The sequence below is a fragment of the Prinia subflava genome, chromosome 3 (assembly GCF_021018805.1).
Source record: "Prinia subflava isolate CZ2003 ecotype Zambia chromosome 3, Cam_Psub_1.2, whole genome shotgun sequence".
Taxonomy (NCBI): Eukaryota; Metazoa; Chordata; class Aves; order Passeriformes; family Cisticolidae; genus Prinia; species Prinia subflava.
Window position 1 is genome coordinate 71,580,445 of NC_086249.1, and position 72,089 is coordinate 71,652,533.

Genomic DNA, 72,089 nt, shown 5'->3' on the forward strand with positions numbered 1-72,089 from the left:
ATGTATCAACAAGATAAGGTGCTTATTATTCCTCTTCACAGTAGAAGGAAGGAGTTTAAAAAATCAGTTAGTTTAATATGCGACAGTTTCCTTTAAAGACCCATTTAAACATTAATTAAATAAGGTCACCCAAAGTTTACACCTGAGCTATTTGAACACCACTAAAAGAAGCATATGGAGCAATGCTGAATTCTCTGTTGACCTAGCAGTAATTTTATTCATGTTGCCAGCAGGAATACACTGCTTATTAATTAGTTTACTCATCCTTAATTTTTATTTTTTTGCATTAGTTTATAAATAGACACTTCTAGATTAAATCAATCATTTGTCAAGGATCTGACAGGTCAGCCATGTCCTTGTCAGAGAAAGTGGTTAACACTGCATTTAGCAACTAAAAATTGTCTCTGCTAATAGAAGAGAAATAGGAATCCGTCCAAATCTCACAGAACTAATTCTAAAATAACAAGACAAACCAGAGAGGCTTTCTTCTCCACCTCATAGTGGAGGACTGAAAGCAGCTGTAGACACCTAAGAAACAGAAGCCCATGGAAAAGACATATGGCATAGGATCCATCATGTGACTGCCTGGATGAAAAAAACCCAAAGACATCTGAAAATGTCATCTGTGAATCTTGACTATTGGTGGGAACATCCCTCACCCAGAGTTAAGCTTTTTGAAGTGCAAGGCCTCAGCTGTTTCCTTGGCACTTCCTGCTGACATCCTTGTCTTTGATGCCAGCACCAGCTCTGCCTCTTTTAGCATAAAGTACTTGTCTTTAACATGAGGATAGATTTTTACCTAAATCCTAAATGATTTTTAACTCTTGCTCTGTTTTCCCCATAGTTCATAATGTCATTTGGCTTAATAAATTTGGAGCTGTGACTGTTATAAAGTGCTCCAGATGCTCCAGTGGGATGCCTGTTACAATAACAAAGTTATTGTACCCTTTGCAAAAATTGTCCCTGCTGCTTGACAATTTGTGATAAGCCAGCTTGTTCTGGCTCTTAGAGGTAGAAAATGCACAAGTAAGTTGATTTTACAGATATGTTTACAATATTGTTCCTTTCTGCCTTTACTCTTTCTGAAAAAACAAAACAAAAAAAAGGCTATTTATTTCCCATTTATTTTCACCGCTCAGACTTTAAGCCCTTTGTATTTATATGAATATCAGGGGGATCTAAAACCACAGTGCTGAAAGAGTTAAACATGTTTTAAGCAAAGAAAATATGTGTCCAGACTTGTTGAAGCTTTTAAAATGCCATCTACAAATCAGTGTAGAGGACTCAGCACTGGCCTTGCGACTGAACATAGAAAGCAGTACTTTGCAAAGAGCACTTTCTTGTTCAAGTACTCTAAAAGTGTATTTTTAAACATCTGGAGCTGTGAAAGCTGTTCTGCTGAGACTGTTTGTTACAGGAGGAGGCAGGGGATGGCAAGCAGCCATTGGATCAACAACATAACACCTGGTTTCTGACCTAAAGTGGCTAAGAAACTGAACATCTCGTCATTGGCAGCCACAGCTTCCCTGCAACATGATCTCTTCTCTGATAGATTTGTGTAGTGCTCTTTTTAGGCCTCCTGTAGGCTTTCGCTCCAGAAAAGAAAAGAAAAGAAAAGAAAAGAAAAGAAAAGAAAAGAAAAGAAAAGAAAAGAAAAGAAAAGAAAAGAAAAGAAAAGAAAAGAAAAGAAAAGAAAAGAAAAGAAAAGAAAAGAAAAGAAAAGAAAAGAAAAGAAAAGAAAAGAAAAGAAAAGAAAAGAAAAGAAAAGAAAAGAAAAGAGAAAAGAAAAGAAAAGAAAAGAAAAGAAAAGAAAAGAAAAGAAAAGAAAAGAAAAGAAAAGAAAAGAAAAGAAAAGAAAAGAAAAGAAAAGAAAAGAAAAAGAAAAGAAAAGAAAAGAGAAAAGAAAAGAAAAGAAAAGAAAAGAAAAGAAAAGAAAAGAAAAGAAAAGAAAAGAAAAGAAAAGAAAAGAAAAGAAAAGAAAAGAAAAGAAAAGAAAAGAAAAGAAAAGAAAAGAAAAGAAAAGAAAAGAAAAGAAAAGAAAAGAAAAGAAAAGAAAAGAAAAGACCCCTCTGAATTCTTTCTTTCCTGGTAGAAACTGGCAGAGAGACAAAAAGCAGAGTATGAAAGACAGTAAATGGATCTCAGCAGGAGGAGCCCTGTTCCCCTTATAATGACCAGCCAGCATGTCTGTTGCTCCAGTGCAGAAATTCAAGTTTTGTCTTTAAAATCACCAGGCGTCTTCTAGACCTCATGGTTTCCCTAATTTTTCCTCCAGTTCCATATTATAGCATTCACACTTCCTGCTACAGGGGTCTAACCGTGTCAAATGTTGCTCAGTCCGCCAGAAGGATTCCTACAAGTGCTGTGTGTTTGTTTGGGGCCTACGCACTTCCATACATTTTCTGGTATAGACGTGTATGGAGTCAGTGGGAATTGTGCCTGCGTAGGGCAGAGCTGAATGCAGCCCCAGATTTACTGTGTCATCCAGTATTTGTAACACAATAGCGTTTGTCAAAGTGCCAGTGTGAAGTGCATGTGGATTTCTAACAGCTGTACTGCTGCCATATGCTGCCCTTTGGTTAAGCCATGCCTTAAAGTTCAGCTTCCCACTTACAGCAAAAATTGACAGATTCATCTTTTTTGGACCTTCAGAAGCAGTCAGGCTCTTTGCTGTGCATTTTCTCATCTAAATCTGTCTCACTGGTGCTGCTGACACCTCTCCCTGACATTGGCCCCAGAGGGTGCCTTGATTTCTGAAAAAAGGAAACCTCCTGAAGGAGTCCACTGTCCACCATTAGTGAGATCTCAGTGTTTGGGATCTCACTGTTTGGGATCTCAGTGTTTGGGATCTCAACCCAAGACAAAGCTCAGAGGAGAGTGCACTGCTAGTAAGACCCAATCTCCCAATTTAGGATGTGGCAAATAGGGACAACGTTAGGGTCAGACACCTCAAACAAGCTTTAAGCTGTGCAAATGGGCTTGCAGTCTCTTCTGAGACATGAACCGTGCCCTTCATATTCAAGGGGAACTCCCTAATTGTCAGGTTTGGGGATAATCTTGATCCACCTCTCTCACTGAACAACAACAGGATAACGCCTCTGCACGTGACTGGTGAGCAGTGTTGCAGCCTGACTCTCTTGACTACTGATTCACGAATTTTAGAGGGTTTTCTGAGCAACAGCTCTTTCATCTACCACAAGGGACAAAACTCCAACAGAAAATACCTGACAGGGCACTAAACTGAAATCCTATAACCATACCTCTGTTCTGAGTCATGGCAGCAGTGTATTTCAGTCCAGGACTCCCACATCCCTGCTGAATGACCTAAACTGCAAGTTTTCAGAGGTCATGGAGACTGTGACAGTCTAGTTGCTAGCAGGGACCTTTAGTACGTGGGAAACTATCCAGGCTCAGCTCAGGGTGTGGTCTGTCTAAAAAAGATGGATTGAGAAATGTAGCAAATTGTTAGTACATGGGTGATTCATGTGGTTTGTGAGGAAAAAAATGCATCAAGAGGCCTATTTGAGAAAGGAGCTTTATGCATCTGGTTGGAAGATACAACAACAGAGTATTCAGAGAAATATTTCCTGTTAATGTATTATAAAGGAAATATCCTGATTTTGCTATAGAGAAACATAGGTAGAAACCTCTTAAGCTTTGCAACTGCAGCCAAAAATATAATCCTCTCTTTCTGGATAGGATAGCTAAGAGGTGCTGAGCAGTTTCAAATCCTACTACTATTAATGCAAGCTTAAAGTGCTTTATCACCATCCAGGATGTTTTACAGGAGCAGTTTCCTAAAATGCTGTGGGCACAATAACTGGCCAGGATGGCATCCAAACTGTTTCTCGTGTAGTTCCTCCTCAGCTTTTCTAAGGTTATACAATAGCAAAGAGCCATGCAATAGCAAAGAGCCATGCAATTTTGACTAGTAAACTATATGTTCCCTCTCTCTTTCTTTTTAAGGGACAAATCAGAACTAAGAGAGACTTCAAAGTACAAAAAAAAAAAAAAAAAAAAAAAAAAAAAAAAAAAAAAAAAAAAAAAAAAAAAAAGTGTTTGGGGCATGGAAAATTCACTAAATGGAAATAGACAGCGAAGCATGGGTACCAGAAGAAAGAGAATGAGATGAATGAATTTTAACCTTTTTTAAGGTAGAAATATGCTAACAAGTGATAGAACTTAGGAGTTGCTTTTCCTGTCTCAGAAGAAAGGAATAGAAAGATTCAAAAGTGGAAAGCTAGAAACTGATCAAAGAAAACACTCTTTCTTGTGATATGTGACTGAACTGTAAAACTCACCTCCACAGAAAGCCACACAAGCCTGAAATTCACGGAGAATCAAAAAAAACCCAAAACAAACAGAATTTTAACCCCCATTAAGAGTGCTCAGAGTTCTGATTTTTCACTGCCCCTAAAGAAAAAAAATCTTAGTATACTTAACAATTACGTTTATCTTAGAATAGCTGGCAATGGGTAGGATAATTCCAAAAGCCAGTATTTCTAAGGGACTTGGAAATGTTACTGAATGGGTCTTCTATTTTATAGGAATTTAATTGCCACCTGATTCATGTCTGTCAGCTGGTTGGTAATCAGGGGCCAAATTCTTCAGGGCACTGAAATCAGTCAGCTGCATCAAGGAGAAACTTCACCTCACGCTGAAGAAATCGTGTTTGGGTCAGCCGCTGTTCCAGGAGCCGGCAGTAATGTTAAGTGGAGCTGTCAAATAGTAAGTAGGAAGTGTAAACCTTCACAGATCTCCGTCTGCGACCCAGAAACAGCCTCTCCAGAGACGCCGGGGCCGACCTCCGGGTCTGCAGAAGATGCTGCTGTGACAGTCACAGCTGTTATCCCTGCATCCGTGGCTCTCACCGCCCGGCAAGCTTCCAAGGGTTTCATTAAGGCGGATCCTCCTCATTGTTCCTTGCAAAGCACGTCTGGCAGTGCAGCAGATGAGCTAAGGCATGCCAAAAGCCCGGGATCAGCCCCCACGTGCCTTCCTTACGGGCTCAGCCCACTTCCAAGGAATCTTTTGAATTCCAAGCGTTGCTCTCAGGGCCGTGCACAGAAAGCTGAATGGACTGAGCCTCATCACTCGCAGCTTCAGCCCTGCGCCTGCCACGCTCAAGAGAGGGCTGTGTGGAACTCCTGCCGTGTGCACCATGGAGCAGCTCTTCCTTTGGAGAAGGAGTTATCCAAGTGCTGGGCAGTGAGGCTTCGCCACCTCCTCTCCGCCTCCCTGCGAAAGCCTGAATAGCCCACAGTAAACCCTCCCTGATGGAGACAGAAAGAGAAAATAAAACCGGTCTGCCTATCTTCCATCAGCAATGATGGGGCCTTTCTGGAGCAAAGTGTATTGGCTTTTTCAATCCATCAGCAGTGTGACACAGCTAAAATGCAGTGGTAAGATATCTCTCAAAGAAATGATGCAAAAATGGGTCTCCCAAGTCTCATCTGGGTGCTTGTAGGCACCAGTCTATTAATGGTGTCTTGTGTAAAGAGGATGCTGTGGAAACACTGCAAGCAGCCAGCTACACAGGGAGACAAAAGTGTTGTATAACTTGATAAATATAGTTCTGATGCTATCTTTGAAATATTTAGGCTGAGTAAAAAATCCAAAGCAAAAACGTCTGCTGCTTTAAAATGCAGCACTGGAACGGAGTGGAAGGGAGCTGGCAAGAGGGATTTATGTCTCTGCTGCAGGAACAATATCTTAGTATAAATCCCTTGTATTGTGTGTAATCACATAGGTTACACCTTTCGGTGGCCAAAGCATCCAGGATTCAGTTTTATCACTGCTCCTCATAAGAGACTGAAAGGACAAAGCTGGCTGCCACCGGACCGGTGCACTGACAGTAAAACCAACAGCGCTTTCTCCTCTCCGGTTCTGAGCTGGCTTAAAGAAACAAACCAAAACCAATATTGGTTATTGCCAAAAGCCATTCTGTTTTTTCAAATGTTTTTTGACTTAGTTTTGCGTTGCACATCAATAACTGCTTCTTAACTCGGCTAAAATTATGCTTTCCAAAGTGAACTGCTTACACTTTTCTGAAAAGAAATTATAACATATTCGATAATTTTTCTTAAATTACAAGAAGCAAGACAAAGCAATCTGGGATACTTTTAGCTTAATGTATTGATGAATGGAAATGTAAAACCAAGCGGATTGAAACGAGCTATATTTAAATTGTATTTAGGAAATTTACTGCATGCTATTTTACTTCAGATGCAACTGAATAAATACAAAAGAAAGAGATAAAGCTGTATAAAAATTCAAACTAAAGCTGATTGGAAAATAAGGGGCTTATAAGGAAACACTCTTGGTACAGGGACAGTTCCTGTGTTCCATCAGAACCTTATTTTTTTCAGGAAATGTCGTCACGAGCTGAAATCCAGAGACAAGCATATAAAGGGAGGAAAGCCTAGGGCAATGTTTGAAAAGAAGCTTTCAGGGTGAGTAACAGAAGCTTTGTCCAGACATTAAACCTTATTTGGGAATATAGGAAGCCGCAGCGAGGGCTGGTGTGATGGGCAGGGCTGGTGTGACGAGCAGGTGATCAGGGCATGGCATCTTGGTGTGCAATAAACAGGCTGAAGGAAAGCAGCCAGCATTTATTCAACACTGGGAATTCGAGAAAAGCCCTACAGACCCAGCCATATGAATCTCTACAGCTTGGACACCGTTTTGAGGCCTGAAAATTCAGATATGCTTTCTTGGTTATGTATGAAAACATAACACATAATGAAGGGAAAGTGTGAAGCAAAGGCAGCACATGCATGATTTTTAACTCATTCATCATTTCCCCAAATCTCGAGATGTTTTAGCGTGACAAAAAAAGGCCTCTTTTGGCCTCCTGGCTTCACATCCTCCCATATTCCTCATGGCAATGAAAGCTGAAGTGCTATTGATTCTGAGTAATTACTAAATTATTCATGTGGTCATACGCTTCCAACAGCTGAGTTTAAAGACAGTCAAAATTAGGTATGTTGAACGAATTAAGAGATTTGGAAAGACTAGAAACATAGCATGTGGGCATGAACAGATAATGTAATAACATTGCACAGCTGACCTGCCTGTTATGCATAAGGAACAGAACTGAATGCAGGAGTAGGAAGGAATTAGTTTAAATATTAAAGAGAGGCCAAAAAGACTCATAAAAAAGTGAACAATTTTTATTACACATTTGCTAGTAATCCAACCTACTTTTAATGAACAGATACAGCAAATTGCAGACAATATTCAATAAAATACAAAATACAATTTTTATAGCATTGATAGAAGTATTTTATAAAAGAAAGTCACTGTTGGTATGTTTTTGAGTACGATCTTCATAATATTCTAAACAACACTCTTATAAAGCACTTTCTCATAGCTGAGGGCTATAATAAAATCTGTTTGAGTATTGCTTATGCATGTGCAATTCTGAACTGTGCTAAGTAGGATCAGATATCAAACTGAACTATGCTAATTTATATCCACTGAAGGTCTGATCTAGGAGCAACTATTCTCCCACCCTCAACGAATTCCCCATGTTATTAATTTAATAACTGCGCTTCTTCAGCAGTCTAAGGACATGAAGGTCTTTCAATGCACTTATCAAAATACAAGTCCTGTTCCAGGGGCTATGACAGCTGTGAACAAGGTTCTCTGCTTTCTGGAGTTTGAATAGTCCCACAGTTATTCAGTTCTTGCGGATCCTTGATGTCTTTTTCATAGCATCCCCAGTTGCAGAAAGCACTGAGTTCTGTCTAGCCTGGGTTCTTCACCCCATTTAGGCTCAGTCTCCTCTCAGTGTCTAGCAGAACCTGGCCTGATCTCTTCTCCTACCTGAAACAACAACCAGTTCTTATCAAACCATACATTTGCCTTTCACCTGTCAACACTTTTCTTCTATTTGCTGTTATGTGTTTTCACAGAGCTGTGAAGACCCTGTTTCTCTCCCTCCACAGCTGCCACCTTGCTCTGATTTTTCCCTGGATTTTGTCATTGCAGATCTCCCTGAGCCTCCTCCTCAGAAAGGCACTGCCCTCTCACACTTTCCCTCTCTTGCCTCCTCCCTTGTTCCACAGGCCTTTCTCCAGAAGCAGCCACCAGCAGCTCCACCTCCTCATCCTCACTGTGTGTGGGCAGGCTCTTGCCCCTCCTTCTCACGAGGGTTTCCTATGGATTGCATTATGCCTTAATTACGCATCAAAGTATTTGCATGCATCATGTGACAGACGGCTTTATTTTGTTTCATAGACGATGGCTCAGCCAGCTGAATCCAGCACCATTTGGATTATGAATAGCACGATCATTAATACACTGTGGTATACGCTCCAGCATTCATCTTTTTCCAAACAAATATTACTTGATTTCTGGTCCGATGCTTCATGTAATGACATACCAATTGTATAAGGAGTTTGTTTGGTATTTTTAAACCCTGGGCATTTTCCCCACCAAAATTTGTATTGTGGCTCTGAAGATGGAGAGCGGCAGTTAGAAAGACTGAAATTTCATTGTTCTTTATTTTGCTAACCACTACAAAATTTTAAGCTTTTCTGCAAAAAAGAAAATTTATGATGCCCATAGGACCAAAATGAGTGTGCTGCTGACTGAGTGCGCATTTGATCAATGCACCACAGCAAAGCTAAAGAGACAGGCTGAACAAGAGGTACAACGTTTTAAACCAAGGCAGTAACATTGTTATGCTTACTTTGTGAGGCACTATTTTATATAAGGGATCCTAATTCCACTCTAGATGGATAACTACTGTGAATTATAATTTTATTTTCCACTTAGTGGAGCCTATTGACTTGGACTAGCTCTTGCCAGAGAACCAGTTTTGTAATAAAGGCAGTAAATTCTGATTTTGGGCTTGTTTAAAAATTAATAGTGAGGTGTCAGCAGCAGGAAAAAATGAAAATTTTTTTTTTCCTCTGCAAGTTATAAAAGATGGGTTGTAAGACAATGACTTTATGTTGAGTGTCTAAGGCATCTTTTACTAAAATGAGTCCACCAACTCAGTGGAGATTCTGCTCTGTTTGGGAAGGTATGCATGCAAGGCACTCCTGTTAACCAAGCATCCTCGGCCCTAGGCATAAATACACAAATAGTTATTACACTGGCAGCAACTTTTCCCTCCTAGTGGACACACAGTTTATAGCAACACCAACTTTCCCTTATTGCTAAGACAGTGGCAAAAATAGGTGTTCATGGATGTCAGTACACATGCTAGTTATAAATATGTACAATAGTGTTTATTACACTTGGGAAAAAGAGGCACAGTACTGAAAATGCCATGTAAACTTGACACTGTTGAAGTGTTTGTTTATCAACATCTTCCAGTATTTAGCAAGGATTAAAATAAAAACAATAGCCTTGGCCTTAACCAAGCTAGAGCCACAGCTCTAACATGGCTGTGCCAGACAGGCTTTCAGCACAGACCAGACCTGAGCACCTGACAGCAGATGAGGACATGGGAGCCCCCACAACAACCCGCCCAGATCAGCAAGTGCAACCATGAAGCAGGGGGTGAAAACACAATCCAGCCGAGTGTCTGTGTGCTCAGAGAACACAAAGCTGTCTCCTTTGAAGTGACTTACAGACCTAAATTGTAGGATTTAGGCCCAAGATTTACTAAGACGCCAGGGGATGCTCAGGTTTCACTCTTATGCCTTCTGCTGGACCAAATCTCCCAAGGTCATCTGTACCAGAGCCAGGAGGTGAACCTAAGTGCCATTGTGACTTTCCCTCTAAGGTCAACTTCCAGCACAGATTCTGTAAACTGAATCTCTAAAATGAGCTCCATCTGCAAGAAGTCATACTAGTTCAACCATCTCCAAGTCCAGGAGTTTCTGTACGTCTCATTTCAGAGTACTTGAGGCATTGTGACATGCTAAGTGTCTTTGCCATACAATCATTTTCCTCTGATTATTCAGAAAATAAAAAATAATTTGACGAATGGGAAGTGCGTGACCCATACTACAAATAGCTACCTGCCTTTCCTCCGTGAAATTTCTATGGCTAATTGGCATCTATTGTTAAAAGTGACAAATGCATACTTGTCCTCTGTAAACCTTCCCACCTGTTACTCCATGGATGATCATACCATTTATGTGCTGCTAAAAAATGGAAATGTGCTTCACTTTCAGGGTGATTTGGCTTTGTCAGAAAATTAAGGCATTATTTATTAAATGAATTTGTTACCCTAGTGAAAGTTAGGGCAGCAGAACCACGTATCTTGTATTAAGGCTCGTGCTACCTGCATGTTGGGCCCCATCTCCCCTAGGCTGCAGTGGAAAAAACATGAAGAGGTGTCTTTGACTTTGCAGCACTTCCAATCCTTCATCATCCTCCCAATGTCTTCCATCTCCTGTCCCTTCTTGCTCAGCCCTGTCCCCCCAGGCTGACCAATTCACCTCCTCAGGAGAAACAGTGCCCAGAAGGCTTCAGGTATTCTTTTTTCCATGATTCTGCCCACAGAGTACATCACCCCATAATGTCTGGGCATTATTTATGTGGTTATTCTTTCAACTCCAAGATCATCCAAGAAACCTGGCTACTGCATCTGACTGCAGTTCACTGACTTCCAAGGCCATTAAGAGGCCCAGGTGTTTTCTAAAATCTGCTGATATATGGAAGGCAGGATTTGAAAGAAGTAGGCTAACAAAACTCAGTGTACTCTTAAGGAGATTTGCTATAAACCACTAGCAATCAAGGTGGAGAGAGGGGGGAGAGGAGGAAGGGAGAGGCAGGAGGGAGGCAGGCAGGCAGGCAAGCTTGGTGACTTTCTTATTTATGTTCATCTTCTAAAAAAGAAAAAAAATTGCAAAACTAAAGAAGAAAATACTTAGAAGGCAAGATTTCCATAGGAAAAAAATATTTTATTTTTTTAAGAACATATTCAGTTTGAAACAGACGTGGAATGTGATTTTTCATAATTTTCATTTTCTGGGAACTAATTGCAATGTGGAACTAAAGCAGATTTCAAACTTATGACCGGCTAGTTTTAATACAGAATGAAACAAACAAACCCAAAAAATAAAATTAAAAAAAAGAAAAAGAAAGAAGAAATTATTTATAACTCAAGCATAATACTGTGTTACTTACAAACTGGACAAAGAAATTTTTAAATAAATATTCATGGTACACAATTTCAGCACAAATATGCGGCAATTTGGCAACCTTTTATATAATTTTTTCCTCAATACAGTGCAAAGGGGAATGACACTGCCTTTAAACAAGCTGTAGCTAAATACATTGCAAAATTCAAATTTTATACAAAACATCTTGCTCAGACTTTATAAAAAACCAACATTGCTCTATATACACAATCTGATTAAGAAAAGCCTTGTTTATCTTGTTTTCATGTGGGTTTTTAAATTATTTAAAAATGTGAATAAGGCTACTGTAACACCCCAAATCCATATACAGTAAATCTGAACCTATTTACAGCATCTTCACTTAGACATGATGGTGCAAATTCCAATTTGGGTGACTAGGGATGATCATACAAGCAAGGCATTTACAGTAACTTTTCAAAGCTGGACCAACGTCAAAGAAAGGAACAGTTGGTAGATTGTCATAATTCTGCACCAGACACAAAACAGACGCACAGTACATTTTTTTTCAATTGGTTGCAGGTTGCTCTTGAGCAATTCGTCTGATTTTTTTTCACAGTTTAGTATGTAACTAGAATGTAGCCAACTGATGAAGTATAGATATGATTTAATAAAAATAAGGATCAGTAAGCTCATCTTTTCCCTTTCTCCCCCTCCCCCAAAATAAAATCTTAATGACTTACAAGAGAACCTTGTATGGATGGATTCATAGAAAAGAAGGGTTGTTGAAAAGAATTACATATGTACTGTAGTTAGTCACCATGGTAACCTTCCACAGAACCATGGGTTGGAATTCTTTTTGTTTTTTGTTTCTCTCTTTTGGACCAACATCCCAACATTATTTTCAGGTTCAGAAAACAAAGAGAGTGATCATTTCTATGACATATATTTTTCTTTTCTTTTCTTTTTCCTTTTCTTTTTTTTTCTTTTTTTTTTTTTTTTTTGCAGGTGCTCACTGGAGGTCTGAGAACCCTAAAATGCTGTTGCTACATTTTCTTTCCAAATCAGAAAGCGAAGTGTTACCATAGTAACATGACTATGTTAGAAATGTCTATTTGCATAGCACATATAAAAGTAGAGGGTTTTTTTATTTCCTCCCTAGGGTGGGAGCTTCAGGGGAATAGCCATGCTAAAGAGAAAACTTTAACCTGAAACCCCCCTCTACGAACCTCAACAAAATCTACAGAACACATCAGCCTGTAAGGCAAGGGAAAACACAACACAGAAAATAAATGCCGGCACATTTTGTTGCTGTTAAATATGTGATGCAGTAACACTGAATTCCTGATATTTTGGACCTTGTATTTTCTACTCTTACAAGATGCTTTGGATTTTTTTTTTTAACTATGCTCTCACTAGTGGTTTTGGATAGCTGATTTTTTTTTCCAGAAGTATTAAAAAAAACAACTGTGCGCATATGCATATGTATATATACACATAAGTATGCATATATAGACTTATATATGTGTGTATATATGTAAAATGATGACAAGTTAAGACTATGTAATTGCCGCAAATGAATTTCACATCTTCTGGTGTAGATTCTGTGCAATCTCAAAATATATATTAGTAAAAAAAAACCAAACCAAAAGTAAGAAAGAATGAACAAAAGAAAAATGCTCACTTTATATCCCTTGTGTTCTATACACCTATTATAAATAAGACATAATTTCCTTCTCCATCTCAGTGTCATAATTTATTTTACGGACTGCCAGAGGTTTGCCATTATGTGCTTTAACTTTGCAACAGAGCACCAATGAACTGCTGTGTTAGTCAGTACCTACACTCACTGTGCAGGGACAGCACTACAATAAGCCAAAGTGCCAAAAGGGTCAGTCACAAAGAAATTCTGCCTTACTTTTAGAGATGAGCAAGGTTTTGTGGTTTGTTGTTTTGTTTGCTGTTCTGTTTGTTTTTCCCCACAACTTCATTAGTGATAGAACTATAGCTCACTTGACCCACTGGCTTAGAATCATCTTGGTCACTTGGCTCTCTGTTGTTCTCTTAAATGCTTTCCCTGTGTTTAGTATAATGTGATAGTATAGCAGCTGAGTCTGCTTAAAAGTCATCCAAAGCAGACTACATTTTTGCTACAGCTTCAAAGCTGTGTATTTTATTGCCAGTACCACAACAGCCCTGCCCTAATATATCCTCAGCGGCCTGCTATTGTCTTGTCTTCTCCAGGCTTGTTCACTTACTAACAATACCCCTTTGTTCTTCTGTATTGAAGGTACTATTTTTTTCTGCACACTGGTATTTGATAACCATGAATTCCTTCAAATGCAGCCTTAATCCACTGCGCATGTTTTGGGTTTCCTATTTGCCTCTTAAAACTTAGCATACCAAAGTGCCGTGCTACCTAAATGCATTTTTTTTTCTTCCCAGCTTCTATTTTTGAGGCAGCAATATTCAATTGCAACTTCAATCAGCCCTTCCCTCCACCACCCAGTCCTGCTCTTGACTTTGTTGACAGCCTAACTTTTTGGCTGGAAGGCTCCGTACTATCAAACACAATTTTTATAAATGCATTACCCATTCGAGTGAGGCTGCTGTAGCAGATGGATGGAGTGTGGATCTCCAAACATTAATGTTCCATTAGTGATTCAGGAGGTGGAGTGAAAGGAAATCTTATGTGAAGGATGGCAGAACCCTGGATAACAGAAACAAATGGAACAGTGATGGACTAAAAGCAAGAGAACTTCAACAAGTCTTACTTAGACACCAAGGTCTGTGTGACAAATCCAGTACGCACTGAGAGACACACAAAAGTCAGAAGATTGCATTTCAAGCTTGATATATCCTAGAGCACCTTCCCAGGATGCCTAGAGCTATTAACATCCACGGATTGCTCCATCTTCCCTTGGCTTTTGTACATGCCTGAACGCCCACAGCACATGGCTTTGAGGATGATTAATGTAACAAGAGTACAGCAATCAGAATGGGCATCTTCTACATAAAAGTCTTCCAGCTTTTAGTGAATACTTATTCACCGAGATAGGAATTCTACAGACTAGGTAAGCTGTCCAGCTCGCGTCGGTTCCTGGAGAAAGAGCTGTTGCCTTCTCCTCCCTGTGCTTAAGTCAATGCTAGCGCACAAGGCGTCATCACAAACCCCAACAGAAAGCATTTGACCAGTGAGTTTCCTCTACGACTCAACTGCACCACAGAGCTGGTTGTGTGTTTCTCAGACCTTGTAATAAATGTTCGCTGGACTCTGAGGAGGCATCTCTTGAACTATGTACACCGGATGTCCATAGTCGCCGCTGACCTTTTCATAGTGGGGGCAAAAGACACTGTCTGCAGTCCTTAGAGGAATGATAATGTCACTGGGCTCAGAACCATTGTTGTTGCCACTGCGTTTTGGGGTGGCTAATGTACTAAGTGATAGAGTTGTCGTGTGTTGCGGGGAATGCTTCCTGTGTCTTCTCCGGTACTTCAACAAAAGAACCACCAAAGTGATGATGATGACGATGAAAATGATGCACCCTGAGGCAATCCCTGCAAATAAGGCCACCTCTGAACCCAGTATACTGGAATGCCCAGCCTTACTGCCATCTGTGCTAGATCCTGGAAAGAATGGAAATACAATAGACAAAAGTTATTGCCATCCTGTGACCCATTTACGTTGCTTAAAAATGTGTAGAGTAAGCAAGACTGGAAGAATTAACTGACAGCTAAACTTTGACAAACCAATTACCCTTTTAGATAGCTAAATGCAAACAGCCGAAGTCAGCAATCAATATAAAACAAGACTTTGTGCCTGTTGATCTCACTTTTGTGTTGCTCCCAAACCACCCTGTTTCATACATCATCATCCATCAGCAGCGAGAACTGTCACTGACAAGGCAGCCTTTGATGCACACGGCATCTTTTAACAGATGCTGGCCAGCCCCAGGCACAAGGGAGGGGTGGGATAGGACTGGAAGGGAAAATAACACAGGGAAATGACAATTCTCAGAACAACTGGTACTGTTCAGTGCCACACTGTTCCCTCTGCTATTTTATCTTTCGCATATTGATTTAAGTTAAACCATCCTTGGTGCCTCCTTACATGGACTCCTGTTGCTTGGAAATGAAACTAAGGAGCTTGAGGCAGCATGGGAGACAGGCAGAATGGCTATGGCACGTCTGTTAGTATTAACTTACATTTACTTAAAAGAAAACAGTACCACGCATTTGGTAGTCAGGAAAACCCCACATGCTAAACAGCCTGTTGAATATTTGCCGCTCATCACACCATCATATTATTTGTCACAAAAATTACATGAATGCTCATTGACACTTTTTCTCTTCCCTCTCCTGATGCTCACTCACAATGGAAAAATGGTACAGATGCCACATTCATATAATTGTTAACTCTTCCTACCAAAGCCTCTGCAGGGATCAGCTGAAGCTACTTACTGTATCAAAGACTCATTAGCCCAGTAACTAAAGACAGAGCTGGCAAGGAAAACTTGTGGCCTTTTTTGGGAAACCCAGAATCACCCATCTGCAAAGTTTTGCTTTGCAGCATTACTAATTACTGAATTTTCTACTGGACAGCTTGAGCCTTAAGAATTAGGTTTTCTCTTGTTCACCCTATGAGTGAAATGCCTCCTGAAGATATTAGTTTCAAACCATCTGTTTATTTTGCTTGGATAATTAGTTAAAAAACAAAACAAAACAAAACTCCCCTAACTTCACATTTAGTAAAAGACCAGCCATATATGTCTAGACTTTATGTGGTCAGCTAAAAGATCAGGACATTAATTATAGATGCCTTGAAATAAACTTTATAAATGGCTGTCGAGAACCATTGATAATGTATTACGTGGGAAGAGAAAGAGACTCGCTCATCTGCTAGAGTACTAAATGTAAGGCAGCACTGACCACTGTAAAGCTGCTTAGCAAATGACCGATCCAAAAATTTTCCTGTAAATCAGAGACACTGTCACAAGACGTAATTAACTTCTACAGCAGAGTGGAAGAGGGGAGAGGAACAATCGTGGCCAAAACTTGCAGCTCCCACACACTATCCACCGGGGCAGTCAACACCGGCTTTTGCTTCACCTCACGATGGAAAACATTTGCTCTCTGGCACATTAATGGTGAAATAAAATACATTTGGGGACAAAAGAGGAGAAGATGTTCCAGGGCAAAGTCCCACCACACCTACCTGAGTGGTCCTTCACAAAGGGGCTGGTGGTGGAACTCTTCCCATTGGTGCCAGCTTCCTGCTCGGGGCGCCTGGTGGGATCCGTGTGCCGGGGCTGCCCTGCCGAGTTGGGATCTGGGGGAGAGAAAGACGACTCATGCAGCTTTGGCACTTGACGGTATGGAGCCTTACAAGATGGCTCTAGGTACCTCGTGAGACACAAATGGCTTAACAGAAGAACCTTTATGCAAAGGACTGGGAGATATAAGAACGTCATTTTCCTTTTAAAGCAAAATGGTTATATTAGTTATTTCAGGTTTAAATTGTGAGGCCATCTGCAGAAACTATAGGGTCTCCTGTAATTGGCAAGAAAAGCTTTGCAGATGACGTTTCAGTTAAACTGAGGAAGTTGACTGACTACTAAACCAACTTCTACTTAGAAGAATAATTCTTTCTTCCTGCACAATAGGTTATCTATATGTGAAAAGAGACAATGAACAAAAACCTCTCTGTAATCAGAATTCATAACAAGCAAACTATAGAAATATTAGCTTCCCTCTTTTCATGTATTTTAAATAATTCTGAGCAGCAGAGCTGTGGCTTTTGTTTTTAAAATAAAAATAAAAATCACTGAAACGCACTACTCCCAGGTGACCTTTCCTTCTAGGGGTCTCTCCAATGAAGAGATCTTATTACACTAACCCTCCTTCTGTAGAAATCTGTCAGTAGCTGAGGAAGAGAAAATAGGTTTTGCTTTCAGACTGGAAGGGAGGAATGACCACACTAGACTCGACTGGCTCTCTGCTCTACACTGCTAAAAGAAGCCTGAAAACTAAAAAGGACATTGAGACCGATCAAAGTGATTTCATGAAACAGCAGATGGTCTTTACCTTGTCCAACTTTCATGAGGATCTTCATGGTTTTTGTCTGGCACACCCCTCCCTCCTGGTTATCCAGGCCCTCCAAAGACCCATTTGATGTTGCTGATTAAAAATAAAAGAAAAATAAATAAAAATAAAAATAAATAAAAATCAGGAAATCAACAGGCAAAGTGATGTGAACATGAGTGTCTGAAAGCAAGGATCTTTCAATCTACCAGGACCTGTTCTTGTTGCTCAGGCTGACCTATGGAAAGTTGTGAAATGTTGAAAGCCAAAGGAATGAATACACTGGTAATCTGTACAATATATACAAATGGAGGAATGTGTTATCAAGGTTTCAAATTTACCCAGCAGCCTTTTATTTTCCTACGCACAATTGACTGACTGACTGGCTTGGACAAAAACACACCATCTTGCTAAAAAGGTGACGGAGTCAGCTGAAAAGGAAGCTCTGGCAGGCTCAGAGGAGAAAAGCACTGAAAAATCACCCTTTTTTTTCCCCCTCCCAACAATATCTTTATAATCACCATGTTACACCTGCTTCCTCTATTACAAATCTCCTGCTGGAAGAAGTGAACGCATACAAAAGACCCAGGTGAAAGCTAAGATTCTGAACTGATTGGAAAACCATTTAATATTTTGAAGTACAATCTCATTTTTCTCAGCACTGAGGAGCCTCTGCGGGGGTGTGTGGCAAAGGGGAATACGCTCTATTCTCAGGGGAACCTTTCAGCTCATACAAACAACAGGGTGCTTTCCCCTGTGTTGATATTGTTCTTGCTTATCTAGGTGCCAGCCGGAGGCAGGCGATGCGGGCGCGGGCTGACACCGCCGTGCGATGCAAAGGCGAAGCACCACTCCCTTGGAGAATCCACAGCACTGAATCATGGCGCTGCCGCCCCAGCCAGCTGCTGGTTGCAAAACAGCTGCAGGAAAACGACTGGGGAGCTCCTCAGCAGTGGGTACTGCAGCCACTGCACTGCACTGGCCACCCTGAGCACAGCACAGCTGCAGACAGTGGGCTCTGGATGCAGGGAATGCACCAGGGGTTTTCCTACTCTGGTCGTTCTGGAGATGGAAATTTCACTATCATCTCTCAGAGCTGCTAATCTGAGGCCCAAACTGAACTTATGAGAGAGTGCAAAGGCAGCAGCACTGGGCCACCAACTGGAGAAAACAAATGGAAAAGGGGATGTCAGGGAGCTCGCTGCTTGCCGTGGCTGTGGTGAACTGCTGAAGCAGCACATGCCTCCCTCTGCCCTTCTCCTTTCAGCTGGTGGGCTTTACACTCTTCAGGTCTTTGTTTTTAATTCTCACTCCTTCTCTTTCACCTTCCTTGGGGATTTTCTTTCAAATGCAGTCTATGTATATTTCCTTCTTCCTTCACAATGTCTTCCTACCCCCATGGCAGTATTTTTCTTGCTCTAATCTTCTCTCTAGCCGTAAAGATATAAACCCCATACTGCTGAACCCTGCTTCCTAGCCTTTGATCTGCTTCTTGTTTTTGTTCCACTTCTGACTCTTTTGTGACTAACTCGAATTACAGCCACCATACAAACTTCCCAAACTGTGCTCTCTTTTCCTAAAATTCCCTTCTCCTCATACGTGGTCCCTCCCAGTTCCTCCTCTTGTTCCCTCCCCCCTGTAAAAACATGACAATAGCTGTATGGCAAAAAGACTTTCCAAAATACAAAAGAGCACGTTGAGTAATTTAAGATAAAAGCTGATCTGAAATGTGCCACTGCATTGCTAGGCTCAGAAAATAATGGAGACATATAGTTTTGTTTTCTTTTTTTCTTTTTTTCCAGAGGGGAAAAAAAATCAATACCAAGAACCCATCCTGGACATAAATCAAATGTGTCTTTGCTGAAAGTGTTTTTTATGATCTATCTGCCAATGTACCAGCACAAGGACACAGAGAAAAAATGCAGTAAATAGAAATACCAAAGCTGAACACCGATTGAACGCAGAAATAATGAACACTGACTTTGTCTTGTGGTTTTCTTATTTGATTCTTTTTCTAATCAAGCTGAAGGGAATCACATCTCCTTAAACACCTTCTACTTGATTTTAATTGAATAGAATTCTGTTTCTTCTGAACATCAATGCCTTTTTATTCTTTAAAGGCCTATCCACTTAACTCATGGAGCAGGAGGCCTCAGTAAGATGCAGAGGATGCAGTCTGACCTCAGTACAGAATAAGAAAGTAAGATGGCAAAAAGAATGCAAAATTACTTCAAACAGAGTCTCCAAACGGGAAGACTCAGATGTACAATGAGTCTGGTTGTGTGCCTACGCCAGTGCAATCTGCCTTGCTTGCTAAAAGAATGCTTTCATAGCTTTGATGTCAGATGAATGAATTTGCAGAAATATTCACTTTTTCCACAGTTCTTCAAGGGATTTTAGGAAAGCCTACGTTGTAGCTCAGAGTACAGACTGCTACGTCCTGAGGAGTGGGGAATTTTCAAAGAGAAGCATTTCAGTGACAAAGCAAAGTTTCCTTCTCAGCTTCTCCTGTAATTAAACTGACAATTACCCAAGGCCACTGGAGGAAATTATTTTTTGAAATTCATTAAGACTATCAAAATACAACCTTGCGTATCCCTGGTGTACCAGGAAGAAAGTGGGTAGCTTTAAACACATCATTTTAAGCTCTGAAAAGCTGCACTGAGAAAAAGAAGTAATCTGGGGCAGCAGAGAAAACGCCATTTCATACTGCTAATGCCCCTTGACAGTGCAGTGTGCAGAAGTCAAACAAGGGAGCGAGCACAAAATATTCCTCAAACACTTGCTGCAGCCTCTCTACATTGATCTCCAAATGAAAATTACACCCACTGTCATTTTAGCTCCTCCACTGCAGTCACACCTCTGTGAGAAAGTGACCCAGCACCTGCAGCTCTGCTCACACTGAAAGGATATTCAGAAAAAAAAAAAAAAAAAAAAGGTGTCCTGATAGGAGTTATGGATTTAAACACAAATGTAACACAAGTTTCTGGTATCCAGGTGGAAATGTTATCCTCCAGTGTGTTTATATAATCAGATTTTAAACCTTCCATCCGATTTATTCTTATATACATATATATATAAAAGAACAGGGTTTTTTTACATTTAGGTCTAAATATGGATATATTTTAAAGTCAATTACTTGAATGAGCTACCATACAAAGCCCTCTGCTAAGAAGACTAAATATTTAAATATAAACGTTAATAAACATAACTAATGATTAATATGAATTTTCTCATTAGTATTAGTATGTTCTCAGGATCCCACACTTTACTTTGTATTAATGCAGCAATACGTAGGAACCTAGGAGTAAGTAAAATGTTGCTAAACAGGTAGCAAAATATTTTTAAATCTTTTGATGGTTAAATACCTCTGATTTTCTGAGAACTGTCCTGCTACACTGGTGCCAAGTGCAAAATTAATAATGAGAGTCAAAACCACATTAAATTATTCAACAGTTTGTCCACACCTAAAAATATAATTGTGCTAAAATCTCTTACTAATTCTAAGATTTTCTAACAAAATTGTAATAACTCATAGGCCATTTTTACAGTAGTTTATCAGACACTGCCTGTCTGCATTCCTTGAATACAACAGCAGCTGCCATTTTATAAGGAATGCAAGTTTAGCTTTTCAACATTCAGAAAACACTTATCTGTTATGAAATTATGGTTAAGAGTCTTGCTGATACACACTTACTTTAAAGAAGCTAGTATACATTTGCAGGTTCATAACACACTACTTTAACATATCCTCCTCCATACACAAGGGAGAAATTAAATTATTCAGACCGAAGAACTTCATTCTCATCTACCTCCCCCTCTTTCAAATATATGAATTGTATAAAAACAAACAAGACCCCCAACAAAACAAACAAAGAAACAAAAAAGGCTGGAACTCATGTAAATCAATGTATAATGTTTTACATTTATTTGCTTTTAAAACTCTACAAGTGCTGTTTATTGTACCAAGTGCATTAGTCATAAATGCAGAGGCAGGGAGTCAGTGAGCATAGCAGAGTCAGCTGACAAGAATAGTTCCTGGCTATGATTCTTGTACAGTCCCCATGGAGAGGAAGTAATATTACATTTTAATATGTCTTCATTTGATTGTTATTACTCTGCCTCCCAGGAGGCTACGCCACTGCATGGATCATGCCTGTTTTCAACCTACCAGGTTGGTAACATTGCTCTAATCAGACAGAGAATTAAGCTGCTGGATTTGTGCCTGTATATAGCTTTTCATTCACAAAGAGATTAGAAATGAAGGCACAGCCATAAAAATTCAACTTCCTTCACTCCTAAAAACACACTTTACAAAATGAAAAAAATGCTATACAATTACTTAAAACACCGGCAGACAAAGATCTTAGCCTTTTAATTCTACTACAGTTATTAACCAGTTTCATGTTTTAGGGATTGTGAAAAACATTACCTCTTAGCAAATTAAATGACATATGCTTTGAATCAACACAACTTTAAAACACATCTATTTCTAGAGCTTGAACATGAAATTGACTACATAGCTGATGAGAGAAACAATGATCATCGTATTTTCCTGTGGAAATTTTCCTGTGGAAACTTAATGGACCTTAAACCACAGACTATAGGAATGAATGAGTGATGTCAACTGATGGGCAAGAGCAAAATTAATTTTGTCCCTCCTTAGTGTGCTGGACAATGAAAGTCATTTGGCAAGATATTAAAGACACATCACTGATGAGGTCATGAAGAATTAATCGCTGCTGACGTGGATCTGTTAATAGCAAATTGAGAATTATGAGTTTTTTAAGGGGCATATCACTACTATCCAATAGTAGTGATTTTCAGAGTTTTTGTTCATTAAACACTGCTTGAATACTGCATCAGAAAATAGATTTCTCAAAATCAGAATAAAACACAATCAAATAACACTAAATTTCCACTTTTAAACAAATTTCCACTTTTAAACAAATTTCCACTTTTCCCCTGCTCTGCTTAGTTAGGAACAGAATGAAGAAACAGCAGCAAAAATCCACACAAGCTTTAGATCCAACAGTAGTAAGAAGTTATTCTTAAAACAAAGCTGTACTCGATCTCACATGCACTCTCAGGATTACTAAGTACATGTAAAGTTTTTGAGAGCTTTTTATTTTATCAATAGAACACTATTTTGGCCAGGCATCAGTGTTTGTGCTCTGACTGCTTTCATCTGCTTTTGTCCTTTTAATGATCCTCTTAGTAAAGCACTGAATAAATAGTTCTTCTTTTCCGCAAATTTAGATATTTTATGGGAGAGGTTTAAGAACACCAGAAATCACGCACTGCAAAACCACAAATCACGGATCACAACATGGAAGTTGTTTCTAAACTAGACGTGGACAAAAGAATAAGATAGCTGAGATAATAGAAAGAGTGTTTTAATTAAATGAAATTAAATTCTGCCCCCCAGTAACAATGCCAGATCTGCATGGAGATCTGAAACAACAAAAAAAAAAAAGTTCAGGCCTCCTACCAAAGAACAGGTAGTCTGGCACACATTACGCTGGGTGAGCTGAAAAATGTTTAGAGAGAAGAGAAATACATTAATTTCAAATACTAGCAACTAATGGTTTCCCTTTTCTTGTAGTGACAAAAAGTAAGATTGACACTGAAACCTTCACTTTTTAAAAAAAAATTAAATTGTCTTCTGAAATTTAACCATCAGCAGTCCCAAACCTGGACTGTACGTACTAAAACGTAAATGCATTATGAATAGTTGAATGGAGTGCTGTTATGAGTTGACTGTGTTTTTAATCAACAGACAAAAAAATAAAAACTTTCTACTAATCTTCTAGAGATAAAGAAATGATCCTAAAGAAAGCTCAAAAACCTGCTGAATTTGCTCAATATATTTTAGGACACCAAGACTATAACAAAAAATGTATAAAAGCAATTTACCAATAATTTTGCATTTTCCAATGTCTGTTTTTTTATTTGCCCTTGCAAATAAAAACTTGCAAAGTCAAGGTGGCAGGAGAATTTTGAGGAGTTTCTCAGCCTAAACAACATTTAAAAAACCTCTCATTCTACCTGATTCCACACATTGTTTCCAATTAAGAAAGATTTTTTCCTTAAACTAAAGCTCGTGGAGTGTTTATAAATGCCAGCCTTTTTTTTTTTTCCCTCTATGCTCATGTGAGGCAGCACTTCAAAAGGACAGGAGGGAAAGGACAAGAATTCTCTATTCTTCTTTTTCACTTTGCATTCTTGTTTTTTAAATTAAGTCCTATACTGCACATCTCAGGATTTATATATAAACAGGATCCACAAATTATATTCCCTACAGCAAGTAAGCAGCAATGCCCTCTCCAGTCAAGCTAAAACCAGAACAAAATAAAGTAAAATAAAGATCAGGCCTCTTTTTGCCAGGAAGAAGCAAAGGCTCTGCAGTGAAACTTTGTAATTCACTTTTCTAACCTCCGCTTGAAAATATATCTTGTCCAACTGTGAATAGCATGACTTGTGGTACTTAGATGGGACTCAAGATACAAGGGTATTTATATAATTCCCCATAAAAGTCTCCACTTGTATTCATATGTTAAGTGAGGGACAGATCCTATTACTGTTTCAATGGTTTTTTGAGGGTGCAGCGTGGAGGACGCAATCAAGACAGAGCCAATCAGTTTTGCACTGTAACACACTCGGGTATATACCAGCTGTATGATTTCAGGGACATCTCTGGAAATCCACACTCTCCTTCCCACAGCTCATGTCATCCAACAGCACAAAAGAGGGAGAGAGTTGTAAAGTTTCCTACATTCAGAATAATTTTATTAATTCCAGGGAGGCATGGCACCAAGTAAGAAAAATACATGTGATTAAAAAAAGCTGTTTATGTCAACAAAGTCTTTCCATAAAGGGAAAAAGAGACAGTGAGAGAGTTGGAAAATGTAAAAAAAAGCTGTGAATTCTGACTGGTTATTGCTGCCTATCATTTTAAAAACACCACCACTTTCTCACTGGGTTAAGGAACACCACAGCTAAAGTGTACTGAACAGTAAACTATTTGCTGAATTATTATCCATTACTGAAGATCACAGGTTCCACCCACCCACAACAAAATCCTACTTGCTTCACTGCTGTCAAGTGCAGGGCCCCTTTACAAAATTCTTTGGGAATGATTTAGAGATTATACCAGAAAAGCATCTCAATACTGTATCACTGTGAATGACGAGTCTTTCATTACAGTTAAGCATTTCTAAACGAATTTCAGTTCTGTATTTCTCATACTCTGAGAAATGTTGTCAGATAATGATCCACTGCACACATGGTTGCTTCTAGTTTACATAAACAAATTATATATTTGTGAGTGCTGAAGTAACTGTGGCAGATGTAAGCCCACTAATTATGATGTATTTAGTGTATACCCAAAAGTATGCATCTAAAACAGATTACTAGTTAGTTGACTTTACCATTCACAAACAGGTATTTTACGCAAATTCATCCTCTCTCCAGCATGCTACTGACAAAAGCCTCTCATGGATGGGGAAAAGTGTCTCCCACTCCCACAGCAAGCTTTGCTTAACAGTTCAGCTGAACAGAACTAATAGAATTAGTTAGCATTCAAGTTACACTGATTGTTGCTAATGACAAGAGGGCTTGCCGAAAACAAAAGCAGAAGCTTTAACATTAAATGGGGACCCACTTTCTGTATCACACAAATTCAACTTCACTCTACAAGGATGTTCACCTGCCTTGAAAATCTCTGGTTTTTGTCTGTGGCACTAGGATAAGAAAGGGTTATAGTGAAAGTTCATATTAAATAAATAACAAACCTCTTGCTCATTCTACTGTCACTAATTGCATGCAATGATATTAATGACCCAGTAATTGCTATACGAGTAGCACTGAAGTGGAAAACATCATTTTGAGGCAGAGTTCATCTCTAGGTGGTAGGACTTCACCAGTGACTGAGTTAATGCCTAGTGACAGTTTAGAATATAACACTATAGATGAGAAAATGTGCCAGTCTCATGGTTATAACAGTTTAGATGGACATGATGTTATTTGCTTTGACCACACAGAGTCTAGCAGTAACCCCAATAAAGTGCCACAGTCAGACTTTGCCCTGTAGATGAACCTCATTCCTTTCAGGGGAGATGCTCTGTACTATAACAATCTAGAGCAATTTTCCACATGTTTGCTTCAATAAAAGAATACCTTCATCTCCTGCTTTTACATGTAGCACAACAAAAGTCTGCTTTATTGCAAAACACAAAAAGCTATTTACATCATCTAACTATCCTTCAGCAACACCGAGTTTGGCACCTTAGTACTGAGATCAATTATGATACTATTGGATGACTGTACACTTGGCAAAGATGATCAGAAGTTAAGCACTGTTTTGACTGCAGTATGCTTATGTTTGTGTTTAGAGCTGTAAAATACCCACGAAGTAAACCTTAATGAGGGAACATTGCAGAAATAAAGCAATCTGAATTTCCACGGTTCTACAGGACCTCCTGTTCAAATACTTGCCATTAAGAAATTAAGAGGTTTAGCTTCTTTAGAAATTATCACGTAGGCACATCTTGGTTCATTTTAAGAAACTCCGGTGGGATATGTTAACTCTGCCAGTGTTTGGAATTTTGGAGTCACAGCTAGACAGGCAAACTGATACTTTTAATACTTACGTTCATAGAGTTTTTAAAAATTCACTGGGGTTTAACAGTGTAACTTCTTTTTTTCCCCTGTTGCAATGAAAATTAATTTGCTAATGTCTTGATTCTGCTACTGAACCTACTGTGGCAGGCTCTGGATGGCACATGGAATCAACTTTCAGCACAGGCTGGGGCCAAGCTTTGGAAAGCAACCCTGCAAAAAAGCCCTGAGGGTCCTGGTGGACACCAGGTTGACCATGAGGCAGCAACGTGCCTCAAGGTGCCCTTGCAGCAAAAGAGGCAAACAGCTCTTGAGCTCCATCTGTCAGAGCAGCGGCAGCCGGTTTGGGGAGGCGATCCCTCCACACCACTCTGAACTGGAGAGGCCACACCTGCAGTCACAGGCTCCTCAACACAAGACAGACAGGACTTACAGCAGCAAGCAGCGTAAATGCTCATGGAGATGACGAAGGAACTGGAGCACCTGCATAGCAGGAGGGGCTGTATCCTTGGGGGTACTCAAAACTCAGCTGGACACAATTCTGGGCAGATGGCTGCAGGTGCTGCAACTGCCTGCTTGAGCAAAGGTTTGAGCAGGGAACTAGATGATCTCCAGAGGTGCCATCCAAACCAGTCCATTCTGGGATTCTGCAATCAGCTGGGCTGTTGTGGTCTAACACATTTATGTGCTAACATGAAATACTTGAAAAACAAATAATTTTAAGTTTTCCTGGCAGGATTTGGATTTAGAACTCTGTTTCTCTCACAGCAGCCCAGCGAGCACGTAAGAACTACTCTGCTGCTGTGGTTTAGTGATTTTTCCTGTCTTCATCTACCGAACAGAAAACAGATAAATCGTGCTAACAAAGATCCAAACATGCTTTCAAACACCAGCCTCATCAGCTTAATGCGGACTCTTCTCCAAGAACAGCTAAGACTACCTTAAGCCTAATCCTGCTTTTACTTCCAGAAATATTGGCATGGTTTCCTTGGGACTGAAAAAAAGAAACTGGAAGACTGCCCATTTGGGCTTAGTTTTATAGTCTGATTTATCAGAAATAAACCCTGAAATATTCTTCATCCAAGGTTTCTAGGACTGACTGAAGTCAGGAGAGAAAATACAAACTGACATTTAACCCTATTTTTCAACCATTCCAGCCTTTTGTTTCTGCTAATGCAGTTCTCAGACAAAAGTGTATCTCCCTCCTTTTCAGCTACGTAAAGGCTTTAATGAGGCAAACAAATTCAAATCTTTAATATTATTTTCATTAAAGCCTCTATAAATTCTTATGGAGCTCCTCATCTTTTATTTTAGGACTTAAAATACTGCAATATGTAACACATATGATACAAGCCTTGTATCATATATATACAAAGACTGATCAACCCACTTGATGTGCCAAATGATCATCCCTGAACTTACGTACAACATAGAAGTTAAATGTGTTTTAGTGTGGCAGTGCACTCTCAAGATTCAATTTAGACAGATACTTTCTTCATGCTTTCTTCACAGTATAGCACGTCTTTCCAATACACACCCCCCTGATTTAAACAGTTACTCATATCCTGAATATAAAGGAAAACATACACACTCAGCGAATTCTTATTCTATATGTAGTCCTGTTAAGGATGTTTATGCAAATCTAATAGAGCATACACATTTTGGAGAAGATCAGGATTTTTTTTTTGCAAAGCACTATGAATACTACATATATAAAGACTTCAAAGGGAGAATATTGTATCTTTCTTTGTGAATGTATTATATTTCCCGCATTTATAAACTGTTTCTGAGGAATTATGAAAGTGAGATATAAAAACAGTGACTAAAACTATTAAACAGCTTCCTATGAAATTTTAAAACCTGTTTAATTCATGAATATTTCCTGAATAATTTTTTCTTCCAGTCTGAACAATTATTCTTCATTTTCATCTGATTCCGTATCTATTTGGAATACGTGCGGGGGTGTGGGGGAAGATAATTGTATTTTTTTCACAACATGCCATCAATTAACAAACTGAGCATTCCTATCTTTCATTTCCTTCCCTTAGGAATAGACACATAATAACAGATTTCCTGCTGAACTATCTCTGTCTACTTTAAAGGAGATAAACGATTAGTATTGCCTAGGTAATGGCACCGAATATGAACAAAGTCCATCAATATAAAATAGCCTTATTCTCTTACAAGACCTGTGTGGTCTGGGACAAAACCCCAAAGGACCACGACTCCATTAATCCTGCAGGTCCTAGACTCTGTTAGAAATCTGAAGCTGCACAGACAGTGATTTTTCTTTCTAATAATATTATTTGTATAAGCTGTATTTATATTTCATTCAACAAGAGCTAAGTGGTATTGCTGATACATTCCTTAAAAGACTCTTCAGCAAAGTCAAAGACTGACCTCTGGATATCATTTTACGCTAAGGAGAAATTATTTATCTAATTTTCTGAGGAAGGAGGAGGAGAAAGGAAAGGAAAAAAGCGATCTTTGTACAAATGGAATCAGAGCGGCTATTATTGCACTGGCTTTCATTAACACCAGCACCACCTCCACAAAAAAAATCCCAAACCAGTAGATTTCTGGACCAGAGAGTCTTTAACAGAAACCATGAAAAATGCCTTTGTTGCAAAAGTAAAGGAATTGAATTTCTGATACAGTATTTGTCCCCATTTTGGCTAGTTTGGCACTAACAAAGGAAAACCTGTTTACTGCTTCCTTTTGGGTAGCTTTCACTAGGTGATTTGGAGGTTATAGGGGGCTGCAGGCTGAAATCTGCCTCAGAACATTTTCAGAATGCCCAGCCAGACAGATTAGCTAGCGCTTAAACTGGTCAGAATACTAAAATAACATTTTAATGTACATCTATTTGGCCATGCAAAGAGATTTATTCTTCCCAGCTGGGCCATATTTCAGGGCACAATCTATATTCTCCTTTAATATGTTCTTCCTCAGACAGTTATTGCCCTTTAATTGTAACAGAATGACAAAGTGAAAACATAAAAAGCCTTGTGATTTTTTTCAAACACAACTAATGCTAAAGTTTCAGAATGACTGTTTTGATTTTAAAAGCCACAGTACTATTAAAGCAGTAACCCAAAATTTAGTGCTACTAGCCAGTATAAACTTTTAAATCAGTCAGAGAGCATATATATATAAATATATGTTTTTTAATTTCAGCCAGAAGCCAATTATGTAAGTGGGTCACTTGAAAAAAAAGTTGTCAAAAAAACATTTAAGGACAGCTGCATATTCAATTTTGCCAGTGTCAAAGCCAATGAGCATCATTAGCTTGGCTAATGAGGTCCAGGCAGAGCAAGCCTTATAGAGGAATCTTTCAGAGAACCATTCTGTAGCCCCTTCCCAAGTCCCAAGTCACTCGACTACAAATTTGGAACAGGTGAAGATTTCATTGCAGGTGACTTGTTTAATACTGTTGATGATGTCAGCCCATAAACCTCACTTATGCAAAAGAAGAGATGGCGTGAAATATGTGCTTGCTTGGCCAAACTACCTAAGGAGCTTGACGGTGGCTTGGAGGCAGGGGGCACTGCTCCCTTCCCTCTGGCATAGCTTTCCACAGGCTTCTCCTGGAGCTCCCTCAGCACAAATCCAGTGGATCACCTGGCTCTCTAGGCCCTCTGACTAAAGGCCAAGTTTACTGGGAAGGGTTCAGGATGATTCCTGTACACCGGGAGTAAACATCTTTGGTATATGAAATGCACTTGAACTATGCTAATGCGTCTCTCTGACAAACAAGAAGAATCTGCATCTGAGAGAAGTACTGAAGCAGTGACACCATGACCCAAATACTTGCAGATCAAGTACTATCTCCTCAGTATTGAGAATACACTCATTGCTTACTCTGAGCAACTCACAACAGCAGAAAATTAGACTTTATTCCCTAAACATGCAAAGACATAAAAAGACTTCTTAATGCAAACATCAGAGTCACAAATTTTCACACCCTTCTGCCCAGATTTGCCCTTCACATTGATATTTATGTTGTTGGGCATGATGTATCTTCCTTCATGCATTTGATTAAGGATTTTCTTAGAGACTTATGATATGTTAGCTAAATGGTCACATATTTTAGGATAATCAAACATTAATACTTCTGATCTCAAGTACATTTGACCTTCTCCAGTTCTGCTGAAAAGAAATCAGGTAACTGTAGGAAAATGAATCTATTCATTTCCCAGGAACGAAAAATTGATGATGGCAAAGAAGAGAAAAGCAAGGACACTCTGTTACATCATTTATTCACTTTCACAATACCATTCAGTATCGTCTTTCCAATTACTGCTGTTCACAGAATTAACTCTTTGGATACTGATACTCATATTGAGGAACATCTTGCCAAGAAATGGGTTACTTTAAAAAAAAAAATTAATAAAGTACCACTAAATGAGAAAACAGATAAGAGAAACTTACCCACATTTTTACTTTTTAAAAAATCAGGAATTGTGAAATGAGAAGATTTTATAGTCTTAGGCCTAGGGAAGCACTGAATAGGAAAGATCTCCTTCTGCTATACCTATCATGAATACATCTGGATGATATAAAAATTATGGCTTGAAGAATTCCTGTGCAATCACACATCTCTAAAGGGCTCAGGAAGCTGCTTCATCCTGTGTTGCAATTCCTCATCCCAAAATGACTAACCCCCTAATATGAATAGAGATTTTACTGTTTAATACAGCTCCACAAACCACTTACTATTACCTTAGAAAAACAAACTCTGTTTTCAAATAATGGCAAGATGATAAAGGTACATGATGATGCACAAAACATTTAAAGGGCTGACAACAGCCTGCCAGCATAAACAGCGTGAGATTAGGCTGTAGGCGCAGCCACAGCAAAGATGCTGAGCTCAGTGACCTCTTGTGCTAAGTTTGTTTGATGCCACTTAGTTAAGGGAATGCAAGATCCGAAAATACTTCAAAATCAAAAGCTGGCACATAAAATGCATCATTGCCTTCATTTCACAGCTTTTCCACCCCGTTAGAAAACCCCAACATAACAAGCAAGGCAAAATGGACGGATGGGTGGAAGGAGGGATGGAAGGAGAGAAGGAAGGAGGGAGGGAGGGAGGGAGGGAGGGAGGGAAGAAGGGAAGGAGGGAAGGAAGGAAAGAAGGAAGGAAGGAACGAACAAAAGAACAAACAAAGGAAAAGGAAGAATTACAGGTCTGTGAATAGGAATGTATGCAAACAATTTAACGCCTGATTTGCACACATGACTAAGAGGTATTTTATTACTTATAAAAATGACAGCAAATGTCCTGATTACCAGAACCTGCACTGACAAGGCTGTGTCATAAGCTTTTGAATACAAACTGTTAAAACCCTATCTAGCTCCAGTACTCACTAAAATGGTGTCCTAGCTGAGCACTGGCCTAGTTTTCTACGCCTCTTAGTGCTTCTGAGACCAGCATCACTGAGTTTATTGTTTTCTCCATGAATGACAGGAGAGTAAGGTTTTTAGCTTCAGGATGGCTGGGTTTTCAAGGGTGGGGTGCTTTTTTTGTCCAGCTTATTAAAATGTATGGGTACCCTTGCTGAAGCTCAGTCAGCATGCTAGCAACAGAGTGATAAGTTAGCCATTTGTTTATGCCACAATGAATAGGAAAAGTAATACCCTGAGGCAATCCAGTATTACTGCTAGGTCAGTGTGATTTTTGAGGCATTAGACTGAAGGCTGAGTAAGTTCTTTCAACCAAGTTACGCTGTAATCTTCCAGGAAATGCAATGACTATTATGTCTTATTGCTATAATGAAATAATTATACAAAACTAATGAAAATGAGACATACTTAATAATTCTCTGGGTAAATCCATGACATAGATATGACAGAACTGACAGTGTATCAGAAAGCTCCATTTGTGCCCATAATTTTCAGGTAATAATAGTAACAGTGCCATTTGTTCCACTACAGTTGGTCTTCTGTGGATGTTTTTAAAATCAGCACTAAATAATGAGCACATTTCCTCATTTAAGCCAAATATTTGAGCATGGTCATTTTTACACTACACAATTTCACTGGAGTTACAGATACCTATCTCTCAACATGTAATTTTGTCACTCTCACCCTGTTAAATATTTCACTGGATTTCAGTGGGAAGTTTGTCAAAGTTAATATTGTATAAGTGGGATTAAATTTTTATATACCCCCAGCTAAACAGAGAAAGTGCCTATATTAAGCAATCTTTAAAACAAACCAGAAAAAATGGTGGTTTGTATCTCCTGTAACTCTTACTTAGTAATTTCTGAAACCAGTAATTAATATTAATAACGCAGTGAATTCTTACTTCAGCTTCTATGACATACAATCTGTTTTATACCTTACCATATACCATTGTGGATATAACTGGGAAGTGAGCATTAATTTATATCGAATGAATTTCCATTTCCATTTTACAAGTACTTGATCAGAGCACTTTTAAAACTGCCAATATTTTAAAATCAGAAATTAAGAAATAATTACACTGGCAGACATTACAGGAAACAGTTGTCAATCCTCCAGTTTTCAAGGAGGTGGCAGAAACCAGTTCAAGGACTAATCTTTTAGCAGGACCCGTTGTGACAGTACATGGGTTAATGATCGTAAAGTAACAGAGGGTAAATTTACACCAAGTATAGTGAATAAATGTTTTACAATGAGTGTTGTAAAACACTGGAACATGATGTCTATGGGGGTGGTAGATGCTCCATACCTGAGAACAGAGCTCTGAGCAACCTCACCTAGTTGAAGATGTCCCAGCACACTGAATGGGGCTTGGACTAGATGAGTTTTAAAGGACCCTTCTAACCCAAATTATTCTACGATTTTGCAAAATAAGACACACAAGTGTCTAACTTCCCTGTAACTGCAGAATACCCAAGTATTTATGGAATTTCTTCCATCACCTAACTGCGGATACTTGCTCAAGACTTCAAAAGTGCCCATGGGGCTAAATGAGATCCACAGGGTATAATATTACAATGACAAAACCTGAACTAATGTAAATTGTTGTTATACTGCTGAGGTCTCAGCTTATGCTAACTCCTGATTCACATCATTAACTTTACACATCATAAGTAATTTGAATCACTGAACACAGTGGCTACCTCCAGACTTGCTTTCAGCTGTAAATCCCTGATCAGAAACTCACACAAACTCTGTACTGCTGCACAGAGGCCTGTGTCATGCACATTTGTTTTGCAAGCCAGGCCCATGAAAAAGGGTAAAATTCAAGACCATGCTGGTCTACGTTTTACCCAAGAATTTTCCTAGCTACTGTACGGACATAGTAGGTAAGTTTTGAGGAAAGGCATGTTCAATTACAGGCCCTTACCAGTAACCCTTGTGAGGAAACTACACTGACAAAATTGGCACCTAAGTGGCCAAAAGGTGCTTCCTGTGAGAGTCCCTGGACCACCTGGAGCAATGGCTAGCCACATCACATGGGATACCTCATCTGAGAACAGCTGGGTCACCATACTCCTACTCCTGGCATAAGGACAAGGCCAACAGCACAGCACATCACCAGGGCTGTGAGCAGGAAACACGTCAGTTTAGCTGCACGCAACTTCTAATGCAAATACAGGACACAATACTGTGTACAAAAAAAAAAAAAAAAAAAAAAAAAAAAAAAAAAAAAAAAAAAAGCTCCTTTTACAGGCATAGAAGTACAGTCCAATGTGGTTTACACAAACCAGGGAAAAAAGAGACAGAGCTCCTTTGGAAATCAGGAACAATACTGAAAACATGCCAGAAAGAAATCATTCTCAGATAAAAATATACAAACCCATCCATATTCCTCTTAGTTTGCTTATCATGTACAAAACAGCATGCAAAATAATGAACAATTTTACTTAAAATAATGAACAACTGAAAGTTTGAACTTACATATGACGTAATAATCTTTGTTCTTCTGAAATTCCAGGCCCCAGAGATTAGGACTGAACTCTTGAAACTTGATGGTAAACTTAACATCTTGATCTGGCTTGGCACAGTTAAGTAGAGGTGTATTGTCCTTTTTAATAGCACAGCTATCTGCTTGGTCTTTATCAACCATGTAGACTTTATAATATTCATATTGGCCAATAGTTTTAGAGTCCACCTTTGGGCATATAATATCCAGTTTGTCTCCTATCTGTGGATATAGTACCAATCCTTGTCCAGGAAGGAATCTAAAAGGAAGGAAAAAAAAAAGGGGGGGATGGGGGAAGAGAAGAAGTAAAATTTGACACTTAATAAAATCTCATGCAGAAAAGTAGCAACTGCATTGAACAGACAGGAATAAACCGTTTCCAAAACCAAAATGACAGACTGAGCAAACCAAGTCTTAATAGTTTGGGCTTGATTCAATATCAACAAGATGTTTATTTAGATCTTGGAAATTATAGATGGATTGAGTCTTTTAGTCCTTATCCCAGTTTTGGGCACTCTAGCAGATTTTACATCTCTCTTGGCAGGCGCTGCTGTTTCTTGCACTGCATTTAGCCATGCAGAGCAGCTAATACAATACCTGGTGAGTTATGATTCTGTTTTTATGTTTTGCTAATATTTCTATTATTCTTGACATATTTGGCTAATTTTGGACATGGGAGAATGACAAAAATAATCTTTTGACCCTCCTGAACAGCCCTCTGAGACAGGAAAAATCTTGGACATTTAAAAATATATTAACATGCTGATTGATATTACTAGTGTAACACAAAGGAACAGTCACTCAACCAGAGCCATGCTTACAGAACTGCAATGGACAGAGATATCTACCTGATCCATGGACCACACATGCTTCTGGGAAAAACATTTCTATCCAAGACAGTGAGACCACCAATTCCACTACAACAATTTCTCTTCACAAATTCCACCATTACTGCCATTATTTTAGCTCTTTCTTGATTTGTTTTTGTGCTAGTAGTTAAAGACAGGTGTGCTTTTTTTCTTCGTATGGGAAGACTTCTTACACAAACTGGCAGTGAGCTTTAATATTTGCAGTTAGACATAGTATTTTGTCTTTCCTACTCATATTAATTAACAGGCAAACTTGACCACTTCTTCACGGAAGAAAAATATAAATAATTGCTTATAGTATTGATTCATCCACAAAATGAGGAATCATGTTCTCACAAGGACAAAAGCTACAGCAGGTTTGTGTGTTTCTCTCTCCATTAAGACATATTTGTTTCAATTAAGGCCAAGAAGTGCATGTTTTAGAACAACAGCCAGTAACACAACCAATGTCCTCGAATGCACAGACCTAAAAGACTGACTTTGTTTCCTCTTTTTCCTGCCTGCCAGCATTTTCCAAAGATCTTCCTTAATGGAGAATCGGCCTGAAAAACCAAGTGAAACAATTCCTTCTCCAAGTGCTAATATTTAAACAGCACACGTAGTAAATCTAGCTTATTCACAGGCAGCCTTCCTGGAAACTTTAAATTAGAGTATCAAGGCCCACGCAGAACAAAGCTGAAGGCGTCGGTGACCTCCAACATCTGGCTTGGCGAAAGGAGCCACCACCATGAAGTACTGGTGGGGGAGAACCCACTAAATTAAAGGATGATGCAACGCCCCAAATTTCAAATCCATCATTTACAACTGCTTGCTCCATACAATTCAAGTTTATGGTCTGTGCTAATTGAGCAGGATTATTTTCACTCACAAAGCCAGTGTAAGAATTATATTTGTTATGAAGCAGCACGTAGCAGGACAAAGACATGTAATTACAGATTTAGGGAACTAGAACAATGAAATGTTATGGCAAGAAAAGCGACTGTTGATGTATAAATCACTGTGCTCTTTTGTGCTGTGCAGGGTAATTTCCAGACTGCAGAAACTGGGCTTGGCCACGGCTGTTCAAACGGAGATTGGAGATGGGGCAAAGCTGTGCCTCCTCCAGTTTTCAGACGTGCCAAAGGAAGGCAGTGACTACCGCCTCCTGAAAGCTGAAATGGTCGAACAAATGGAAAGGTGGGAATGCACCCTCAGAGTTACCAGCCTGGTGAAGGACAACCAGATGTGTGTGTAGATATGGCACCTAGGGATGTGGTTGAGTGGTGAACACTGCAGTGCTGGGTTAACAGCTGGACTTGATGATCTTACAGGTCTGCTCCAACCTAAACGATTCTATGATCCTACGACTGAGGGAGAGGCCACTTCTGCAAGGGTATGAAGAAAAGGCAGGCAGGAGGATCCCAGCCAGCAAATAATCACAAGGGAGCAAAAAATCCCAAGGATTTTAGCTCTCCTTGGGGATCAACTCTGACCAGGCAAAAGCAAAGGGGCAGAGTTTCCAAGCCAACCTGCATCACCTGTGACTGACTTTACTACCTTGTCTGACCACAGCCCCATTTAAACTTTGCTCCTGTGCAGCACTGCTGTATCAGGAAGATGACAATCACTCACATTCCCCCATCTGCAGGCCAGGACAAAGGCTGGTCACTGTATGATCCCACTGCTGCAAATACTTATTGTCAGCAATACTCCTTCACATAACAGGACTGTATAATAGGAAACACATGAGATTTCAAAGGACTGAATCTTTGCTTATAAGTTAATCAATTTAGATTCCCATACATAACATATATGAAATTCTTAAGGTTAGATAAATATACCTGTTCATCACTGTCAATAATCCAACCTAAAAGCTGCCCTGAGAAACAAATGACACTGATTCTCATTTTAGACTTTGTGTGTATGTATGGAATAGCCACAGTATATGTTCTCCAAGCAAAATCTGAGCATGCCAGGCAATCCTCAGAAACAGCTGAAGGAGAGAAGGCACACTTGTGAGCCTTACTTTCAGCCAGGAATTGTCCCATAAAAGGTAGAGGACAGAACCATCCCCGACAGTTAAAACTACACTTTACAAGAGCTTCAAACCAATGCACTTGTTAGATTTTACGGCAGGGAATATTCTTGCTATGACTCTGAAGTCTGTACAGTTTTAGAACAAAACTCAGTAAATCTCCTTCCACTTGTGTGTGTGAACTTGTAGGATCTAATGCTGATGGGATTAGGGAAGAAAAAAGGCTTAAAATGCAAGGATTAATCTGAGGACTTGATTGTATTGAAATTTTTTCCACACTTTGCAGTTTTGATCATGACCTTTGCTAGAAGAGATATTTTTCCAATTTACTTTTCTTATTTTCTTACAACAACAAAGCCCAAATATGGATGGAGATAATAAAAAAGTTTCACCTCATGCATTTCAGTTCAACCACAAAATTTACAGTGGCTGATTAGTAGTAGGCATGATTATTATCCCTGCTTTAGTCTAATACTTTTGCCACTGTACTTTTTATAAAGACTTTAAATAAATCATTTGCTGGGTACTAAGCATTTTCTGAAGCTATTTATGAAATGTCAGGAGGATTTAGACTACTGTTTTATGATCCTGTTTTTGAAGACCTTCTATTTGGGGGAAAAAAAAAAAAAGGACAATGTACATTCAGCCTTGGTGGAGGTTACAAAAACTTCAGGATTAATCCGGAGTCTTCATTTCTGCAAGTGTTGAAGTTGCCTTAAGTATTCCGAAGTAGCATCACAACTGATTAAATGTTTACAGGACAGTGTCTATAAAAATTAAGTTAATGAAATGGCTTTAAAAGTCTGATCAAAATGTACTTTCAAGTGATTAGAAAGGTGGTTTTTTCCCCCCATTAAAACTGAGATATAACAAAGACAAAGCACGGTGTTTCCAGAATCCTGTGACTGATCCTGTAGAGGCTGTTACTGCAGTGGTGGCTTGGGACAGTGGCATACTCTCCAAGTAGTCAGGATAGCGACAGCAATGGAACCATTGCTTTCTATAAAAAGCCTTCTAACTTTCTGCACTTCAGCTCTAAGTCTGATTTACTGCAAAACTTATATACTAACACAGGCTCCTGTACCCCAACAGAAACTTAAGAGAAAAGCTTAGCAAACTTCCCAACTCATATCTGTCAGCAGTCAGATACAGAGAGACTCTTGGAGCATTTGAAAAATCCTGCTCACAATAAATAATCCTGGTGCCTGCTGTGAGAAAGCACAGAAAAGTATATTAAGTACCATATAAGCTGTACGATGAAATTCATGCACTTTCTGTCTGGCACTTTTCGATACAGATGGCATTTTTACTGTCAGCCCAAATCTGGTGTATTGTGGGCGACATTTGACATCTGTGCAAAAGCCCATGGATGTGAATCCCTCCCACATGTCCAACTAGTCACACAGCTCATCAAATAATAACTTGCAGAGTTCCCAAACCTTTTTCAAAATAATTATTGTACTTGACCAAAAAGTCACATAACACACAAACAGAAATTAGGAACGGAGTAGTTCATTCCCTCCTCACACAAACGCTTCAACGACTTTCTCTACCACACTTGTGTCTCAGCAGCAGTTCCTGGCACTAATGCAACCTTACCTGTCAAAGTCCTCAAGAAGTTAAATTTGATTGTGAAATTGTATAAAAAAATAAAATGTGTATTATTTTCCAACTAATTTCTTAATAATGTACTTATTCAGAGAAATTTAGCACATTTAACCAAACTAAATTACAAAGGAATTTTGCTTAATGATAACCACTCAAACCTGCCTAACCTCATAATTACAAATTCTCAAAAAAACAAACAAACAAACAAACAAACAAACAAAACCACAAAAAAAACCCCACAAAAACCCAAAAAACCACAAACAAAACAAACAAAACAAACAAACAAAAAACCCCACAAACAAACAAAAAAAACTTGGCCTACCCACACTCTCTTTCACTGAGAATATTCTACCATTTCTTAGTATGCAGAAATTTCTGAAATTGTAAAATTATCAACAGAAAAAATTCCTATAGAAATAAATTCTTAAGAGATTTTGTTAATCAGTATTGAGTGATGTAACCAAGTGTTTTATCAGGGTTTTTCCAACTTGCAAAACTATACATATATGTATAAACATACATATATGTACCCATACTATGAATATATATGCAGACTTAGCTTTAACTGTATTCGAGACATTATAAAATAAATATGATTTTAGAAAGCGTGTTAGTACTTGATGTGAGGCTTGTATATTTAACTAGGGAGGCAGTGCCAAATTTCTGTGCTTTAATAACTTACCTGCACTAATTGGTGTAGGCAGTTAGCTTTAAATTAATGTCACAAAAATAATCCTAAAAATGTGAACAATCAAGACGCTTCTTAAAATGCAGCCTGAAACCTACTGTTGGGGAATCCTACTCACTTAATTTCATGAAGTTTTAACTACAAGTCTGACTATATTTATTAACTGAAAAGTTTTATTAAGGAAATATCGTGAATGCTAATAACACAGTGTGTTAGTCCGTTACTTGTAAAACTGCAAACTGAAACAGAATACAGAATTGCATTCCACATACAAGTCCTTTCTGTCTAAAAAGAATGGTAATTAAATAGTACATGTAATAATCATCTGACTTTTGAGAAAATAACAACATTCATATTTCAAGTATCGCTTTGTCCACAGGAGAAATATTTAGGCAAGGCGAAAGTCCTACCAGCTTGATGCAAAGCAAATAGAAGTTTCAGGAAAAGGCTATTGATTTCAGTGAAGTAACCAAAAATCAGTTTCCTGATTCCCAAAAACACTGCACTGCATAAAATCCAAAACCACAGACCTGCACTCTCTTCAAAACCTCTGCACAAAACTTCCATTTTAGTTTTCATCCTATTCAATGCCATGTACAAAAATATGCCACGTGCATAAAAGCTGTAAATGCTTTTTGTGCAGAAGCAATGATTTTATAGGACTCATTTCACTCCAGTTTAAACAGATAAAGTGAACATGAATTCAATGAAAACAAGATCAGTAACTGCTGTGGACAGACAGAAAAACAAGCTTCATCACAAAAAGATTAATGTGGAGTCTGTCTCAAAATGGATACAGAATTTTATGAGGAAAAAGGGCACTATGCTTACGTAAATTCCTTGCAACAAAAAAACACCATAGTGTGACACAGCAAGATGATAGATTGGCTTTATACACAGACTAGCAAATGAAACTTTGAAAGCAAAAGAAGTAAAGCATTTCATATTATTAAAATTCTTTAAAGTGAGTTTTGGAAGCTACTTTTCTTTACCAGTGCAGTCTTATTAAATCATTTTAATACTACAGGAAAGTTTTACACAACATGCTAAGCAGGGATGTTTTTGAATTTAAATAAAATTTAAGAAGTTTAATCTGCTAACCTTTATTTATATGCAACATTTTTCCCCACAGTTAATGAAAAAATTTATGTAAGGAATGGTTACTAGTATTAATGGGACTTGCAGGCTAGAAACTAAATGGAATTCAAACAAATAAATAAACAAATATATTCACACTCATCCCTTAAGATCTTTAATGGTAAGTATGACATTATACAAAGCCAAATTATAAAATATTATAACACAAGCTGGTAAAGCAGCAAGTCCTGTATTTCTCACTTCTACTGAAAGTGAAAAACCTGTGTTCAGGCTCCCCTGAATAAACCTGCAGTAAGCTCCTAAGTGCTTTGAAGCAGTCCCCTGAAACCATAGCTGATCTCCATCCTAGGATTTGGGGTACCTCATTCTCCTCACTCTTCCTTACCTCTAAAGTAGCCCGTTTTCTTTCAGGCTGTCTAGGGCAAATGCTGGCAGTGCACTTAAAAAGGGAATGGTAAGAGTTTTATGTTGCTTTAATCACAGCACTGGACACAAAATGTCAGTGGTGCCACCAGTTCATGTGCTGCAAGTAGCCATGCCAATAGGCACTGTTCTTGGTGCCTTTTCCTGGACCTGTTCTTACTGATATTGGTTTCAAGATTTCCATTGACTTCAGGAGGGCAAAACAATGCAGTGTGTTTGCAACTGAAATCTTAACAGCCTACACAAAAATGATTCTGAAGCATTATTACATTTTCTCAAACGTTTTAGTGGACAGGGAATTAGGAACATGGGTGAAATTTTAGCCATTTCTTTTATCCATTCATGGCACTGCTTTTAGCAAAATACTAGAGGAAAGCATTCAAAATACAACAAAGGATTTCTAATATATGTAAACCAAGGATGGGCTTAGAGTGCATATGCTTCTCCCCAAAGGAAATACTCTTTTGCATGGACCTGCTGGATTTGACAGTCAAATTGTACCATCACATCACAGTTCTTAAGGCACAGAGCTTCTACTGTACAGAGACACCCACAGACACTACTCGTCTCCAAACACATCAGAAAATGCCCTAGCTGGTCTCCTAGAAAGATCTGTCCCGAGCTTCCTTCAACAACTAACTCTTATGGTTAGTACTGCTGCAGAAATACAACCACTTTTTCATTCCACTCAGCTTAGAATCTTCTCAAGTCTAAAGGCGCCTTGCACTTGAGAGCACAAACCCTACAGCTGTGGTATTTGGCAAAACCGTACCCCTTTCACCCTTCATGTATACAGAAGGTCACCTGCAACCCAGAACCAAGCATGTCTTACTGGAGGCACTCAAAGAGAAAATCTGTTTCTGCTAAGAGAAAATCTTAAAAGCTGTGATATACAAGGTTACAGATGTGATCTCGTTCTTCACAAAAAGTAAGTAAGCCAAAGCAAATGCCGCAGACTCCCCCACAAGGATACCCCAATCCTGGGCTCCAGCAGAGGTAGGTAGGTCACTTTGCAGTCCCTCTCCAAGGAATCACATCATCTCAGGCTGGGATCATGGCACCTCAGAGCGACCACAAACACAGGGGCACCGTGAGTCCTCTTTCCCCAGCCCACCATGTGGAGCCAAGGCAGCGTCCTGCCTTCAGCCGCCTGCTGTGCAGCTGCCAGAAGGCAGCAGATCTGCTTCAATGGGATGTCATCTCCACCTGACAGAGGTGGTTCAGTTTTGCTGGAAAGTTGCCCTTTCCCTTGCTGCTTTGGCTGTCACTCGCAGAAAAAAAAGCAAAAAACCCACTTACATAACTAAAACCAACTTGTGTTTTACCTCCCCACCCATACTAAATCCAGAGTGCAAAAATGAATGCTTGTTTTTCCCCATGTAAAAATGAAAAATCACTCTGTTTTTCCCTGCCTTAAAAAACTTCTGACAGCAAACACTTACCTGTCTTTTCCTGTGCGATGGGTTTTTTGCACAAGAATGTGAAACCTGGCTCAGAACATTTACCGCAAGGGTAAGGCCTGAAATGTTGAAAAGATACACAATCCAATCTTTTACTAAATCTAAGGATTTTTTTCAAAAAAAATTTGATTTTATAGTCCGCTTTCATACATGACCTCCACACAAGGCACTATTAATAGCAATTAACTTTTTGTATTATATTCAGAAAGCCATTACTGCTCTGCTTAAAGTATTTAAAGCACTAGAGAATTTCTGATCCATTTACTAAATCAATTCCTGTTACCACAAAAGAACCACTAATGTGCTTCACGACAGTCTTTTAAGTAAGGAGGAAAAAAAAAAAAAAAAAAAAAAAAAAAAAAAAAAAAAAAAAAGGATGAGTATGACCAATGTTCTGTTTTAAACTGTATTATTTTAACATTTCATCAGCATTTACAGAAATATGAACCTCACAACAGTGCTGGACTTACTCAGCTTCAGCAAATGAAATCATTGCTCACTTGCTCTCATGCACAAGCACAGAAACACGCAGGCACATTCTCCTTTTTATTGAATTTCATTTTACTTCAGTAGAAATGTGCTTTCTATGTAGAATTTAAAAACTGCTGTAGTGGAAAGTAGTAGCCAGTCTGTATAAATGGCTGAGAAATTTCTGAAAGAAAAAACACTCAGTAAGTGCACTGTAATTAGTTGCTCTTTCTAGTTGCCTCTTGACAAATGATGCATGTGGGTCTGGATGAGAGCCCAACTCTTGACCCATGCCACCACTACACACTTCAGTACTTCAAGCAGAACCCCCTAGCCTCAGCATTCTTTTCACTTTGCTTTTTCCAGAAAAAGCGTGGTGCTAAGTAATGCACAACATGAGAATCAGAGATGATTAGGAAAGCTGGAATTCTTTCAGAAGTGCTTTGTATAGCTACGTCCTAAATGTATCTGAGGAAAGTTTCCTGACTTTGATTCCTTCCACAGACGTAGCATGTTTCAGAGCTCCATTCAAAGACAGAAGTACATGGAAATACGCAGGACAAACATTACTTCCACAACACTTAATGATACACTCTGGCAACATTTTTAAGCCTTTCAAACAGAAGATATTCTTGTGATCATTACTTTAACATGGGCAATTATAAGCCTATTGAGAAATGCAACTTTTGCCACAAAAAGTACCCATAAAAATAAGCTTTTTTTTTTTTGGATAGCACTTTACTGCCCCCTTTTGCACTTTAACATTAGAACAGGTTTCAGTGTGAACATTTATCTGAGGAACAGTGTGAAGATATGGGGTAAAACGACAGGGCATCATGTTTAGTCACTAACACACTATCAGGCTTTGTTTTAGGGACATCTTCCACTTGCCTACACTGCAAACAAATGAAACATCTAGCTTTCATGGAAGAGATCAGTAATGGATAGTTTAAATTGCTGTCTTCCATTGCAATCTGCATGTTTATGGGCAACTGGAAAAGAGGGGGATATTGCTCATTAACACTAGTTGTCTCTAGCATAATTTTCTAAAGTAAAGATCATCTGCAACTTAAATTCGGTTTCTTCATCAGGATGACAAAGGGCTTTCCAGTCTGGGGCCATGAATATATTAGCAATGCCTGAACTAAAAAGATGGGTGTATCCTTCAGAACAAAACTTCACAAACTGGCAGGCAAGAATATTTTCATGAAAGGTGAAGACAAGAAGCCTAGACATTTCAAATACTCTGCAAGCCTAGAGGCATAAACCTGTTCCGCAACTCCGCACTGCAAATTACAGTCCGTACAGAATCTATGAATGTCTCTGTGTGTCCACACAGATCTGCAAAGGTAATAAATCTATAGTCTAGTGGCCAGTTATTTACAAAATACTAATTCATTATGACAGAACCAGAGGGGGACCCATCCTGTACCAACCCTCGGCTTCCATTTGACGAAGTCCATGTGTTGCTGTGTACACTTACATTTAAACTGAATCCATTTTCCTCTGTCATCCTACAATTACAATACAAGTCACAATAATATTAAATTTCAGTGCCTACAGCATTGCACAATTGAACCATTACTGTAATGAAAACTGACTCCCTTTGATATTAACACTAGTGTTTTCTCTCATTTGCTAGCCATGAAATACAGGAAGAGACCAATGTTGTTTTAATTAAAGAATTGTTGTTCAAAATATGCTACTGGGAATATTAAAGTAGCTCTTCGCTCTCATGGCAAAGATAATCAGGTATTTATATGGTTTAAATTTTGGGAAAAAAATAAAAAAAGAAAGTAAAATTAAAAAAAGCTGCCATGAATTCAGCGTAACACAAAACCATTGCTCTATTTGACTTGTGCTCACAGAGGCAGGGTGTGCCAAACCCAAGAGATGGCACTTTATTGAAAAGATGCAGAGCAGTAGTTAGCATGGAACAGAAAGTCAAACCAAACCATGTGTGTTTCTTACACAAGTCACTAAAGCCTTTGCTTTCAGAAAGCTAACAGAGAGCAGCTGGCATTTGCCAAAGAACTACTTTTTGAAAAGTGCAAACCAGATTGTTCTATTGCTCTGCTACTCTCTACTATTTCTGTTAGAAAAACAAAACGTCTTATGTCAGCCACAATACAAGGATGCCAACCAAAGTTTGCAGTCTTCCTTCTCTTAGCTATAGTTTGCTCCCACCTGTACGGTCTTGTTTCAAGACATGCTCCAAGCAAAGTCTATAAAAGAGGGCGGGGACTGTCTTGTTAGTTGATGAGACATTAATAATCGGTGATTGTATCTCCAATTCAAAGACAAAATTTCATTTACTTTGCAGTTGTTAGAAAATGTATTATTGCATACCATTTGCCTGAATAAGTAAGCACTGGAAGCGGAACAAATTGTTAACTCACAACTTGCAGGAAAAGTTATGCCAAATCAGTAAAAGAATTGTATAAACAAACAAACCTATTTTGGCAAATCATTTTTATGCCAAGGAGAAAATGACCTTGAGCAAAAATCCAAAAGGGAGACCTATATAATCAGTCTGCACTTGCTTCTTAGATTAAACCCAAGATTCAGCCACTTCCAAGCACAAAGATCCTATATTCTTACATAAAGTACCAACTTCTCCAAGGTTTCACTGATGTGCAGAAGCAGAATTAAAATGGGTGGCCACAGCCACCTTCAGGACAGTAGCAATATCTGACCTATAAAGAAACAGATTTTGGCCCACTACAATGTCTGAGCCTCTGAAATGAAGTTAACCGACACTAGAGTAGTTTAAAAATTCTGTACACATCCAAAATGTGCATCTAATACAACTGATATCCCTGCCCCAAATGGAAGAATCCACTGAAGGGGTTCAGCAGAAAGATGGGGATAACAGGAGATCCAGCTACTCAGGTTTGACCCATTGCCCTGCACTCATGAGACACTGACATTTGGTTCAGCCTCTGCTGCAAGGAGGCTCAGCCAGTGCACCCCTCAAAAAACAGGCCCTCTCCTGCAGGGGAAACGTGGGCTCTTGGGTCACTTTCAGTGATCAGTTGTAGCTGAAATGTGCTGCTGGCATTACACCAAACAATGAGCTAAAAAAAAAGCACAGAAAACTCAGCTGAAGCAGAGCTACCTGTGCAGCTAGACTCAAGAGGCACAGCTGATAGACCTGCTTGAGCTCCCAGCTGACACAAGGGACACACTGACTACTGGCAAGCTATACATCTCTTTGCAAATGCAGACAGGGATGTAGCTTCTGACATAATTTGCTGATTTAAAAAAAGGCAACAAAGCTTTGGAAAGATCTGTATTTGTCCAGCCCTAAAAAAACCTCTTCACCCTGGCCTTGGTTCAAGACAGCTCATGCTTAATTTGTCCTGCTTCAGCAAAAATATTCAGCATTCAGCACATGCTCAACATTAGCTTTTCTGAATAAGGACAGTTTCCCAAGTCAGGCTGTAGAAGCACAGTGCAGTCCTGGCTTGTCTTGGTGTCACACACTGATCTACAGAACAGAAAACTACAATGTGCTATAAACCTAAGACGTGGTTTTTGGTTTTCTTCAAAAAAGTGCCTGAAAGCTGTCTGATACAAAGAATGACTACCACTAAAAACTACCTTTTAAGTATTTTTTCAGGCAGTGAAGTAATCTGTCCTCCAGTGTGACATTCCATGTTCACCTGACCTAAACAGCTCAGAAATACCCTGGAAAAAGAAACCCCCCAAAAACCTGAAGGTAAAGTGCTGTGCAGTGATTAAGCTAAACTGCTTCTGAACTAAACTGAAATTAATTAAACATGAAGAAAGCAACTGAAGTGTGGACAGAGAATGCTGTGGGACTGCAAATCCTCAAAAGGAGTCAAGATGTTCCCAACTCCAAATTTACACTTTCATCCAGTCAGGTATAGAAACCAACTGCTGCTCAGGCAGTAGGTAAGCAGATGGCAAGCACCAAGCAAAAATGAAACTGTGAAACGATGCACCACTGATGAGGAGTCAGAAGAAGCGCAGCTATGTGTGCTTCCACCAGTGCTGGCTGCATAGGTTCCTTAAACAAACTGCTTCAAACTTGCAGAACATCAAAAGCCAGATGGGTCTTCCTGAATGAATCCACAGGCAAGGAGCCAGGATTCCCGTTTGCTGCAGAAATAGGCCTGGACTTGATTTGAGTCTTCTTAGCTCTGACAGGCTGGAGACTGGCAGAACTCCCAATCCAAAATAAAACAGCATTCAAGTGAGACTGGCCTTTAACTAACAATAATAATAATGATAATAAAATTTCAAATCCCTCTTATTAGCTTTAAAACTCACTTCTCTTTACAGTGCAGTGTTCAACTTCCCCACTGCTGTTCTCTGGTTTGGATATTTAAATAAATGACCTATTCAAACAAAAGCTAAGAGAACAGTGAGAAGCAATTTGCAGTACCATAAATTTTTCAGCCTAACATCATTTCACCATCTAACCTATGCTGCTGTGTAAAACAAGCCAAATAATTTCTTGTTTTCCATACACACATGTAAAACTTGACTTTCCTTTAAAGCGTGCAAACCTCTGATCCTACCAAATAAAGATTTGTAAACCTTATTTTAGCCATCACCCATGAGACATTTTAAAAGAACACTACAGGTAGGAAACACATCTTATGTATATGTCATACATCAGGAATGATTCACTTAGCAACACAATCCTCTATCAACCTTTATCTTTTTTGGCTTGGAACTTATGTTAAAAACCAGAAGAAAGTATAGACTATTACATCAAAGTTTAAATCAGCTGCATTATAATTACCATGCTGCTACCTCAATAAACACTGGGTGTTGCCTGGCCAGGATTGCCAAAAAAGATAGAGGTCCTGCCCTTATTTGTTGTCTTTGACAATGTATATAATCACATCAAAGGAAAGTTCTCTGCATCACAGCTAACAGAAAAAAAAATAATCTGTATGTTCTATTTCCTAGAATAAAATTGTAGATGTTTTTCATAACAAGAAAATTTAAATTTTGTCTATAAAAAAATAATTATAATGTAAAGCCCTTTTCAGGCATGCAGGACTTACAGTACTCACTGAAATCACTGGAGGTATTGTTATGAAGTTGAACAAGAGCTAGATAGGCTAAGATTAAACCTGAATTTAAAAAGAAAAAAACTATTACAACAACAACAAAAAAACCCAACCCATATAATTCAATATGACAATGAAGACACTTCCAAGTTTAGGAAATTTCTGTGTGCATTTTTGGGTCTTAAGATCTATCTGGGGGTAGAGGAGCAATGCAAAACTGTTGTCTGTTCTGCCATTTTGCTTTCAGGGCCTCCAGAAGTATACTGAGCTCAATGTCCATGCTTTCTCAAAGCCTGTCCACTCTTCAGTGTTGGGGTTTTTTCTCCCCGTTTAGGGAACAGGAGTGAAAATTGGAAAATCTCTGATTTAAATACACCTTCAAGTTTCTATCAGTGAAAACTCTGTAAGGTGAGGGGAACCTGGAGGGGAAAGACTCTGGATGCAGGGAGAGCTGGGGTCCACTGTCCAGGATGCTCACCATAGATGATTTCCCATTTCTCCCTGTGCCCTGCCAAACCTGTCCGGCCTTATCTGGGACATTTCTGAAATGTGACATGACAAGCAGGTTCGAAAGCTAAACGTTGGATAATGGTGGGCAAACAAAGGACATCGGTTTTTGCATTATTTCTTTAATTACTTTAACCCTTGTTCGAACAGAAAGCATAAGGCCAGAGTAATTCAGCTTCCCCTTTTGTCATTTGCCTGCCATAAATATGCACCAGTCTGCATTTGAAAAGCTGAAGGAGGCTGCAAGCTTGCTGGACATTTATCATGCTCTGTTCCCTGTTAACAAGCAAATACTTTAGTTGAATGGCCCATTAGCAATCATTGTCAAATGCAGAATGCAAGGTGCTTGAATGTGACCGGCCTGTAAATTAGATGAGGTTGCCCCTGAGCTTTGGAGAATTTCAGCAAATGAATTGGATCTTTTGCTATACATTTGTGAAGGTTAAGTTTCAAGACAGGAAACCCATCTGAGCACTTCAGGTCCTATATATTCTGCCAATCCGTCGGGCTTCCCATACGCCCTTGGTTTATTTTTCATTTCTTAAATCACATCAGCATCAGCAGCTTGACAGTTTGGGGTCTGGAGTTCCCTTTTCAGTCAGAATGGTGAAGATTTCCAGCATACTATGGGATGGGGTAAGAATGATAAATTCAAGCATGTAATTAACATCTTTATATTAAAAAAACCTCTGCAATAAACAAACAAAAAAAAGTTCCCAAAACCCAATCCACTTTAAAAGCGTCCGAGCCACTGCCAAACAAACAGCATGAATTCCATTTTGCCGAGCTCATCCCAGGCTCACTCCCAGTAAAGAAAGACACAAGTGTTATTGTAGGATTCGGTGTTTTTTCCCCTTGTGTCTAGACTGCGCTTAACAAATGCAGAGTGCTTTCTTCTCCCCTCTTCCCAGACAAATGAACAGGCAATAAAGCAGATATTTCTTATTTGAATCGTACCCCTGATCTGCAATGTAATGCTGACTTTAAGTTGTGGGCGTTCAGGGTTGTCAGCTGGGTAGGATAGCGAGTATTAACTATTTAAAGGCTCCTTATGAGAAAAAGCAACCAAACCACATCCAAGTAACTGCACTAGGAGAGATATTTTACTACCTTTACAGCTGCAGATCACTTGAAATAAACGGTGAAACAATAGCTATATTGTCTGTCGGCTAAACTCAAGGGGCTGACAGCAAACTCATCCCAGTGACTGTAAACTGGCCGGGGAGGAAGGGAATGGGGGGAGGCAGATGCTTATCTCATTCATTCCTAGATTTCAGCCAGCCTTTCGGAAATAAACACCACCAAGAGACTGAGCCAGAGACATTTGGTTATCTGCAGCTTGACTGGTAAATAGGAATGGATGCTAGTTTGTTTGTGGCTGTTCTGTTTTAGTGGTTTTTTCCTTTTCTTTTCTTTTTTACATTTTTGCCGGATGGGAAACACAAGAGATGCTGAAGTATCACCTGGCCTAGGCACAGACAATGCAGCATGTTTATCTGTGCTGCTCCCATGAAGTGTGAGACAAACTAAAACACAGCTGAAATCAAAAGCTCTCTGTTTTCCTTCCAGATAACCCCAATACTACCTCTCCCCTCTGTTCTCTGTGCCTTGCCAGCATGCTCCTGCCCGAAGCCCAAATAGATTAAGGCAACAAATTTCAAGTGCAGCCAATTCTTCACAAAGGCTGCTGCCAGGGCAGGAGTTAAAAAGGAGAATCTTCCACACCTCACAACTGCAGCCATCTCGGCAGAAAGAAGTAAATGAAATCTATCTTTACCATATTATACACCACCAATGAGCAAGAACTGAGCAGCTTTTCTTCACCGCTCCAACCACCCCAAGCCACAAGTAGGCCTTTCACAGCTCCTAATCCCGGCCCCCAAGTTTTGTGCGGTTCTCACATAATACCTTACAGCCCGGAGCAAGGCCCCTAGTTTATAACACCCCTTTTCAGAGACGTGTCATTTCTAACATCAAGCTAATCTATATGTTGCCATGGCATCACCCTTTATCTGTCTTTACATCTTATGAACTGCATGGATTTACCACATTATTTTTATCTGAAAGACAGAAAATGGTGGTTTTATTGCCATACAATCAGATTACTGCTGCTAGTTTCTCTATGCCTTTTTACCATACTTCAATCAAAAGGGATCAGTTTCTTTATACTCTGCCCTTGATTTACATTACATCTGTAAAGACCTAGTCTGGGTTGTAATCCCCTTATTAACTATGACCAGGGTTGATTTGCCTAAAAATAAAAGCAAATTGTGTCAGACCTTTTCACTTTGTTTTTGATTCGGAACTACAAAATGGATTACTAAAGAAATCTTCAGAGTTCACACGGCCGGTATAGTACTGAATTTAAAATGAGAATTAAACAAGTTAAACATGGGAGCTGTGTCAACGGTTTACATTTTCCATCATGGGAGAAAGGCTGAACTGCATTTGTCTTTGTGTTCTCTGGCTTTAAGGAGACAATGAAGCCACAGGAGTTTTTTCCAAGCTCTTCTAACACTGTCCATTTGCCATCCTCCCTTCCTCTGCTTTTTCATGCAACTCCCCCACAAGCTCTTCTCCCTTGCTGCTCCCTTCCCCACTCCCCCCCCCCAAAAAAACTTCCCCCCCCGCAAGACAACAGAGTGTTAGTTAAGAGTCTACATACTGTGGCACTCAGTATTTTAATCAAAATATTTCATGCAGTTTAACATTCCTATGTAAGTTTCCACAACGCCACACAAAGAATGAGCTCATAAGCAAATCCATGTAGATGTATGATAAATGACCAGAAAAACAGGTTTCTTTATGTCAGCAGCCAAGGCAGACAGACATTAGGCACACATGAATAACATTTTAATCACTACTTTTTTTCTCAGAAGAACACTTTCTTCTCATTTGCAACAAGCAATTTCAAGTACTGCAGGTTTGCACGATGCATGAAGAGCAGATGATAAAGAAAAGACAGGTCCCAAAGGAGGCCTGCCTGTGGCTGCCGCGCAGGGCTGGGAGGCCTGTCTCTGCCAGCGTGCTGGAGCAGTCACCTCAGCTCCTGATCTCCCATGCCAGGAACCTGGGCCGAATTTGAGAGGATCCAGAGTATCACACCTCCAGCAACGTGATCTCCTTACAACAAAACAGGGAAGAGGAAAAAAAAAAAAGAAAAGAAAAAAAGGAAAAGAAAAAGGAGAGGCATTCTCGTGTGTGGGAAGAAGGAGAACTTAAGTGATTTTAGCATGACTTCTAGTCACCGCCTTTCTAAAGGCAATTACTTCATTAAACAAAGTGAAATAACGTTGCACAGCTTACAGATAACATGCTTTAAGACAATTACTATAAATAATGTAGCAATTATAGTCTACATATAAAAGGCTGGTGAAAATAACCAGCTCAGGAAATCGGCCTTCAGTTTATTCTGAATACATCTTGCTAATTCACTTGTGCTTCTGAGACCTGGCTACAAATGCTAGAACTATCAAATGGACTGACTAGAAGCCACCACTCGCTCCATCCATTAGCGCGCCAAGTGTCAACAGCTATGTTTTGGGTACAATTTAGGAGCATGTGTTTAAACCATTTTAACCTTCCACTCCTGTTTCTTCAGCTTGAAGCTGTAATTGCTTAGGTTAGAAAGTGTAGTCCCACAGCACAGGACTCCCAAATAAATTCTTGTCTAGCTGAGAGCCTCCCAAACATGTTGTGAGATACCGTTTTAGCAAGATCTTTGTGCTCTGGCTCGCTTGCCTGTCCTGTGAAACAAGGGCTGTCCATTACCTACAGTTTATCATCCTGACAAAATGTGAGGAATGTGGATGTGAAAGCACTAACAATTCCACCCCTGGTGCTTTCTCCTTTTTTTCCCCTCTGTATTAAAACCGACAAGATTAACCCAAATGCAAACTGCAGAGCATAGTTCAAGGGGCTATTCAATCGGTAGTGAATGTGCATTTGTTTACCTACAAAAATAAGAATTTCAGATACAATGAGAAGCAGACTAGTCTATACGCTACTGAATAGAACATTTAACAGGGTCATCAATTGTAGTTTATTTTATCAGTTTCTGACATGTTAGCATTCATTCAGAGGCAGGCTGTGAAATATCCCATATATAACCGGTTATCAGAGGGAGAGAAAAACAGCTATATAATCTAACTTAATCAGTGTCAAAGGCACCACTTATGAGGATAACCTTCCACATGTCACTAAGGAGAACCGCCTTGTTCTCCGGCCTATAGCACGCAGGGAAATAGTGACGCTTAGACATAAGCAATGCTTTTTTGAATGAGTTTTCCCTGCTTCATTAAAAGGCACCCCAGAACATTACGTGTGGTCCTGAGCGTCAAAGGCAGTGCTGAGCCCTTGTGAGGTGAAACTGAGGTAATCCATGCTATCTGCACAGATTGTTTGTCTTGGCAGAAACAATACAGGCAGAAAGTCCCCCGTTAAAAAGTGTCAACATGAGTTTAAATCTAGAGTAATTTTTCCTCTGTTTTCAAGATCAGGTGATCCACAGTTCTTCAGATGGTAAGTCTATAAAGTCTGCCAAGACCATCTACAACAATGACGTTTGACCTCCCAAGCAATAGAGTCATAGGTATAATTATTTTATGGAGGTCACTTCAATCTCATGATTTGGTCAAGGCAATAAAGCAGATCTCTAAAAAGGTAAGGGGGGAACAGGGAGGAGAGCTCTCTGTTCAAATAGCTACTGCATGCTCTCCATCCCAGCCACCTGCTAGAAATTATAACCTCTAGGCTTCAGTGCAAAACCAACTCACTTTATATGTTCACCTTTACCTAAAATTTATTATTTCATACTTTATATTAACCTAACAACTTCTCCCATTTTAATTGCCTATCTGCTCAGCAGATTTATTTCTTGAGACTTTCAATAGAGTTAAATGAGCAGCTTCCCTGAATAAATTAACCAAAACCCAAGATGGTTATTATTTCAAACCTAGAAAGGAGCTTTATTATTATACCATGCCAAGATCTATTCAACAGCTTTACTTCCCAAGCTAAAATTCAGCCTGAATCCAGAGTGAGGACAACCTTATCTAAGGACAAATTATTCAGGATCCTTCAGGCAAACAAGTGTGAGAAGAATTAGTAAGAAATTCTGCTCGGAGAATTAGAGCTGCCTCACCAGCAGCAGTATGAGGAATGCATTTGCAAGCCTCCTCAAACGCCGGGCCTCCATGAGGCCTATAAATCACTAGCCCCAGCAATTGAAAAGACTAATTTTAATAGTGTTCTTCTTCACTGTGGTGATTAAGCCTCAATGAATCACTCAAGAAAATTCAATTACATCAGCAACACAACCTATTTTTAAGCGTGCATTTAAGTTGAAAAAGTAATGAGATATTATCATTAGATCTACCATTAACAACATTCAAACCTTTTTTGTAATCAAACAGTTTAGAATTAACTAAATGGAAACACGAATCGCGTTTGACAAAAGAAGCATATCCCCAGGCTCTGTGAGATGGGCTGAATTCAGCTGCTCGGATGCTTTCGTTCCACTGATGGCTAATAAAAGCGATCAAGGTACGTTTAAAAAAAAAAAACAACCAAAAAAACCCCAAAAAAACCCAACAAACCAGCAAGTGAAAGCAGGTTGGGGCTGGCAGAGGAGAGCCCGGAGCAGCCGGCTCTTCTGCTTTGGAAGAGTGACCTCTGTAGGCATAAACCCAGCGAGGGCTGGGATGCAAAAGCATTCCCCTTCCTCCTAGGCCGAGCCAAGGCTGTTTTCCACCAGCACAGCAGGCCCACTCCTGCTATGCAACCCCGGCTCTCAGCCTTTGCCTTTCGAGAGCCTAAACAGCCTTATAAAGCCCGCTTTATAACCGGCCAGGCCGCTTTATTCTCTGATGTGATGCCGTGCCTTTCTTAAGCCAAAGAAAGGCTTTAGCTATGCAGGATCATGGAAGTGCTGAGCCAGTGACTGGAGGTAAATTTTATATGCACCACCTGGTGCATATAAAAAATAAGCATTTGTCAATCAATATTGCAAATAAAGACTCTGAACTGAGCCCTGCACTCCAGCCAGGTTTGTTTTTTTTTTTTTTTTTCTTTTTTAAGAAAGATCAGGAAACTTCTTGGTGAAGAGAAACAAGGCAAGTATTAAAAAATAATACAGGCAGAAATCTAGAGTGATATTTTCCTTTAGTGAAAGCAACAATTGGTGATGACTGTAAAGCAAGGTTACTTGGCAAACTTGAGATGCTACTCCTAATTCAAACTTCGAAATCTTCACCAAACTCGTAGAGATCCTGACACCTGCGCAGGATTAATCCCTGATCCAGGAAATACTTCATTCATACTTGTCTCATCACCACCACACATTTCCTCTACAAACTCCCCCGGGAACACAAGACATGTACTTACTGGAGTTAATGGGAAACGCTAAATTCAATTAACACATTGCACATGATTTTCAATACATACAACTGAAGATGAAACATGCATATAAAAATATTTTAAAAGCATTTCTGCTTTAAAATTCCTTTAACTCATTAGCGTCTGCCTCTTATCGTGATTTCTCGTCTCCAAACTAATCACAAAAGTTCAGAGGCTCTCACAAGTGAACAAAGCCAACTTCCATTTTGTATGTTAAAAATCCAAGGAGACAAAAGAGAAGTGTAAGGAGCTTTACATCACTGCCTCAGACTTTTCTTTAGAAGGACAGCCCACTTTTCATAAAGTTCCTCTTTCTAACAGCAATAATTTTGTACGTTTAAGTAAAGTGGATGGTGTTTTAATTTTTGTGGGTTTTTTTTTTTTTTTTAGGATAACGCATCTCTTTTAAAAGTGAGCTTTAAAAGCGACGTCCTAGTAACGCATGTGCATTTTTGCTTGGGTTTGTTAATGAAGAATGACACTAAATGGTTGTGTGATGGGTAATGCTTAGTTCATTACTCACTGACATGTGCCTTGATACCATCAACTCCACAACCAAATTTAGCCCTGTTATAAGCAGATGTAACTTCGCTGGAATCAATGGGATGAGTTTGCATCTGCAGACGGAGAAGTTGGAGAGTATCACCCTTTCCTGGCAACTCAGCGCAGCCCGGCTCCTCCGCTGCTCCGGCCCGGGCGAGCCCGGACCTTTGCCAGCAGGTTTTATCCTGCTACCGCCGCACCACTCCCCAGCCCGCTCCCGGCCCGGCCCGGCCTTCCCTCCCTTCCTCCCTCCCGCCGGGGGCAGGGGGTGACCAGGCAGCTCCGCCGTCACACGGAACGGCCGCCCCGGGAAGGGCCGGATCTCGCTGCAGCCCCGGCCGGAGCCCCCGCCGCGCACCGCTAGCGCACTCCGCCCCGGCCCCGTCTCCCGCGGCCGACCTGCGGCACCGTCCCGTCCCTCCCCCGCGCACGGAGGACAGCGCCGGTCCTCGCGGAGACGGCGGGCGGCAGCGGGAGGGAAACTTACTTGGGGTTAGAAGAATTCCAATATATGGGGTCTAAAACGATGGACCGCGCCAGTGCAGTTCTGCATAAAACCATCACGGCTCCCCAGCAGTACTTCCAGGCGGAGGCATCTCGCCTCCGCGCTGCCATGGTCGCAGGCGGCACCGAGTCCCTCCCCGGAGCCTCAGCAACTCCGCCGTGCGCCTTCCCACGCACCTGAGCAGCAACAGCAGGGTGGGTGCCCGGTATCCCAACAGCCGGGATGATTGATAGGGGAAAAAAGAATAATAAAAAAAAAATAAAGAAAAAAAATCACACAGTAAGAGTCGACGATGCACTTGGCGAGAGCTGCAAGCAGATCTACTGAGTCATGTATGCCACTCGCATGTAAGAATATTTCCTGTGTGGTCAGATCCAAGCTACCTCCGAAGTAACAACAATAGTGGGGAAAAAAAAATTGCAAACGCCTCAGTCTTTCCTCTTAGTGGTGGTCTCCTGGCTGTCTTGGAAGATGCCACTCAAACTGCCAACTCCCATTTGCATCCAGAGCGCCATACGCGTTCACAGCGTCTAAGGCCCGCGTGAAAAGGAGTAAAACAAAAAATAAATTAAAAAAGGGCAAAATAAAGGGTGGCGGAAGAAATAAAAGGGTCGGGAGAGGGGGAAACGACACAGCTTCGGCGGGCGGCTCCTCCTGTATGTCTCTCACTGCTCCCCGCAGTTTGCAATCCGCACGAACCCCAGCCCGGGCTGTTTCGGGCAGCTCGGAAGCAACCGCGAGTCAATAAATCCACTCCGAGTCAGCTCCTCCAGTCCCGGGGAGGCGCATCCGCAGGGCTCGGCTTCCCCGAGGAGCACTGCTGTCCTTGTCGCCGGCAAAGACCACGGAGCGGAGCAAGGAAAGAAACAGGGGCGGACAACAACGATTACAAAAATAAAAAATAAAATAAACCAAAACGAGGGACAGAGGGGTCGCAGCGTCAAATCGTCCCTCTCCCGCTGCGCGATCTGCAGTGCGCGCCTCGGCGGCCGACTGAAAAGGAGGAACGGCGGGCGCGGGACTTGCGCCGACGCGCAGCCCACCGCGGAGGAGAAGGAAAGGAGCGAGAGAAGAAGAGCGGCGCCAGCCACCGTCGTTCCCACCACGGCGCTTCCAGCCCCCGACGCCGGCGCTGCGAGTCCCCGGCGCAGGAGCGCGGCCGGCGGTAGCGCGCTGCCGTAGCCATATAAGCGCGGCCCCGCTGCCCCGCCGCCGCCGCTCATAGGGCCGCCGGCGGGCCGCCGCGCTGGTTGGGCGCCGCGCCTGTCACTTACCGCCGAGCGGCGGGCGGGGCCGCGCCGAGCCCAGCCGAGCGGGCCGGCAGGTAACACCCCCCGGCCCCTCCGCGGGCGGCCCTGCCCGGCGTGCGCGGAGAGTTCCCTCGCTTTGACTCACTCCGGGGCTGTGCGGAAGGCGCGGCGGGCTCAGATGGAGCGAAGTCAGGGGGATAGAATGAAATTAAATAAGCATTAAAACCTAGGCTTTGCTAAAACTGTTTCCCGAGTACATTGCCGTTCAGCGAACGGGGAGCAGCGGCAGGGCCGGGAGGCGCGGGGCTCCCCCGCAGCCTGCCCGCCGCTGCGAGCGCAGCACCCCGGGGAGCCCGGCTGCAGGCGCTGCACGGAGGCGGCCACCTCCGCGCCGTGGCGCGGGAAAGGGCCGGCCGTGCTCCCAGTGGCGCCGAGCTCCATGCACAACTTTCTGCGGGTTCCCTGCCGGGAAGGAGACCTGGGGGTGCTTCCGCGCTAGGTTCCCACTGGCCCTTCCCACGGGTTCTGTGAGTTTTCCAAGTTTATCTGGTTGCGCGACAAATAGCCACGGGCCGTCACTGAATAAAGAAGGGTCGGACATGCGGAGCCCTTCAGAGGGATGCAGAACGGCGGGCAGTGCGGGGCTCCGGGGCCGGCAGCGAATTCCTTCGCCTTTCTCTGGCGATTGCGCAGAGACTCTTCCTTCCCCTCCAAATTTTCGTGGGGAGGGGGTTCGGACACAGTTCGTTTTCAGAGGCCCCGTATCCGAACGCCACGGCACCTGGCCCTTTTATTTCACTCTCTCACGAATTTCTGGCCAGAGGCAGCTACCTGTGGGCAGCGCTGCAGATACTTTCCCCGCGGCTTCGCCGGTCCGCCGGTGGTGCGGAGGGCGCCCGGGGGTCGCGGGTGCTCCCGACGCCGCGCTCGCAGCCCGACACGCCGCGGCTGCCGCGGCACTTCCACGGGTCCACAGCTCCCACTAGCGGCCAGCGGCTGCCCTCCGCAGGGGGAGCGGCCCCCCTCGCCTGTCCCCTCCGCCGCTCCCCCGCGTCCTGCCTGCCCCGGCGCCCACACGGTTCCACCGCAAAAGCCGCCGGCAAAAGCCGAACGGGCGGCGGTACCGTCGCCCCGGGAGGTGGTACCGGGCTGCGGAGGCGGCAATCGTGAGGGGTCCGCGACAAGAGCTGTACCGAGGCTAAACACGGCTGGTGTAAATGGCATAGTCGCTCCTGTGAAATTAAGGGGGTTACCGAATTTCATCCAGTAGGGTTTTCTTGCCAAAATAGTATCTGCAGAAAGGATTAAAAATTAAATCCCAGGAAATTACCGCGCTCTTTTCTGCCATTTCCCTACCTTTTAGTCGAGGCATGCAAAGAACATCCTACCAAAAACCCGAATAAAGAGCCAATTTCGCATAATTTTATTCCTGAAGAAATATGTGTATTCGCTTAAAAATCGGCTTTGTGATGGTACTCGTCCGGCTTTTAGACGAACTCCAAGAAGCTCTTGTAAGGAAAACAACTGGCACTGTAATTTATTTCCCGAATCAATTTTGGAACTCTTTCGACCCTTTTTCAACAAAACGGGTGTTTCAGCCTGGCAGAACCCGCTCGCAACAGAGAGGAAAGAAATTATGCTCGAAACCCCATAGATTTTGAGTTAATTGTGTTCGGTAGTTCTCTAATGAAATCCACCACTCAAGAAAACAAGGAAATCAGTTTGCTTTTCACACAAAACATCGAATACGTTTTAAGTAAACTGCTTAATTAAATTTAATTTGCAGTGAGGAAGGAATTGCAGATCCGGCGACGCAATTTGGAGGAAAAGAAACTGATTCCCGGGACGGAAACTTAGCACTCAAGTGGGAGCTTAGGTATCTATGCACACCGAGGGGCATCAAAGGAGAACTTCACCAGTGAGGGGAGGAAAGCACTTAATTATTAAACTTTTAAACAAATGTGTGGTGTGTGGCTGGTCGTGAGACAATGTAAACACGGAGCCTGATAAATGGTTCCAGCCACAGAGACGTGTAAAATAGGTCTACCTCAATTTTGTGATGCCGCTGCTTCTGTTTGTTTAGAAGCAAAAGGTTACGAGTGGTGTTTTGTAAAAGCGGTGAGTAAACTGTGACCTCTAACTCTTCGTATCCTTGCTTTAAGTAAACCAGAGGAAATGAAGAGCCCTGGTATTGTCTGAAAATATCCTCCTGTAGCTAAATATATCACACGGCTCCTATTGTCCAATGCCTAATCATTTTTTTACGCAAATACAGCTGTTTTACTCTACTGTCCAGCATCCTACCGATGCACACTGTAAGTGTATAAAAATCCACGTTAATAAAATCATTTTTCAGTAAAAACCAAGACAAAACTAGGCGCTTGTTTCCGAGATAACCTAATCAACAAAGATTAAGATATCCAAAGAAACGCGAGCTCGGTGGCTACTCTGCTCAAGTCACCCTTTTTGGCTGAGGAACCGGTCCCTGCGGTCGGGCCGGGCCCCAGGACCCTTCCAGCGCCGCAGAGTTACTTACGGTTCCGAGCAGGGCCGGGCCGGGCCGGACCAGGAGGCGGGGGCCGGGCGGGGGCGGGCGGCGCTCGGAGGGGCTGCGGCGGCGCGGAGCCCCTGGGAAGCGGCGCTGCCACCGCAGTCCTTCCCCAGTGCCGACCCCTGCGCCCGCCGCATCGGCCTCCAAGCTTTCCGTCTCGCCTCCGAGAAGCGCCTCGGACACGGGAGAAACGTGAGAGTTAAGGCTGGGGCCGGGGGTTTCAAAGCAAAAAAGCCGACGAATGTTCGGAACTTAGAAATCGGCTTCGGCCGCCGCTTGTCTGGGGGCTATTTCGGGAGGAGGTCCCGGCAGACATTTCGGGTTTCGCAAGGAACGCGGTTTCCTGACAGTCGAACACACAGGGAACAGCTTCTGGGGGAAATCCTGCCGCGGCCTTGGGAGCGGCGCCGCGGTCCCCCAGCGCCCGGGCGGCCCGGCTCGGCGGGCGGGGATGGGCGCACAAATGGACGGATGGGTGGAGGAGCGCTGCCAGCGAGCAGGTGAGACCTGCCTATCCCTTGCCTTCACTGAAAAACTGGGACTTTGTTGTTTGTACCGCTTAAACCTTTATTTCCTCACACTGGCTTAGAAAAAAAATTCCTGTTTTATCGCTACATAACCTCTTTCACCTTCTTTCCAACAGTAATGTCAGCAAAAATTATATAGATACAGCCTTTGGTACTACAAAATCTGTTACAAAGAACAGCTAATCTGAATGGGATCAGGATTGGGCCCACAATCCCTGATTCTCTTTTAAACATCAGCAAAACATGAAATTTTTGAAGTGGAAAAGTTCATCATTCATCATTACAATGAAAATGCACCGGTTTTCAAAGTTGAAAAGATATAACTCAATGTATACAATTAATATTCAGTGCTAAATTCAATAAAGAGGAATGATCACAACTGATGCTTATTGACTTAAATGGATTGCTTATCGTTTGTACAAAAGGCCAAGTGTGCAAGATACTTGAAACAGCTCTTAATACATCATTCACACTGCAACAGTGCATTTTCTGCTCTTATGGCCAAGTACATATATAGATGTTAATTTGCCTTTTCCAAGTCTGTTTTATAACTAGTTTTGGTCAACCATAGCTTCATAGAAAATGAGCTTGGCTTCTCCCAGATACAGCCATAGAATTCAAGCAGCCTTTTAATAAAAATCAGAGAAAACGTTCATATACCCAAACCATGCATTTTAACTGTTTGACTTGATTTATGCTGATTCTCTGTACCACTCTTTGAAACCAAAAATGTTTACATTATTCTATGGTCAGTGATATGAGGGGTAGGAAAAATGATCTGTGATCAAGCTTCTGCTACACAACTGGCCTTTTATCATCAATGGGGATCTACGTCCTTCTGAGCATAGCGGATGCTGAGCTAGCATAACCCTTGATTCTGAGTGTCAGTCCAGGGAAGATGATTGTCAGCATGAGGTTGTTGAGTACAGAAATGTCAACAGAAACTCAGCACTCTTCAGCAGGCTAACAAAATGGTGGGATGGAAAGAGGGAGATAACCACACGTGGCAGTACCCCATGAGAACGGAACAGAGGTGCATGAAAGTCATGGTTCTGCTCTTTCTAGACTGGCCCGTTGTTTTAATTTAGATTTACGGGTGTCCCCGGGGAGGGTTCCCCGGGAGCCCCCCGGGCTCTGGGGTCGTGGGTGTTCGCATGCTGGCAGGCAAGGAGACTCTAGACGCTGGTGGGGTGCTGATGAGATGAGGGTTTAGTCAGAGTCTTACCCCAGGAAGGCAACATGGTCACTGAGGGAGAGGGGAGAGGAGGGGGAGAGGGGGAAGGGGAGAGGGAAGGGGAGAGCAGCAGAGTCTCCAGAGGCTTCAAGGGCAAAAAGAGCAAGGCCTCTGCTTGCACCCTTAACAGGGAGCTTCGAAATGGGCGCGGTAAGATTCTACAGCCAATAGAGTTACAGATACACGATACTGCAGGGAGGTTACAGACTTGGGATAAACCATACATTTTCCAGGGGTGAGCCAGAGCATACCATTTCAATAAATTGCAATGCCACAGCCTGTCAGTCCAAAACCGTATCAGCCTGGGCACTTCTACCATATCCTCCTGCCTTGGAATGAGCCTTAGGCACACAGGTAGCTCCACAGTTCTCTTATGAAATAAACCTCCTCTGTAACACAACCTGGAAAGTGTTTAATGACTTGAATTTCACCTGCACTTGCACCAAGTTGAGACCTTGTAACGACAGAGCTAAGACCCCAAATGTTCCAAAAATATATAGTGAAATACTGCATGCAGTTGAAAGTGAATAATAACCAACATCTCCATATGTGGTGTACATGCAAAAAAATGGCAGAAACTCAATCCTGAGAGGATGTTAATAGCATTGCAAAGAGGAGGATATCAGCTTCAGGTCAGGAAGGACAATAGATAGGGCGAGGTGTATGAGGTGGCACACAGCTCAAGAGAAAAGGAGACATCAAAGGTTCTATCATTCTTTTTCAAGACAAGATAGGAATGGATCTCACTAACAGTTGTCTCTGCTTTGCTAAGTAATCTGCAAGGATGCCATCCCTCCAATATACTTCTTAGGAGTCAACTTTCCACTTGGGCTTGGAAAAATGATGATAAATGAACACGTGAAGTTCAAAGGGCAGTTTAGCAAATCACAAAAGAGCGAGCACATGTTTAGTGTGCTGTTCTAAGGTCTTCCAGGTTCCTACCTTTGCTAGACAGATGCACTGTTTCATATTAGAATAATTATCCAAGACATTTATGAACAAGTTTGGGAAAACTAAGATCTATTCTGTTACCATATAAGGGAAATGAACACTGCTGAAGATAGGTGGCAATAAAAATGCTTACGTGCCTCCCTAGGGTGGTCAATGACACAAAAACCCAGAACAACCAAAAACTTGTCTAACCAAAATTTGAAGTTCAAATAGTAATGAAATAAAAGTTAAACACTGAACACAATCACCAACAGCATTTTCTCTACGCAGACAGATGCAGGGAGCTCACGTTTTAAACACTATTATCAGTCTATGTTCCTGCATGCTTTGCGTTAAATGGGTATGAAGTCCAATGGGAATACAAGAATATCCCAAGTTCTTACCATCAAACGTCAACTTGCCCCCTTTCCAAACTATATGCATCTTCCTAGAAACAGAATCTCTGAAGTCCTACAATAATTCTGAAAGCAAAACCCTACAGCAATGCAAATGCAGTGTTCACCCAAACCAGGCATACAGGTATACAAAGATCTAAGACATAGAGAATGCCTTAGGACAGCAAAGAGACAGCAGATTCCACCAACTGAACATCCTACCCCAACAGAGGAAATCAAACCAAACCAAAGACCTAGCTGCTTTTCCTTTTTTTTGAGGGCAGGGGAAAGAGAAACAGGTAGTGAAGTGTGGAACAGCACAAGGGGCAATCACATTAGGAATAGGCATTTTATGCACAAGATAGTCCTAGAGGTGGGACTGAACACAACCTGGTAACATCTAAGCCTACAAAATGTTAAATGCAGAGAACAAATGTTGCTGTTTAGCAGCAAATTATGTGATGCAGGACAAAATGCTTGATACCACAGCTGCATGATTACTTAGTTTCTTGCTTGTAGAAGAGGAAACAAAACTGCATAGGTTTGTTTTGAGTATTGACTTTTAATAGCTTGTTTCTCATAAGGGAACAGGGGATATTTTCTGTTTTAGAAATACAGGTATCAGTTGATCTTTAAATACAGCCTGCTCCTGCCAACAGGTCTTGTACATGATTTATTTGGATTCAGCTTTTGTTTTTATGCATTAAGCAACTTTCAACCTTCTATTGTCATACAATATATAGACAAATTTAAGTACAGTAGTAGTGTAGGTATTTTACCATCTTCACATTTTCTTGACATACTGGACAAAGTGATACACATCAGTCTGCCCCAAGCCCCTTTTTCATACAAAGCTTGTTGAATGCTGCTTTCAGTGGCACATTTAATTGCTCCCACATTTGATTTGCTAAATCTACAGAAACAGACCCTTTGGGAATATCAGGAATCATTTCCAACTTTGTCCAGTGACATTCAAATGCTCAGGCAATTACTGGTAACTTGAATTTTACAGTTACTACAGATGTTGTACGCTGACAGGAAAAAGAAAGTTTTAGAACTGGACAAGCTATAGTAATCTAGGTTTTTGGTAGAGGAATTACATACAAAAAGGGGGACTTTAATATATATAGTTTTTGATCTGTAGTTTCATTTTTCAAAATAAAACCTGTATATATAAATGGATAACATTTGAGATCTGTATAACAGTTGCTTTCTGGCTAAAACAATATATTTAGACAGAATCTCACTTTCTGTTTTTCAGTTCAAATATATTAGCCAGTCCAGTCCTTTGGGAGAAAAAAGTTCCATTTTTAAATCCTTTAAGATTCATCAGATTCATTATATGGTAATGACCTTAACTTATACAATGTATTATATTATGAGGTGAACTGAAGGGGTTTAGATATCAGAACTATCAGTCTGGGTGCAGTAAGCCAAACAGCCGTTTAAACATGATACTACAGGTGAAAAAAGTCTCTGTCAGAATAAAAACCAACATTCATAAAAACAGCAGCAGCCATCAGTAACATTCACAACTGCAGGGATTTTTTACTGTGTGTGATTTTGCATTTTAAGTAGAAGCCAAAATAGTTTAAAGCAAAATTTAAAAAAATATCACTATAGTCTTGAATTTAATAATGTGAATTGTCACTCTTATAACTGTTTATAGAAGTGTACTAAAAAAATTTACTTAAACGTACGAATTTAAGACTTTCACTTTATTCAGCAAATTGGTTTATTTACACAATGGGGAACGCTGGTTGAATGCTGTCAATGTAATAAAAACAAATCTAACAGAGACAATACTGAATTCTCTCTATGTATTCATAGCAGAAATGACAAACTATTTCCTTACCTGTATCAGGAACATCAAGCGCAACAACGGGACAGTATCATAGGACACTGATTTAACAATAAACCACAGAGGTCCAGTAATACTATGGCAATTTACTCATGTATTTACTGACTTTAAAATAAAAACATTAAAAGTCAGCAATACCCAGTATAAAGTTCTGTCAATTATCAGAGTCAAACTCTGATGAGTAGGTCAGTAAAACCTTATCAGATCATCCACAGTTCATAAAGTGACACGAGTTGCTTCAGACCACCAGTATGGAAACAAAATTGATGAAAACAGATTACCCTCTAAAAGGCAATGATGATCTGATAAGGGTTTAACTTAATGGAAGTTTTAAAAAAATAAGAATTGCAGAGCACAGCCCCTATTAGAACAAGCTAACTTTCCAACTTTCAAAAAAGACAAAAAAACCAAAAAAACCAAAAAAAAAACCAAAAAAACTTGAGAGAAAGAAAAAAAAAACAAAAAAACACTTCAACATGAAGCTACCATACAAAGGTTTTTTTTGTTTTCCTTTTTTGTTGTTTTTTGTTTGCTTCTTTTTTTCTTTTAAGAGTTCAGAGTTGAAATTTAATCCTGGCTTTTTAGGGAGAAGGACAGTTTTGGCCTAGACTTTCCTTTGCCCAGGATAATTTTTTGCTCTTCCTTTTGCTGACGCTGTCTCTCTTGTTCTAGTTTCATCCTCTCCTCATGAATCTTTCTTTGTTCTTCAACAATTTTCAATTGTTCTTCAGCCTATATAGGAAAATGGTAACATTTAGGCCAGCATATTTTGTAGTCATAAAAGCAATTTACAAGTCCGTATTAACTTGCAAACAGGTTGAATCCTGCGTAAGTATGTAAGCAGTTCTGCCTGAGCTAGGTGCCATAGTTGGTTTCAGTGAAACTATTTATAAAATGGTTGTTTGAACTGGGTTTAGAAGAAACACTGAGAACTTTCTACAACTAATGTATTGAAATCTGGAGTGCTCACACACCATGTTTTTCAGCATTGCTTTGCAAACAACACATTACATTTTAATTAAGAAAGACACTAGATACATACAGAAATTGCCCCAACACTTGTCACATGTAAGCTGAAGTAATATACACAAATAATGAAATCACATACCTTCAGGCCAAGGTCTCCCTGCTCCAAAACCCATCTAAAAACCCCAATCCAAAACCATCTTCACCTGATTTGCAACTAGTCAATCCTTACATTGACCTATGGTTCTTACAGCTCTCCCAGTGGTCTTCTAAAGGTGCTGATTTATTCATTACATCAGTCAATACTTTAAATTTTCCATTTGTCCCGTTTCCACCATAGGAGGTTGAGAAAATGGTGAAACAGAAAGAAATCTAAAGCAGATGTATTCAAGCAAAAAGATTTAAGAAGCCTCATTTTTATATGTAAGAGGTGCAATTAACTGGGCATTGAAACTGACAGAGTTCAATCAGGATTTAAAGCAGATTAATTAGTCTTATCATCAGTTGATTCGAATCAGCTAAATCATTCTGAATGTTTTCATGTGGCAAGCACCTGATTTAAAAGGACTTGAAGACCAACATAAGTTACTTTCCTAGCTTACACATCTTAAGTTTATGCTGAAAGTCCCTTTCAGCACTTCTGCATCAAGTAGATGTAGAAGTGCTGAAGCGCTGTATACTAGAATCAAATCTAGTTTGTACTTGTCCCACTCAACAAAACAGAATTAGTCACACAAAGCTGAACATGCTTGCAAACTTACTTCAACTCTCCCCATGAGACAGAGTTAAAATGTACTTTTAAAATTCTGAAGGCAGCCATCTCCCCTCTAAATCAACTGCATCTAAATTATTTTACCAGCTTAGTGTTACTGCTAAGGATCTGGTCTTTTATGCTTAGGGGAAGGAGAGCAGTGTTACTGATGGAACTAGCAATACACAAAGTAAACCCTAGAAAGGGTCGATTTGTTAATTTTAGTTGTGTTCAAATCTGGCAGACACCTGTATTCCCCTACAGAACAGTTAACTACACCTTCACATACCAGTTTAGCTTGTGCTTCTGCAATTTTTCGATTATTCTCTTCTAGTATTCGCTCTAGTTCCTCACGCTTTGCACGCTCTTCTTCCTAAAGGGGAGGACAGGGCAAGATGTTAGTAAAGTAAAATATTCATTTCTGCATGTTCGCTAATCTTTCTCAGAATTCTTTTGTGAACTGACTTAAAGTGGCAGCTTTACAGCCACCTATTTTGCCTCACAACGGTAAACTGTGCAGCCACTAAAACTGGTTTCTAGCACTCAATTTACATCATCCCGCCCAGTCCAAACAGCAACCAACTAAACCCTCCCTAATCATAGAATCCTGACAATTTATTACTAGAATTTTAATATCACACAAATCAACAAGGACAACTACAAAAACTGGATAGTATTTACCAAATTAAAAAGTAATATAGAAAATATAAATAAAGTGAATAGTTTGTCTCACCAATTAAGTATACCTACGTATTCTTTACCTATACTCCTTTAATCAGCATTAAAAGTTGAATATTTACTGTCTTGTCCAGTGTCCTGCAGAGTGTGCTCCTCGGCTGCCATACGCGCCAGCTTCCTCTTTAAAATGATTTGTACTGTTAGCTTGGCAATACCTGCATCAGCAGCTCAACCATTTATAAAGAAACAACATACAAGGAAGGCTGAGCTGAGGAATGCAGATGTTTATGGTAAGAAGGAACAAAAATATGTAAATCATTCCTAAGGCAAACAATTAATAAGAAAAATACATTTACTGTTAGTGAAAAATACAAATGGTAATCCATACTTCATGGAGCTATGGGCTTCTTTCATGGGGAGAATGGACTTAACATTCAGTATTTTGACAATTTTAAGACAGCTGAAACTGTCTGCAGTATGAACTTGGAATTCAGGAGTCCAGGGAAGGCAAGATCAGGAAATAAAGCCTTGTAATTGTTGTTTTCTTGGTGAATTTTATGGAACTCTGTTATGCAACTCAAATATGAAGACTGCGTGAAAAATTTTGAAGTGTTTCAGTTCACATAATATATATCCAAATTATTTTTGTATTTGGAAGATTTAAAGTTAGCCAGAGGTTTGTGTCTGTGTAAGAAAAAAAAGTTAATACGAACAAAGCAAGCATATGAAAACTTCTTACTATGACTAGTAACCAGCTACTAGCTAGCACACTTCACTCCAGGCATGGAGGTTCATTCTGCATTACAAGGAACTGGTGGGACTTCTCCACATGACAATGATACCAAAAATATTTTTTAAAAAAACAACTCATCCATCTGATCAAATGAAAACCTCTGAATATGAAAAATTTGCTGACTATGAACATGTAAATTCAACTCAAACTCTTTGATAACAAAGTCTGAATTTGCAAAAAAAGTATAATTTATTTATTCTTTTTAATATTTATCGTAACTCAGCATTCCATTTGTTTCCATTTAATTTGATACTATGTGACTGACAAGTCACATTTAGTATGAAGGGGAAAGCTGCATTGCTACTATCTCTCTTTTCGTAAGCCAATCAAATTATTAATTTAAAATAAACTGCATAGGACATACAAAGTGAAAAAGCATTTGACACTTATGACTATTTAGTACAAATTTCCTCTACAGATTGAAGTTTGTCTTGAAATTTCTGGATCCTGGAATGATTGGTGCAGGCAGGCATCAAAGCCTTTAGTAGCAAATTACTGTCTCACAGAAAGACATTTTCAGCTTCTGCTCCAGCTGCTGATTAAAAAACAAAACAAAACAACAAAAAAGGCCCCAAAAACCCAAGTCACACGTTCAGCTTGACTTCAGACAAGGGCAACCTGCTCTTTTATAAGTTCTACGAAGAAAAAAAGGAGTTGTTAGTAGTTATTAAAAATGGATATAATGATTTGGACAGAGATCCTTTGTGAAGACGTGGATGGGCTTATGCTCGAAGTCCCAGAATTAGTCCAATGTATGCTCAAGGAAAATGTTCATTTTAAATGAAGAATAAGAAACCTATTTGTTAAAGACAGGTACTGCAGCTCACTGCTGGACCCTGCTTTTTGCCTGGCTGAAGGCAAAAGCCTCTTACAGTCTAGGTAAACAAAATGAAACAAATGAAGGATACATAATTACATATTTTTTAATACCCTCCCCCAAAATGAAAGGACTGCTGATAAATCCTGCAGCCATGGCAAAAGTTTCAAACAATTCTGAATTATGTAGGTCAGTTCCATTAAGAATCAAGTATCCTTGTTCAGGTTTTAGGAGAGTAACTGTTTAAATATCAGTGAGCTCCTCTGAATAGGCTAGAAATTAAGTTTCGCAGCAATGCAAGTTTACATGAGAAGGGAATTAGATTTGCTGTATTCCATCTCTTTCTGAACCGAACAGGAGGCACAAACCGACACTGAAAGTTTTGCCATGGACTGTCTCTACTTTCCAAACGACCGAGCGTTACCTCTCTGGCTTTTTGTGCTGCAAGTTCAGCTTGTCGCTGTCGCTCGAGCTCTTCGAGCAACTGTTTTTCCATGATGCGCTTAGCCTCCTCCACCCTGCGGAGAACCTCTCGCTCAATCTCATCCTTTCTTTTCTCCAACTCTTCTTCTACGCGTTTAGCTACAAGTTCTTCCACCCTTCGAGCAGTTTCTTCTTCTATGAGTTTCTCTTCAATTTCTTGTTGACGACTGCAAAATGCAAACATGAGGATTACATTTTTAATCAATAACGTTGGCACTGAAAGGAAGTCCTTCAACACACAGCTTCAGCTATGCTACTAAATAACTTTTACACATAGATTATATATTTAAAGAATATTTTGCCGTACATTTAAAGAAAGAGACTATTCAGGCAGACAGGGATTCCTATCACAGGGAATCCATTCAGACCATTCCATATTTAGCATCTTTCTATATACCAACAGACTGAATTGAAGACAACTTATCATACTACTTCTTGATCACAACTAGGGGGGGAAAAAAGAGAAAAAAACTCAAACCAAAAATAACAACCACAACACCGTGGCCCCCTCCTCCAAAAAATCCAAACCCTACCAACTTTGACCACCATTCACCCTGCAGAAGTTTATATGGTCTCAATTTTAAGCCACATATAGCACTACGATCCTGTAAAATCTTGCCTTAAAGCCACCACCTCAGAGGCACCACACTCTCACCAGTATCTTAAAATAGAAAACAGAAGCAATAAAATTTGTGATTTCAATATTTTACATAAGATTCTTAGGTGTTATACCTGTAATCTGGTTTTCCAATCATGTACCCTAACAAATTTCAATAAATTTCAATAACTTCAGCTTTTGACTTTTTTATTGCAGGACTCTGTTTCTACCATAATGACCCAAAATAAATTATATCAATACCAAGCACTAAATATATCCTTGCAAGCTGCAGCTTTCCATGTTCTGAATTTGGAAATATTTTCAAATGTCTTATCTTTATTTTAGCTGAGCAGCAGTATTATCCCTCAGCCTCATCACTGTTTCAATTTCTCATTAAAAAGGATACAAAAACACCAGGTAAATTTTCAGGTTAATTACCACATACAGAAAAAAAAAATCCAGGTAATAATCACAAGTACAACATGGCAATTAGATATCCAAGGATGAACATCCATGAGTACTCTATAATTATATTTCATGTAGTAGTATTTATCTGGAATTATTATGGGCTTTGGGGAGAAGACTTGGTTCTAAACTTGATATTGAACTTTTGTTTCAAATATTCAGTGAAGTACAGAAAAATCTTACAAAACTTTTCTTCTGGCCAGTCAGAAACACAAATCCAGGATTTTGAAGAACAACTACTGTTGTAATAGCTTAATACCCTGTCATTTTCAGAATGTTTGCATTTTCTTACCGCATTTGGAAAAATCTTTCCTCATCTATCTTATTTAAAGAAAAAACTAATTAAAAAAAAATATCATTTACCAACTTTTGGATGACCCAAGGCCCAACTCACAAATATGCAATAGGAGATGATGAAGTATAGATTACTTATCTAGATAAACATGGGAAACACAAAGGTGGTATCTGAATTTCCCGTGGTCATGGGTCATCTTTTCAAAAGTGTACTGAATTAAGTGGATCTCCTTCAGTAGAAAGTTTTGGAATCCTCAACTCATTTGGCCAGAGAAGACCAATTTTAGTCTTGCAATCCACAAGAGACAGCAAATTTAGCTGGGGGCACATTAGACCAGCATTCATTTTTCCAAAATGGACACAAAATATCTCAAAGTGATTTTTTTCAGAAAAAAAATCCCCAAAGCAATATAAGACAAACAAAAAACCTAGACCACTCTGTTTGTGTACTCTGCCAAGTCATGACCCTTTGTGCACAAATGTTTAAACATCCTTTATATATTAAATATGATTCTATTTTAAAAGGTTTCCCTTCCCTCTTATTCAGCAGCGAGGACTCTCACCATCCTGAACCAATATTGCTTAGTACACTTAAGAAGCTAGAATTCTAGAGAAATAAATTGTAATTAAGTTCATATTCTCATGTTTTGTTAGATTATAATAGCTTTACATTTAATATCAGGAAATCTAGAAAAAAAGTTAGCTAACTGAATAAAGACAGTGCACAGTTACAAAAATACCATGACACTCGTGTCTGAAACAGATTTTCAAATATCCTCAGCAGCTGATGATGCACTCAAATTAAGCACTATGCCTGCACATCTTTCATTCTTCTCACTCCAACAAACTCCATTCAAATTTAATTAAATCAATCAAATGTATTTTTAGACTTACAGACAATGATATTACAATGGCTTAGACCTTATTAAGAAAATGAAATTATAAACACAGATATAAATCTCAGTGATTTATTCTGTAGTATACCAACTTTTTTTTTTTTTTTTTAATGACATGAACAGTATTTTATCATTTTATCATTCTGGCCTACTGAGTTATGATTCCAGAGCAACAGATAAGTCACTAATGTAAAAAACTGGTTTTTGTATGATCCATTTACTTCTTAAAGACTAACTGTATGAAATCTGCAGACAAGAAATCACATTTTACCAAATTTCTGAGGGGGAAAAAGCCATACTTGTAAGGCAAGAAAATGAGCACTACAGGAAAGGGCTGAAGCTAGGCTGTGTATTGAGATTTGAACAAGACATAAGAAAGTCAGTTCCAGTCCATGAGATGCCCACTAATTTATTGTCAGAAAGGAAGTACTTCTTTCTTTATCTAACATGAATCTATACTAACATACATAACACAATTTACATATTACTTACTAAAATACCCTATTTTTCTACTACAAGTTTTATTGGTTTTCTTTTTAAAATTTGAAGTGTATTGTAGAAGTATCAAAATTCCACACCCAATCTTGTCCAATATTGATTCTTCTTCAGATGTCTACTATTCTGTAGCAAGTTTTGCTGAAATATATTCCTTCTATACAGATTTCATGGGCTTTTTAAAATTTCAAAGCTATCTTACATAGAAAATTTACTTACGCATCAACTAAACTAAGTATTCTAGTACTTAGCTCGTAAGTACTAGAATAAACTATTTACTCTATTCTCAAATTTTTAAGCACATTCCAGTTCTTCACTGTAGATATGCACAGAATATTTTTCTTAATTTAGGTACTGAGTAAAATCCTAAACCACAAAACTAGGATTAGTATGTCAAAGTACGTCAATTTTCAGTTTTGTGTTACTGTGGAAATTTTTGACTGTCAAAATTCTGAAGTAAGCAAAGGTGATTATCTTCAAACAAAAATGAAAGTGACAGCTTGTAAGAAGCCCAACAATGACAACTAGCAATTCCTGAGACCCTTATGGCTGAAGTAAAGCTCCACATGAGAATTGACAGCACTGCTTAGCTTCACACGTCGAACAAGTGCTATTTCTGGATTAGGTGGTCCAATGACCACAGGTAGTGTTCAAAGAAAAAGAATGATCCGATTACAGCTGTTCAAACCATTCTTCTCTCTGTTGCATAAAGGTCTGTTTCATAATTTTATATGTTGCTAAACATATTAATGCACCCCTATCGTTTATTAAAGTAGAATTTATATCTGCAGGCTTAATAAATAACCACACTATACACATAACAC

The 72,089-nt window shown here is 40.1% G+C and overlaps 2 protein-coding genes across 3 annotated transcripts in view; both read right to left on the minus strand.

Moving 5' to 3' along the window:
• Positions 1 to 10,844: 10,844 nt before the first annotated feature.
• On the minus strand, positions 10,845 to 55,397 carry EFNB2 (ephrin B2). Its single transcript, XM_063392404.1, has 5 exons — positions 55,264 to 55,397; positions 33,630 to 33,913; positions 17,127 to 17,219; positions 16,258 to 16,371; positions 10,845 to 14,669 (listed from the first exon to the last, which is right to left on the minus strand). Exons 1-5 carry the CDS (start codon positions 55,389 to 55,391, stop codon positions 14,287 to 14,289), a joined length of 1,002 nt encoding a protein of 333 aa, XP_063248474.1. The 5' UTR covers positions 55,392 to 55,397; the 3' UTR covers positions 10,845 to 14,286.
• Positions 55,398 to 63,865: 8,468 nt separating this feature from the next.
• Positions 63,866 to 72,089, minus strand: part of ARGLU1 (arginine and glutamate rich 1) — a 10,464-nt gene continuing 2,240 nt past the window's right edge. The window contains exons 2-4 of one of the 2 annotated variants that reach the window (XM_063392405.1): positions 68,459 to 68,684; positions 66,036 to 66,119; positions 63,866 to 64,761 (exon numbers count right to left, since the gene is read on the minus strand). In XM_063392405.1, coding sequence (XP_063248475.1) covers positions 64,597 to 64,761; positions 66,036 to 66,119; positions 68,459 to 68,684 — 475 coding nt within the window. In that variant the 3' untranslated portion in view covers positions 63,866 to 64,596. Of the gene's footprint in view, positions 64,762 to 66,035; positions 66,605 to 68,458; positions 68,685 to 72,089 lie in introns of both variants that reach the window. The other variant, XR_010079695.1, reaches the window with a different exon arrangement.

What these genes read in the sequence shown, in the direction of transcription:
- EFNB2 (XM_063392404.1), bottom strand. Translation starts at nt 55,391, where the DNA reads ATGGCAGCGCGGAGGCGAGATGCCTCCGCCTGGAAGTACTGCTGGGGA. An exon ending in CCTCATGAAAGTTGGACAAG is followed by an intron (nt 16,372 to 17,126) that starts GTAAAGACCATC and finishes TCTCTCCCCCAG; the next exon opens with ATCCCAACTCGGCAGGGCAG. An exon ending in CTTTGTGAAGGACCACTCAG is followed by an intron (nt 14,670 to 16,257) that starts GTAGGTGTGGTG and finishes CATTCTTTCCAG; the next exon opens with GATCTAGCACAGATGGCAGT.